The sequence below is a fragment of the Pan paniscus genome, chromosome 1 (genome assembly GCF_029289425.2).
Source record: "Pan paniscus chromosome 1, NHGRI_mPanPan1-v2.0_pri, whole genome shotgun sequence".
Classification (NCBI taxonomy): Eukaryota; Metazoa; Chordata; class Mammalia; order Primates; family Hominidae; genus Pan; species Pan paniscus.
Genome location: NC_073249.2, coordinates 195,222,536 through 195,293,717, shown reverse-complemented (window position 1 = coordinate 195,293,717; position 71,182 = coordinate 195,222,536). Strand labels below are relative to the sequence as shown.

General features: G+C 47.8%; 1 protein-coding gene across 3 annotated transcripts; it reads left to right on the top strand.

Annotated features, from left to right (window-relative positions):
• The first annotated feature begins 37,859 nt into the window (after positions 1-37,859).
• TINAGL1 (tubulointerstitial nephritis antigen like 1) lies at positions 37,860-49,019 on the top strand. 3 transcript variants are annotated; one of them, XM_003828126.5, is made up of 12 exons: positions 37,861-37,978; positions 38,517-38,841; positions 40,572-40,635; positions 44,463-44,555; positions 44,775-44,889; positions 46,000-46,123; positions 46,208-46,358; positions 46,473-46,662; positions 46,762-46,807; positions 47,075-47,198; positions 48,032-48,077; positions 48,169-49,019. In XM_003828126.5, the coding sequence occupies exons 2-12, from the start codon at positions 38,532-38,534 to the stop codon at positions 48,307-48,309; spliced, it is 1,404 nt and encodes a 467-aa protein (XP_003828174.2). In that variant the 5' UTR covers positions 37,861-37,978; positions 38,517-38,531; the 3' UTR covers positions 48,310-49,019. The 3 variants fall into 3 exon arrangements, with proteins under 3 accessions (XP_008951722.2, XP_003828174.2, XP_008951723.2); XM_008953474.5 differs by lacking the exon at positions 47,075-47,198 and having other exon boundaries at positions 37,860-37,978; XM_008953475.4 differs by lacking the exon at positions 38,517-38,841 and having other exon boundaries at positions 37,913-37,978.
• The last annotated feature ends 22,163 nt before the right edge of the window (positions 49,020-71,182 follow it).

Below are 71,182 nucleotides of genomic sequence, written 5' to 3'. Positions count from 1 at the left end.
TACACACATAAAGTATGCTTGCGGCCCACAGCAAGCATGGAAGACATCTCAGTTTCCAGGACCAGTCCAGGATGTAAAAGTGTGAGTCACTTACCAGTGGCACAGGTCAGAGTATCTCCTTCAAATCCTGGTAACCCAAGAAGAAAAGGGGTCCTCATCCAGGCAAGCTGATTTTCCTAGCATGGTCCCAATTGATAGTGATACTGTGAAGAGACACGTTTTGTGCTGCTTTGCTGGCAGTGATATTATATCCACGAAAAGAAGCTCGGTAGTTGTGGTTGTCCACTGGTATAGCAGCTTTTGTGCAGGGGTAATGATGGGATGAGCTGTCAAGAGCATCTGGTGTATAAGGATCCGGTGTTTTCCATGGGTGATGCAAATGGCCTTGGGAACTGGTGATTTAGCTGTTGGACTATCTGAAAAATGTATGCTTCACCTGTGAAGACTTTACAGGTGCTTGTTGGGATTAGTTTTAGGGGGCCAGTGTCCTGGTGGTCAAGCTGCTAGATGTTAGGACTCCTGCTGGGATCTCAGAAGTTGTGATCCTATGACCAATTTTATATAAACCTTGGAGGATCGCTCCTTCTTTCTTACCTCACACTCAGCTGCCTCACCCAGCTAGCCCTCAGGTCAGCAGCCCTACCCCGACCATTGCAAGGCCACTCTGCCCCACTCCCCTGCCTGATTTCACGGTATTTTACAAAAGTATTAGCTGAGACAGATGGAAATTATTTCATTTTTTTAAGAAGTCATTATAGAAAAGGAAAGTGAAGCACTGACGGGTTAAATCACTTGCCCAAGTTCAGGAAGACAGTAATGCTGTCTTTCACCTAACCTCTGATTGAACAAATGTTCATGAAGAGACTTGTATGCCAGACACCAAGCTCCATGCAGGAACTACTGTGTAAAAAGAAAAAATTATATGGATGTATAGTCAATGGATTTTTTTTCTTTTTTTTGAGACAGGGTCTCCTTCTGTCACCCAGGCTGGAGTGCAGTGGCACAATCACAGCTCACTGCAGCCTTGACCTCCTGGGCTCAAGAGATCCTCCCACCTCAGCCTCCCTACTAGCCGGGACTACAGGCATGTGACACCACTCCTAGCTAATCTTTTTTATTTTTCATGGAGATGGCGTTTCACCGTGTTGCCCAGGCTGGTCTCAAACTCCTGGGCTCAAGCAATCTGCCTACCTCAGCCTTCCAGAGTGCTGGAATTACAGGAATGAGCCGCCATGCCCAGCCTACAGTCAATGAAATATTATTCATTATAAAAAAGAAGGAAGCCCTGCCATTTGCGACAACATAGAACCTTGAGGCCATTATGCTAAGTGAAATATGTCAGATAGAGAAAGACAAGTACTATATAATCTCACTCCTATGTGAGAAACATACAGTGATTCTCACATTATCTGTGGAATCTACATTCTATACCTTAAATTCATATAATTCTATTTGTCATGTATACCTCAATAAAGTTGGAAAAATTATGTACAATTAAATGACTTTTAGTATCTTCACAGAGTTGTACAATCATCACCACACTCTAATGTTTGATGTTTTTGTCACCCTAGGAAAGAAATCTTATACCCATTTTCTCTCCTCATTTCTTTTCTTTTCTTTCTTTCTTTTTTTTTTTTTGAAATGGAGTTTCGCTCTTGTTGCCCAGGTTGGAGTGCAATGGCATGATCTCGGCTCACTGCAACCTCCACCTCCCGGGTTCAAGGGATTCTCCTGCCCCAGCCTCCCAAGTAGCTGGGATTACAGGCATGAGCCACCACGCCTGGCTAATTTTGTATTTTTAGTAGAGACAGGGTTTCTCCATGTTGGTCAGGCTGGTCTCAAACTCCTGACCTCAGGTGATCCACCTGCCTTGGCCTCCCAAAGTGCTGGGATTACAGGCGTGAGCCACCATGCCCGGTATCTCCTCATTTCTTTAGGTGTTTAAGAAATCATATCAGCCAGGCATGGTGGCTTACGCTTGTAATCCCAGCACTTCGGGAAGCCGAGGCGGGTAGGTCACAAGGTCAGGAGATCGAGACCATCCTGGACAACATGGTGAAACCCCATCTCTACTAAAAATACAAAAATGAGTTGGATGTGATGGTGTGTGCCTGTAATCCCAGCTACTCAGGAGGCTGAGGCAGGAGAATCACTTGAACCAGGGAGTCAGAGGTTGCAGTGAGCCAAGATTGAGCCATTGCACTCCTGCCTGGAGGCAGAGTGAGACTCCATCTCCAATAAATAAATAAATAAATAAATAAATAAATAAATAAATAAATAAATAAGAAACCATATCTAAGAAACCCCTGCCTAACCCAAAGTCATAATGACATACTCTTGTGCTGTCTTCTAAGAGTTTTATACTTTTAGCTCTTACATTTAGGTCTTGGTTCATTTTGAGTTATCTTTTGCATACAGTGTGAGGTAGGAGTCCAGATTCATTCTTTCACATGTGGAAACCCAGTTGTCCCAGGAATAAACAGTTATTCCTGAAGTATTTATTCAACATTCATTCAGATGGAGGTATGTAGAGGGAGGGTAGATGACTGGGCCTGTGCTAACAGCACTGGACCTCTCTTTTCTGTCCTCAGCAAGGTTTCTCTGCCCAGACATGCAGGATTTCTTCAGCAAAGCAAAAGCCCTGCAGATTACCAGATCCATCCTCTCCTAAAGCCAGGGGGACCATGAGACATTAGTACCTGAGCATTACCTCTCTCCAAGTGATTTATCAAAGCTTTATTTCCAATCACATACTGAGTTTTGATAAAACAGTTTTATTCTTTGGTTTTCTTCTTCTCCTTTTATTTCCTGTGTGTTTTGAGGCCTCAGCAGTTGAGCTGGTTCACCTTGGAATCTGACTCTGACAAGCAAAAGGAAGCAGAGTTTGATCACCTTTCCAGGTAATACAAGAGTATTCCTGTAAAGTGAGCCTCTGAAGCTTTGGAGGGGAAGTGTATTAGTCTGTTTTGCGTTGCTACAAAGGAATACCTGAGACTGGGTGATTTATAAAGAGAAGAGGTTTATTTGGCCTATGGTTCTGCAAGCTGTACAAGAAGCATGGTGCCAACATCTGCTTCTCGTGAGGACTCAGGAAGCTTCCACTCATGGCTGAAGGCAAAGGGGAAGCCAGCATCACATGGCAAGAGAGGGAGCAAGACAGAGGAGGGGGTGCCAGGCTCCTCTAAACAACCAGATCTCGTATGGACTCACAGTGAGAACTCACTCATTACTTCAAGGACAGCACCATGACATTCATGAGGGGTGCGCCCACATGACCCAAACACCTCCCACTAGGCCCCACCTCCAACATTGGAGGTCACATTTCAACATGAGATTTGGAGGTGGCAAAACATGCAAACCATATCAGGGAGGGAGGGGCAGGGTGGTGGATACAGCTGCACAGACTGGGAAATGGGCCAGAAGCAGCTTTCCGGCTTGTGTAGGTGCTAGGAAAGACAGGCTGGTAAGATACAGAATGCCTTTCGGTCTCCAAGCGTCCAGCTCGGTCTAGATAAGATCTGCATATAAGGTCATCTTATCAGAAGGGTTCTTTGGGTTCTGGAAGCCACACTCTGCCCCTCCACTTTCACATCTGGAATATCAGGACAATATTTGACATGTAGCATACATCGGTTCTGGAGCCTAGGAAATTCCCACCTACCTTCTTCCACCCACTACACTCCTTTCTGTTCCTCCTGATGCTAGGCTTGTTCCCGCCTCCAAGTCTTCACACTGCTAGCCATTACTTATGCCTGGAATGCTCTCCCCTGGTGTCTAACCTGCCTGATGCCTCCTCATCCTTCAGGACTGAGTTAAATGTCCCCACCTCAGAGAAGCCTTCGCTGACTGCCTTTGCTCCTCCTGGGCCTGGTTGCCCCTAGATCCACTCTCTGCCCCCCAACACTTAGTTCTATCCTGCAGGAGCACTGGCTTCCAGCGGAGAGCAGCTGCTGGGGACCACTGACAGGAGACTGGGCAGACAAGGAAAAAGCCCTCTCCTCTCTGTCCCAGGTGGCTTCTTAGGTAGTGGCTATGTCTTCGTGGTTCCAGCTTCTGCAGAGTGGCGTCCGAACCTGGCTTGGGAAATACCGCTTTTCCTTTTGCCCCTCCGGCCCAGGCATGATTGCAGCAATTCAGTCACTTGTCCGGGTTCCACTCCTAATTCTAGTTCTTTTGCTATTTTCACCACATCTGCAGTGACTTCTCCCACTGAAGTCTTTAACACTTCAAAGGCATCCTTGAGGGTTAAAGTCAGCTTCTTTCAAACTCCTGTTAATCTTGATATTTTGACCTCTTCCCTGGAATCACAAATGTCCTTAGCGGCACAAGAATGGTGACTCCTTTCTAGAATGTTTCCAATTTGCTTTGCCCAGATCCATCAGACGATCTCTCTGTAGCAGCTATAGCCTTACAAATTGTATTTCTTAAATAATAAGACTTGAAAGTTGAAATGACTCCTTAATCTATGGGCTGCAGAATGGATGCTGTGTTAGCAGGCATGAAAACAACTTAATCTCTTTGTACATCTCCATCAGGGCTCTTGAGTAACCAGGTGCATTGTCAATGAGCTGTAATATTTTAAGGGAATCTTTTTTTTTCTGAGTAGTAGGTCTCAACAGTGGACATAAAATATTCAGTCAACCATGCTGTAAACAGATGTGCTGTCATCAGGCTTTGTTGTTGCATTTATACAGCATAGGCAGAGTATATTTAGCATAATTCTTAAGGGCGTAGGATTTTTGGAATAATAAACTAGCATTGGCTTCCACTTAAAGTCACCAACTACATTAGCCCCTAACAAGAGGGTCATTTAGTTATTTGAAGCTTTGAAGCCAGGCATTGACTTCTCTCTAGTGATGAAAGTTCTAGATAACATCCTGTTCCAATACAAGGCTGTTTTGCCTACACTGAAAATCTATTGTTTAGTGTAGCAACCTTCATCAATGATCTTAGCTAGATCTTCTGGATGACGTGCTGCAACTTTTATATCAGCATTTACTGCTTCACTTGCCATTTTAAGTTATGCAGATGGTTTCTTTCATTAAACCTCATGAACCAACCCCTGCTAGCTTCCAACTTTTCTTCTGAAGCTTCCTCACCTCTCTCAGTCTTCATAGAATTGACGAGAGTTAGGGCATTGCTCTGGATTAAGCTTTGGCTCAAGGGAATGCTGTGGTTAATTTGATCTTCTATCCAGACCACTCAAACTTTCTCCATATCAGCAATAAGGCTGTTTTGCCTTCTTACCACTTATGTGTTCACCGGAGTAGCACTTTCAATTTCCTTCAAGAACTTTTCCTTTGCATTCTCAACTTGGCTAACTGCTGTGAGGGACCTAGCTTTCAGCCTCTCTTGGCTTTCGATAGGTCTTCCTCGCTAAGCTTAATCAATTCTAGCTTTTGATTTAAAATGAGAGACATGCAATTCCTCCTTTCATTTGAACACATAGGGGCCATTGTAGGGTTATTAATTGACCTAATTTCAATATTGTTGTATCTTTGGGAACAGGGAGGCCTCAGGATGAGAGTGATGGGGGAATAGCTGGTCAGTGGAGCAGTCAGAACACACACAGTATTTATTAAGTTTGCCATCTTGTATGGGTGTGGTTTATGGCACCCCCAAACTTTTACAATAGTAACATCCAAGATCACTGATTATAGATCACCAACACAGACATAATAACAATTTTAAAAAAAGGGTTTTTTTTCTGAAATGGAGTCTCGCTCTGTCGCCCATGCTGGAGTGCAGTGGTGTGATCTTGGCTGACTGCAACCTCTGCCTCCTGGGTTCAAGAGATTCTTGTGCCTCAGCCTCCTGAGTAGCTGGGATTACAGGCACCCACCACCACACTCGGCTAATTTTTGTATTTTTAATAGAGAAATGGCCTCGAACTCCTGACCTCAAGTGATCCACCTGCCTCGGCCTCCCAAAGTGTTGGAATTACAGGCATGAGCCACTGCGCCTGGCCAATAATAAAAATGTTTGAAGTATTGTGATCTCACTGCTGTTTCCCCACTTGTGCCCAGGCAGTGGGGTTGTGCAGGAGTTCTGCTCTGTGCCACCCCTCTTCCCTTGCACCCTCTATGGCCACGTGTGCAACGCCTTTGACAGGCTCTTTTTGAAGGAAGTACAGCTGCCCAAGCTGAACATAGGCGGTTGTCTGGTCTTCCCCTCCATGGGTGCCTACATGTCCTCATTTCACTCAGTTAGTGGCCCCTGCGTTGTTCTAGAAAAGGGTTTGGATGAACTATAGGTGCCTGCTCTAGTGGTGAGAGCTCTGGCTTTTGGAACAAATCCAGGCTCTGCCACATACTAGCAGTGTGGTCAGAGCCTCAGTTTCCCCCCCCCATGAAGTGAGGATGATATGAGTATCCCCCTTGCAGAGTTGTTGAGAGGGTTAATGCAGATAATGCAAATCCTTGCTGAACATCAGTCCGTGTCCAGGGCCCTGCCTCTGGCAGGCCCTGATCCTGGCCTGACACTCAGAGGCCGCCCCTGCCTCATGGTCTGGCTGTCCTCAGAGAGCGCACACCGCATCTGACCATAGCCAATGGGCCAGGTGCAGGGTGTGCCTCAGAACTCACCTTGGCCTTGAGAAGCCCCCAGGTTGGAAGGTGTGATGAATGAGGTGTGGATCCAGCCAATTCTAAAATAGAGCAGATGCTACAGCATGTCTCCCAGGCACTTTAAAACTTCAAAACCACTATTTGGGGAGTTCTGAGCTCAGAAAGAGAATGTGCCCTACAAGGATGGACATTGTCAGAGATGGGGGTATGTGCACATTAGGATGACCAGCCACATCCCTGCAGTGCAGGGAGGGCAATGGGCCCTAGAGGCCAAGACCACCTCCATCCTGTCCCCTTTATAAACTTCACCTGCCGAGGGAGTTATCTGAATGACAGCCTCTGCAAACAATCCTCCCCATCTGCCAGAGTCAGCCCCACCAATCTTCCTGCTACCTCCTCAGCTCAGCCAAGGCCAGAAGGAATCATCCAGCACCCTTGGGCTGAAGAGAATTCTCCCTCAGACATCTTAGGAGCAGGGGTGAACTGCAGATGCTACCCATAGAAGCCAGAGGGGCCTTCAGGTCAATGTGTTACTCATCTGTACCCCCCCAAAGCCTGCAAATTAGAAGTAAAAACATCCACCCTTACCCCTCAGAAGTGTTTGGAAGTACAGATATGAGTGGACTTTAGGGAAAACATAACATTTTATTCAGATGCAAGAGATTCTGGTGTGTTTTGTTTGCCCTATGGGTACTGTCTTATGAGATTGTGGATATCCATCCATCCATCCATCCATGCATGCATCCACCCATCCATCCATGCATCCATTTATCCATCCATCTATGCATCCATTTATCCATCCATCCATTCATCTATGCATGCATGCATGCATGCATCCATGCATCCATCCATCCATGCATCCATCCATCCATCCATTCATCCATACATCAATCCATGCATCCATTTATCCATCCATGCATCCATCCATCCACCCATGCATCCATCCACCCATCCATCCATCCATGCATGCATGCATCCATCCATCCATCCATCCAACCATGTATCCATTTATCCATTCATACATACATCCATTCATCCATCCGTGGATCCATGCATCATCCATTCGTCTTTGCATGAATGCATGCATCCATCCATCCATCCATTCATCCGTTCATCCATCCATCCATCCATGCATCCACCCATCTATCCATTCATTTATCCATCCATGCATCCACTTATCCATCCATGCATCCATGCTTCCATTTATCCATCCATGCATCCCTCCATCCATCCATTCATCCATGCATCCATCCATGCATATATACATCCATGCATCCATCAATCCATCCATCCATGCATCCATCCATCCATCTATCCATCCATCCATGCATCCATTCATTCATCCATGTATCCATGCATCCATCCATCCATCTATGCATGCATGCATCCATCCATCCATTCATCCTTCCATCCATCCACGTATCCATGCATCCATCCATTCATCTATGCATGCATGCATGCATCCATCCATCCATCCTTCCATCCATGCATGCATGCATTCATCCATCCATCCATGAATGCATCCATCCATCCATGTATCCATTTATCCATCTGTGCAACCATCCATCCATCCATTTATTCATCCATCCATGCATCCATCCATCCATCCATGTATCCATTTATCCAACCATGCATCTATCCATCCATCCATGCATTCATCCATCCATCCCTCCATGCATCCACCCATCCATCCATGAATCCATCCATCATCCATCCATCCATCCATCCATGCATGCATCTATTCATCCATCCATCCATCTACTCAATAAAAGTGTGAGGTCCTAGTCTTCCTGGCACTGTTCCAGACACAGGTAACACATGGTAAACAAGATGGGTGAGAACACACGTGTGCAACTTACCTTCCAGTTGGGAGAAGATGGCATAAAAAAACATATAAAGAAACGATGAAGTGGAAGCATTGGTGCTGTGAAGAGAAATTAAACAGGATGAGGGGATAGTGAATGGTAGAGGGTGGGGCTACTTTAGGTAGACGGGTCAGGGAGTCTTCTCTGAGGAGAAGAGACTTGAAGGGAAGAGGGAGGTGCTGTGCGGTTGGCTGGGTCGCAGCTACAGGCATTGAAACAGCAAGTTCCAAGGCTGGAATGGAGACTGTACCAAAAAAAAGGAGGGGGGCGTCAAGGAGTCCTGAGTGGGTGAGCAGAGTGAGTCAGAGGGAAGTGTAAGGAGATGAGGCAGGAGAAGGGTCCCCACTGCTCCTGTCAAGCCTTGTTGTGTCGGGACTTGAACTTTATTCTAAGCAGGTGAATGCGGTGCATGCAAGAGAGACAGAGAGAATGTGGCAGGACCAAGGAGGAGGCTATGCCACTTATGTCACTCCTGGCAAAAATAAGGGGGCATGGAGTAGGCTGTTTATGGTGCAGATGGTGAGAGCAGTCAGGTTCAGCACAGATTTTAAAGGTTGGACCCAGAGAATTTGCTGCAGAATCAGATGTGGGGTGTAAGGCAGAGAGGAGTCAAGGGCAACTTCAGGATTTGGGGCCAGAACTGCCATTACACAGACAGGGACACTGGGGGAGAAGCAGGTTAGGTGGGATTAAAATCAAGAGTTCAAGTTAAGTTTGAGCAGCCTGTTAGACCTCCAACTGGGGCCAGATAGAAGAATCTGGTTTCCAGGGAGAGGTCAGGATGAGAGATACACACGTGGGAATGATTGGCATTGGGTGGACTTTATATTCTCTGGGCCAGTGAGACAGCTGGGAAGTGACCACGGATAGAGAAGAGACAGTCACAGAAACCAAGAGAAGAAATGTTGCAAGGATGGAACGCTCAACTCTCAAATGCTGCTGAGAGGTGGGCTGAGGGCTGAGAATGGAATTGGGAAGAACCGAGGTCACTGGTGATCCTGAGGGTTTCAGTGGCAAGGGCAGGTGGACTGCAGTGGGGCCCAGTGGGGATGGGTGGAGCATGGGCCCCTCTCCCGGAGAGTTGCACTGTAAAAGAGGGCAGACATATGGGAGTGCAGCTAGAGGGAGGGAACGTAGGGTCAAGGGAGAGTTTATTCTGAATGAGAGAGATCACAGCTTGTTTTTAGGCTGATGGGTATGATCCATACAGGGGAAAGTAATTAAGATGCAGAAGAGAGGCCGGGGGTGGTGGCTCACGCCTGTAATCTCAGCACTTTGGGAGGCCGAGGTGGGTGGATCGTTTGAGGACAGGAGTTCGAGACCATCCTGGCCAGCATGGTGAAACCCCGCCTCTACTAAAAATAAAAAATAAAAAAAAAATTAGCTGGGTGTGGTGGCGGGCACCTGTAGTACCAGCTACTTGGAAGGCTGAGGTAACAGAATCGCTTGAACCCTGGAGGCAGAGGTTGCAGTGAGCTGAGATTGTGCCACTGCACTCTAGCCTGGGCAACAAATTGAGACTCCATCTCAAAAAAAAAAAAAAAAAATGCAGAAGAGAAAGGTGAGAATTGCCAGGGCAAAACCCAGGGTGGTGAAAGGGCTTGGCACCCTGTGCATGAGGGAGGATGTGCCCTCAGTGTGTACCTCTATGGTACCTGGGTGGTGCTGGTTGGTGGAAGATTTGGCATCCTGAGAATGCGGCATTTTCGTCTGATTCTCTTTTCTCAGTGAGATAAGAACCAAGGTCACAGCCAATAGCCAGGGGGCAGGAGGGGGTCTTGGTGATGACAGGAGGAGAAGAGGGATGGGGGTGGGAGAGTTAATGGGCCGGTGAAGCCTGGTTGGGTTGCCGGAAGCACAGGGGCCCATTCCAGGTTTGTGGGGTCACCTTGGAGTGAGGCCAGTCATCTGATGCACCTTGTCCTCAGCCACATGCAGCTGCGTGGGTGCAGGAGCAGAATGGGTGGAGGGCTTTGGGGAAGAGCCAATGGGGGCGGGGGGCGTGGCTTGGAGTATGAGGTGGCCGTGGGCTCCCTGCAGGCCCAGGCTCCATTTACGGCCAGCTGCCTGCTGTCCTCACCCTGCTCCGGCATGCTGTCCTTCCACATCCGTTACCCACTGCGCGCTCATAATGCTCCCACTTTACAGAGGCCATTTACTCTGGCCACCTAGCAGTTGGTGGCAGAGTTGGGATTTGAATCCAAATGGAGGTTCATTGTTCTCCATTCAGGGTAGCAGGGGCACGCGTGCTGTGTTTAAGAGAGACTTGCATGCCTCGTGGTGGAAATAAACTTTGGTGGATTAAACTTTTGGTATTTTGCGCCCTGGTTGGGCCAGGCTTTGTCCCAGTTCGACCACAGTGACTTACTGCCACCTACTGGCCATTCTCAGTGTTGCACCCACGTAGGATTTGCTCACGGTCTGGGTCTAACCATGCCTGGTTCAAAGGGGAGGACCGGAGCTCTTATCTCTTTGACAAATCAGACAAACCAGGAAATAGAGGTCCAGAGAGGCGACTTTAAGCTTTCATCTGCACTTGCCTACCCCATCTATTCAGTTGTTTATTCGTTCAATAAATATTTCTTGGAAACCTACTATGTGCTAGGTGCTGGGGCTCTGCAGGGAATGAGACAGCAGAGAGCGCTGCTCCGTATAGCTGACATGTCCTGTGGGGGAGCGGGAGGGAGGGACACACCATCAACAAGTAAATCAGTGAAAGGATGAAAGATGGCGATGGGTGCCGGGAAGGAACAAGGAGACAGCGACTGGAGAGGGTGGTCAGGAGTTGCCAGTGGAGGGAAGACCTGAAGGGTGAGAGGGACGGGAAAAGACACCCTAGGAAGAGGGAGCAGCGTCACAAAGGCCCTGAGAGGCTGAAAGGTTTGGGCGGGTTCCAGGAACACAGGCGGCCGGGGAGGTGGAGCCCATACCTCAACACACAACTACCCGTGAAGAACGTGGAGCGATCCGTGTAGATCCGTGTAGAACGTTCTCTCAGAGGGCCATGTCACTGACCTGTCAGTCAGCCCACAGCCTCCTCCCAGTCCCCAGATAGCTGACCACTCCCTCCTTGAAATTCTCTCCTCTCTCAGCTTCTGCAACACCAACCTCCGGTGGCAGGAAAAACTATTATTATTCTCTTGTGAAAATTAAAACTTAACCATCAACATAGAGCTGTTACTGGTTTGAAGGAAGCCATTGATGCTGTGTCAAAGGCTAGAGCAGAAAACAGTGGCATGCAGTGTCAAAGGTCAAAGTCAACACTTCTTGGACTGGGACAGGGAAGGTAGGTCAGGACAGAGTCAGTCTTGCTTGCAGCTGTCGCCATGTTATAAGCATGTTGATGGCCCTGTCTGCTGCTAGTGGTGAGTCATTCTTGCAAATAAAGTGACTATTTATAAGTTTATAGATATGAGTATGCTTTGTTCAAATCCTACAAGTAGTGTTCAAGAAATAAGGTGTGGGAGTAAAATAAGCCTGTGATTCAGTAAGTCCATTGGCAACTCCCATATGTTACTCAAATGCTATCCAATTAGCTGGTATTTTCCAGTGTGTGAATATTTGCTATAGGCTATGGTTCTTTGTAATGCAAAATATTTTCATCCTTAAAAAGGAGAAAGTTAAGCCTGGACAACATAGTGAAACCCCATTTGTACAAAAAATAAGAAAAAATTAGCCCAGCATAGTCGCGCATGCCTGCTCTCAGCTACTCAGGAGGCTGAGGCAGGAACATCGTGATCCTGAGAGTTCAGAGGTTGGGGGGAGCCACATGATTGCTCCACTGCACTCCAGCCTGGGTAACAGAGCATGACCCTGTCTCAAAAAAAAAAAAAAAAAAAAAAAAAGAGAGAGAGAGAGACAGAAAGTTATATGAAGCAACATGTACCCTCATACCCAACCTGAAGATGTGATTAGACACAATCTTATGAATTCAACTAACATCAATGCAAAATGAAATAAAATTTCCTATGTTTGAATTATTTGTCATAAGAACAAAGATCAAGACTATTGGATAGGGCAGTTAATACTTTGAGTGTTTTAAATTTTCCTTGTAAGAATAACACTTTTTTCTGATAGATGTTCAAAAAAGAATAACTTAAATAGTAAACATTTGGCCAGGTGCAGTGGCTCATGCCTGTAATCCCAGCACTTTGGGAGCCTGGGGCGGGTGGATCATCTGAGGTCAGGAGTTCAAGACCAGCATAGCTAACACAGTGAAACCCCGTCCCTACTAAAAATACAGTAATTAGCCAGGTGTGGTGTCAGGTGCCTGTAATCCCAGCTACTTGGGAGGCTGAGGAAGGAGAATCACTTGAACCCAGGAGGCAGAGGTTGCAGTGAGCCAAGATCGTGCCATTCCACTCCAGCCTGGGCGACAACAGGGAGACTCCATCTCAAAACAAACAAACAAACAAAAAAAAGTAAACATTTGTGATACTATTGTTCCATTTTTAAAATAACTTTTATTTGGCATTTACTTTGAGTTAACGTCTCCTTCTTTTAATGTTTTCTATTATTAAATGTCTGCATAAGGTAGAGATCATTTTTACATGTTCTTGAAATACATCACTGAGTCATGGTATATTAAAACAAAATAATAAAATAAATTAAAACCATGCACTTTAGTGCATAATAAAAACCGTGCACTAAACAGAAAACCTCTGACATTTTTAGTGTATCCCTGTCACAGAAAAATGTTCACTATTTGTTTTTATGGTCAGTCGTTATCTTTTCAAAACACATAAGCTGTTAGGAAAAATACAGAATAGTGTGTAATTTTTAGGAATTCTTGGAATTCCCTGGAATTCTGATTTCTCATACTCAAATCCCAAAGATTGGTGTCTTTTAGGCATTTTTTTTTTCTTTTCAGATAGGATTTCACTGTGTTGTCCAGGCTGGAGTGCAGTGGCTCAATCACAGGTCACGGCAGCCTCGACCTCCTGGGGTTCAGGTGATCCTCCCATCTCAGCCTCCCGAGTAGCTGGGGCTACAGGTGCGTACCACCCCGCCTGGCTAATTTTTGTGGGTTTTGTAGAGACGGGATTTCACCAGGCTGGTCTGAAACTCCTGGGCTCAAGCAGTCCTCCTGCCTCAGCCTCCCAAAGGGCTGGGATTACAGGCATGAGCCACCGTGCTTGGCTGTATTTTTTTTTTTTTTTTTTTTGGGTATGGTTTTTGTTTACATATGGCTTTGCTTTGCCTGTTTTTTTGCTTATCTTGACATGTCTTTAAATATTGTTTTATCTTTGGTTCCCTTTCCATCTTTTTTACTCTTGTAATTCATTCGTTAGTGAAACCAGATAAAAAATCAGACCAGATTTCTTGGGGAAATACCTAGGAGTAGAATTGCTAGTTCCTAAGGCAGATAAATGTTTAACTTACTAAGAATCTGTTCAACAGTTTTCTGAGTGGTGTACTTACTTACACTTCCACCAGCAATGCAGAAAACTTCCAATCACTCCAAGTCTTCACCAATATTTAGTATTGTTAATCTTTTTTTTAAGAAAAATTTTAGCCATTCTAGTGGCATGAAATGCTATTTCATTGTGGTTTTAATTTAAATTTAATTTGAAGTTTCCTAATAACTAACGATGTTGAACAGCTTTTCATGTGCTTATTGGCCGTTTGCGTATCTTCTTTTGTGAAATGTTTTCCATATCTTATTTAAATTCTCTATTACTGTGTAACACACCACCACAAAAATTGGTGATGTAAGACAAAACCACTTATTTGCTCATTCTTCTATGATCTGACTTGGCCATATCTGGGCAGGTCTTTTGCTCCACGTGATATTGACTGTGATCATCTGGAGGGTCCGTGGTTCCAGTGACTTAGCATCAAAGACGGCCTAACACACACGTCTGGTGCCTCTGCTGGGATGGCTGAAGCAGATGGAGGCTGGCCAGGTCTCTCTCTCCTCATGGTCCCCTATCAAGGTAGCCTGGTCACTTTACACAGTGGTGCAGGGTTCCAAAATAGAGCATTCAAAGAGGACAATACCCAATGTGCAAGGGTTTGTCTTCTTGCATCATGCTCCACAGGCCAAGATAAATCACATGTCCGAGCCCAAGGGCAAGGTGGGAAGGGAGCATACAAAAGCATGAATACTGGGAGGCATAGGTCATTGCGGACCGCCCACGTAAGCCTACCACAATCTTTTGTCCATTTTCAAATGCATTGTCTTTTCCAAATTGCTTTAGCTCTTTTTAATTAATTAATTAATTTTTTTGAGACAAAGTTTCTGTCTTGTTGCCTAGGCTAGAGTGCAATGGCTCAATCTCAACTCACTGCAACCTCTGCCTCCAGGGTTCAAGCGATTCTCTTGCCTTGGCCTCCCGAGTAGCTGGGATTACAGAAGCCCACCTCCACGGGCGGCTAATTTTTGTATTTTTTAGTAGAGACAGGGTTTCACCGCATTGGCCAGGATGGTCTTGAACTCCTGACCTCAGGTGATCCGCCCGCCTCAGCCTCCCAAAGTGTTGGGATTACAGGCGTGAGCTACCGCACCCAGCCTTCCTTAGCTCTTTATACTCTGAATACAAGTCCTTTGTTAGACACAAGTGTTGTGGAAATATTTTTTCCAAATCCATGTCTTGCCTATTTGTTTTCTTAAACGTGTCTCTTGAGAGAAGAAATGTTTAATTTTGATGAAGTCCAATATGTGTATTTTCCTCTTCTATGGATAGTGCTTTTTGTGTTCTAAGGAACTTTTGCCAACCCCAAGGTTATAAAGATGTTCTGTCAGAAAGATATTCTATCTATTTTCTCCTAGACTTCATGGTTCTATTTTTTTTATTTGGGTTTATCATCCATGGCAAATTAATTTTTATTTATGGAAAAGGGCAGGGATGGAGATTCATTTTTTTCCGTATGGATACCCAGTGGTTTCAGCACCATATATTAAAAGTCTTTTCTTCCTCCATTGAATTAACTTTGCATCTTAGTCAGAAAAAAAATTGACTCTATATTTACTATTATAAATAGTATTTTTATTTCATTTTCCAATTGATTGTGACTAATATAACAAAAATGGATTTTCACCTATTAATTTTATAGCCTGTTACCTTGATAACTTCACTTTTAATTTTAGTAGGATTTTGGAGAGGGGCGGTGAGGTGGAGAGGGTAGATCCCATAGGGTTCACCATGTACAAAATCATGTGGTATGGAACAATGACAGTTTTACTCCCTCCAGCCCGCTCCCCCATTCTTTATGTCTTTTCTTGCTTTTTTTTGCTTTATGGAACTGGCTGGAACTTTCTAGTACAATGTTGAATAGAAACGGTAAGAGCAAAATATTTGCCGTAGGGAATCTTAACAAAAACCTATTCAATGTTTCTGCATTAAGTATGATGTGAGCTGTAGATTCTTTTATAAATACCTTTTATCAAGAAGTTATCTTCTATTCCTAGATGACTAAGGTTTTGTGTGTGTGTGAGTGTGTGTGTGTGTGTGTGTTGTCTGGTTTTTTTTTTTGAAATAAAGAATGGGTGTTAATTTTTGTAAAATTTTTTTCTAGATTTGCTTGAGGTTATTTTGTGATTTTTATAGTTCTCTTTGTTAACATAGTGAGTCACAATAATTGATTTGTGAATGTTAAATCAATCTTATATTTCTGGGATAAACCTCATTTTGTCACTAGGTTTTATCTTTTTTATATGTTGCTAAATCAATTTGCTAATATTTTGTTAAGATTTTCTGTGACTATGTTAATTGGTCTGTGGTTTTTTGGTAATGTCTTTATCTGATTTCGGTATTAAGTTTATGCTCGCCTTACAAAATATGTTGGGAAGTCTTTCTTCTTTCATTTCCTGAAATAGTTTGTGTAAGACTATTGTTATTTTTCCCTTAAATGTTAGCTAGTATTTACCAGTAAAGCCATTTGAGTTGAACTGGAGTAATCTTTGTTAGAACTTTTTTTTTTTTCTTCAAATTCAGGATTTTTTGTTGTTGTTGATACAGGGCTATTTAGATTTCCTATTTCTTTCTGCATTAGTTTTACTAAATTGTTTATTTCAAGGAATTTGGTCATTTTATCTAGGTTGTTGAATCTGTTGACATAAAGTAGTTCATAATGTTTCTTCTCTTTTCTTTCTTTCTTTTTTTTTTTTTTTGTAGACAGAGTCTCGCTCTGTTGCCCAAGCTGGAGTGCAGTAGCATGATCTCAACTCACTGTAACCTCCACCTCCTGGGTTCAAGCGAATCTCCTGCCTCAGCCTCCCAAGTAGCTGGGATTACAGGCATGCGCTACCACACCTGGCTAATTTTTGTATTTTTAGTAGAGACAGGGTTTCACCATGTTGGCCAGGCTGGTCTCAAACTCCTGGCCTCAAGTGATCCATCCACCTCAGCCTCCCAAAGTGATGGGATTACAGGCATGAGCTACCATGCCCAGCCATAATATTTCTTTATTATCCTTTTTATGTGCAGGATCTGAAGTGATGTTCTCTTGCACATCCCGATATTGGTGATATTTGTTTCCTCTCTCTTCATTCTTGTTAGAGTTGTATTTATTTTATTAATCTTTTTAAAGAACCACCTTTAGACTTTTTATTATTCTCTACTGTTTGTTTTCTATTTTTATTACTTCCTTTTTACTACCTACTCTGGGTTTAATTTGTTGTTTTAGACTTTTCATTAATTTTTAAAATATTTATTCTTTCCTAATATAATGTAAACCTAAACAATTCCCTACAAGCTCTGTTTTAGCTGTATTCATACATTTTAATACATTTTGTCTTATTCAATTCAATACATTTTCTAATTTCTCTTCTGACTTCATTGACTTGTGGATTATTTAGCAGTATGTTCCTTAATTTCCAAGCATTTAGTGATTTTTTAGTATCTCTCTTTTATTGTTTTCTGGTCTGTATGATTTCAATCCTTTGGAATTTGTTGAAACTTGCTTTATGGCCCAGCATAGGGTCAATTTTTGTAAATCATTCATATGAACTTGAAAATTATGTTTATTCTCCATATATATTCTATATGTGTCAATTGAGTTAAGTTGGCTAACCACTTTATTCAAATAATCCATTTCCTCACTGATTTTTTGTTTGAGTTTCTTTTAAAAAGTGTGTTAAACCAGCCTGGCCAACATGGTGAAACTCCGTCTCTACTAAAAATACAACAATTAGCCAGGCGTGGTGGTGGGCACCTGTAATCCCAGCTACTTGGGAGGCTGAGGCAGGAGAATCATTTGAACCCGGGAAACGGAGGTTGCAGTGAGCCAAGATCGCACCACTGCCACTGCACTCCAGCCTGGGCGACAGGGCGAGACTCTGTCTCAAAAAAAAAAGTGTGTTAAAATCTCCAGTGGTGGCTGCATATTTGTCTATTTTTCCTTTCAGTCTCAATAATTCTTACTTTGTATATTTTTAAGCTGTGTTATTTGGTGCACACAAGTTTAGAATTGTTATATTTTCCTGCTGGAAAAATCTGTTATCATTATTTAATGTCCATCTTACCTCTAGTAATACTGTTTGTCTTAAGCCTATTTTATTTGATATTAATGTAGTAATACCAACTTATTAAAAATTAGTATTTAAATGGTATATACTTTTTCATCTTTTTGTTTCACCTTTCTGTGTTTTTACATTAAAATTGTGTTGCTTAAAAATAAAATGTAATTGGGGTTTTAAAAAAAAATCCATTCTAACAATATGTGTCTTTGTGTTTGTTTATATCATGTACATTTAATGTAATTACTGATATAGTTGGATTTAGAGCTACCATCTTTCTATTTGTTTTTCTGTCTCATTTGCTCTTTGTTCATTTATTCCTTCATTATTTTCTTCTTTTGGATAATCAAGTTGTTTTCACTATTTCAGTTTTTCCTCTATTAGTTTCTATTCATACATTTTTACAAAAAGTTTTAACTCTAGATATTTAAATATGCATCTTTGATCTATTACAGATATATTGTCATATTAAATTAATGTTTCCCATGGTTTTAACAGTGCAAGAACTGGCCGGGTGTGGTGCCTCACACCTGTAATCCCAGCACTTTGGACTTTGGGAGGCTGAGGCAGGCATATCACTTGAGGTCAGGAGTTTGAGACCAGCCTGGCCCACAGGGTGAAACCCCGCCTCTACTAAAAATATGAAAATTAGCCGGAGGATGTGCTCGTTTGAACCAAGGAGGAGGCAGTTGCAGTGAGCTGAGATCGTGCCACTGCACTCCAGCCTGGCTGACAATAAGACTGTGTCTCAAAAAAAAAAAAGAAAGAAAGAAAAAGAAAACAATGCAAGAACTTTACAACTGTTCAACTCCATTTACCTGCCTTCCACCCTATGTGCTATTATTGTGTATTTTACTACCTGTTATAAGCCCTACAAGACATTCCTATTATTGTTTTATTAGTTAATTATTTCATTTTTGTCCATATATTTGTCCTTTTTGGTGCCCTGTATTACTTCCAGAAGATTTGTGCTTAAAAAAAAGAAATTACTCCCCTCTTTTCTGACAATTTTTTTTTTTAAGTGACCAGGCTCTTGCTATGTTGTTTAGACTGGTCTTGAGTTCCTGGCCTCAAGCGATCCTCCGACCTCAGCCCTACAAGTAGCTGGGATTTACAGGCGTGCGCCACCACGCCAGGCTTTGTAAAGTTTGTGCTTTCATCTGAGATCATTTTACTTCAGCATGAAGAATTTCCCTTAATATTTCTTGTAACATTATTAAGGTTTGTTAGCAATGCACTTTCTCAGCCTTTTCTTTGTATATAAATGTCTTTGTTTTACCTTAATTCTTTTTTGTTGTTGTTGTTGTTGTTTTGAGATGGAGTCTCGCCCTGTTGCCCAGGCTGCTCTGCCTCCCGGGTTCACGCCATTCTCCTGCCTCAGCCTCCCAAGTAGCTGGGACTACAGGCACCCGCCACCACACCTGGCTATTTTTTTCTTTTCTTTTCTTTTCTTTTTTTTTGTATTTTCAGTACAGATGTGGTTTCACTGTGTTAGCCAGGATGGTCTCGGTCTCCTGACCTTGTGATCCGCCCGCCTCGGCCTCCCAAAGTGCTGGGATTACAGGCGTGAGCCACCGCGCACGGCCTGTTTTACCTTAAATCTTACGCATTTTTTTTTTCAGTATAGAATTCTAGGTTAGCAGGGTTTTTGTTTTTTTCTTTTTTCTGAACTTAAAAAATTACCTTTTGGTTTCTATAGTGTCTGTTGAAATGTAGGCATCACGTAGCTTATCTAGCTGCTTTTAAGGTTTTCTCTTTGTCTTAGTTTCCAGCTGTTAACAATGATATGCTTGTGTGCTTTTCTTTGTTTTTATCCTGCCTGGATTTACTAAGCTTCTTAAATTTAAGGGTTGATATATTTCAACAGTTTTGGGAAATTATCAGCCATATTACTTCAAATATTGCTTCTTCCTCAGTTTTTTCTTGCCTTCTGGAAGTACAATTACACAAATCTACTAACTATGTCCCACAAATCTTACGCTCTGTTCCTTCTTCTATTTTTTTTTTTCTGTGTTTCTGGCTTGGATATTTTTTGTTGACCTGTCTTCGTTTGCTAACCCTGTCCTTTGTCCTTCTGCTAAACACATTCAATAAATTCTTAATTTCAGATGTTGTATTTTTCAGTCCTAGAACATTTTTTGAAAGATATCCCACTTCCTCTGCTGACAATCTCTATTTTTATCTACTTTGCCAATCTTTTCATCTATTTTATTTAACATATTAATTGGTTATCTTACATTTTTTGTCTGCTAACTCCAGTATGTGGGGCACTGTGGTTCCGATACTACTATCTATTTTTTCTCTTAACAGTCACATTTTTCTGTAGGTCTAGAAATTTCCAACACATGATATGGTTAAAACTGTAAATGATCCCAGTATGGTGAGTGTGTAGTGATATCTTATTGTGGTCTTAATTTGTACTCTGATTACTAGTGATGTTAAGCATCTTTTCATATGTTTATTCATAATTTGGTTTTCCTTTTTGTTAAATGCCTGTTCAAGTATTTTGTTCAACATTTGATTTGGTTATCTTTTTTCTCATTGATTTTCAGTTGTATATAAGTCGATATATCTTCCTGATGACTTGATCCATTTATTATTATTACTATTATTACAGTTTCTGGAAACAGGGTCTCACTCTGTTGTCCTGGCTGGAGTGTAGTAATGCGATCCATGGCTCACTGCAGCCTCCATTTCCTGGGCTCCAGTGATCCTCCCACTTCAGCCTCCCGAGTAGCTGGGGCTACAGGCATGCACCACCATGCCCAGTTAATTTTTGTATTTTTTGTAGAGATGCGATTTAGCCATGTTGCCCAGGCTGGTCTCGAACTCTTGGGCTCGAGGGATCTGTTCACCTTTGCCTCCCAAAGTGCTAGGATTCCAGGCATGAGCCACTGTGCTCAGCCCCATTTATTATTATACAGTGATCTTCTCTATTCCTAATAGTACTTCTCACCTTAAAGTCCATTTTGTCTGATATTAATTTTTGTTGTTGTCGTTGTTGTTTTTAGTAGATCTCACCCAAAAAAAACTTCTGCTTTCTTCGACTAATTTGGAAATTACACTGTCTGTTTTACTCATTATCCAGTAACCTAGAAGTTATAATCTGAACATTTAACTTGTTCAAGTCTAGAGTTAATTGATACATTTACTCCAAGACAATGTAAGGAACTTACAACAGTTTAATTCCATTTTAACCACTATTATTAACGTTTCATACAGTCGAGTTTCATTTAGATTTGCCATGTATTTGCCATTTGAATTCTCTTCATTTTTCTAGCATTTTTGACCTTCAATTTGAGCTTTTTTTTCTTTCTACTCCAAGTCCATTGGTGACATACACTTACAGCTTTTGTTTGTCTGAAAATGTCTTTATTTCATATTCATTCTTAAAGGATGTTTTCACTGGGTATAGAATTCTTGGCCTGCAGTTATTTTCTTTTTGCACATTGAAGATGATCTTTCTGCTATCCTCTGTCTTTTAATGTTGCTCTTGAGAAGTTAGCTCTCAGCTTACCTTGCTCTGTTGAAGATAATCTGACATTTTTTCCTGGCAGTTTTTAAGATATTCTCTTTGTCTTTGGTATTCTGCTATTTCACCACATATGTCTAGGTGCAAATTCTTTTTGAATTAATAGACTTCATTTTTTTTAGAGCAGTTTTAGGTTCACAGCAAAATCAAGTAGAGAGTAGAGTTGGCCAGATGCAGTGGTCCATGCCTGTAATCCCAGCCAAGGCAGGAGGATCGCTTAATCCCAGAATTCAAGACCAGCCTAGGCAACATGGCAAACCCCATCTCTACAAAAAAATACAAAAATTAGTAGCCAGACCTGGTGGTGCATGTCTGTAGTGCCAGCTACTAGGAAGGCTATTAGAAGGATCATTTGAGCCTAGGAGGTCGAGGCTGCAGTGAGCTGTGATTGCACCATTGCACTCCATCCTGGGCGACGGAGTGAGACCCTGTCTCAAAATTAAAAAAAAGAAAAAAGAAAAAGAAAAAAAACCAAAGTACAGAGAGTTTCCACATGCCCCTCCCTCGTTTTCCACACACAGCTCCCCTCAACATCAACATCCTCCATGGGTGTTGTACATTTGTTACAATCAATAAACCAACATTATCGTTATCGACCAAAGTCCATAGTTTACATTAGGGTTCACTCTTTGTATTGTAAATGCTATGGGTTTTGACAAACTTATAATGAAATGTATATACTATTACAGCATCATACAAAATAGTTTCACTGTTCTAAAAATTTCCTGTTCTAATCTATTCATCCTCTCTCACCCCAAACCCCTGGCAGCCACTGATCTTTTTACTGTCTCCATGGCCTTGTCTTTTCCAGAATGTTACATAGTTGGAATCATACACTATGTAAGCTTTTCTAGGTGTAAATTAATTTTTTTTTTTTAGAGGAATCTCGCTCTGTCGCCAGGCTGGGGTGCAATGGTGCGATCTCAGCTCGCTGCAACCTCCGCCTCCTGGGTTCAAGCAATTCTCCTGCCTCAGCCTCCCAAGTAGCTGGGTCTACAGGCATGCACCACCAAGCCTGGCTAATTTTTGTATTTTTACTAGAGACAGGTTTCACCATGTTGGCCAGGCTGGTTTTGATCTCCTGACCTCGTGATCTGCCCGCCTTGGCCTCCCAAAGTGCTGGGATTACAGGCGTGAGCCACCACACTCAGCAAATTAAAAAAAAATTTTATCTGGCCAGGCAAAGTGGCTCATGCCTGTAATCCCAGCACTTTGGAAGGCCAAGGCAGGCGGATAACCTGAGGTCAGGAGTTCAAGACCAGCCTGGCCAACATGGTGAAACCCCTTCTCTACAAAAATACAAAAATTAGCCGGGCATGATGGCGGATACCTGTAATCCCAGCTACTTGGGAGGCTGAGGTGGGAGAATCGCTTGAACCCAGGAGGTGGAGGTTGTAGTGAGTCGAGATCACGCCACTACACTCCAGCCTGGGCAACAGAGCGAGACTCCGTCTCAAAAAAAAATTTTTTTTTTATCCCACTTGGGATTTGTTGGGCTTTTTGAATCTGTAGATTAATGGCTTTGATCAGTTCTGGGAAATTTTCAGCCACTGACGTTTCCAATATCACGTCTTCATTACTCTCTCTCTTCTCTCCTGAAGTTCCAGTTACAAGAGTGTTAGATCCATTTCTCATTTATTCTTCATGTCTTTTACTATTTCTTGCTATTATTTTTAATCTTTATGTCTCTCCATGCTCATTTTGGATTATTTCTTCTGACCTTTCTTCCAATTCACCAATTATCTTTTTTGCTATGTCCAAAATGCTTTAAATTTGCTATTGATTTTTTAATTTTAGTTAATTGTATTATTCATTTCTAGAAGTTCAGTTTGTCCCTTCAAACCTACTGTCACTTTTCATCCTGTTCCAGGCAAATATTTTCAAGCTACTCTATTGTTTATTTAAATATGGTTGTTCTATATTCTATGTGAAATAATTCCAGTGTTTAAATTCTTTATAGATATGTTTCTATTGTCTCTTGTTTCTTCTGGTTCTTGCTGTGTGGTCTCATTTCCTTATGTGCCTGATTATCTTTTTTTTTTTTTTTTTTTTTGAGATGGAGTCTCACTCTGTCACCAAGCTGTAGTGCAGTGGCGCGATCTCGGCTCACTGCAACCTCCGCCTCCTGGGTTCAAGCAATTCTTCTGCCTCAGCCTCCTGAGTAGCTGGAACTACAGGTGCCCACCACCATGCCCGCCTAATTTTTAGTAGAGACAGTGTTTCATCATGTTGGCCAGGCTGGTCTCAAACTCCTGACCTCAGGTGATCCACCCACCTCGGCCTCCCAAAGTGCTGGGATTACAGGTGTGAGCCACCACGCCCAGCCCTGATTATCTTTTACTATGTGCTGGCCATCGTACTTAAATATTTCTTTGTGTGACTTATTTGGAGCCTTGACTGAAGGACCTCCCTCCAGAGAAGGTTTTCATTTGCTTCTTCCAGAAACCTTTGGAAGAAACAAATAGTCTAGGGTCACCTCAATCTAAGTTCAAGGCTTGAGGTTACTGACCACCCAGGAGATACAAATTAGAGCTGCAAGTCTGTTACTGGAAAGGAGTCCCAATCCAGACCCCAAGAGAGGGTTTTTAGATCTTGTGCAAGAAAGAATTTGGGGTGAGTCCATAGAGTAAAGTGAAAGCAAGTTTATTAGGAAAGTAAAGGAATGAAAGAATGGCTACTCCACAGGTAGACCAGCAGCACCATGGGCCTCTGGTTGTCCATTTTTATGGTTATTTCTTGATTATACACTAAACAAGGGGTAGATTATTTATGAATTTCCAGGGAAAGGTGTGAGCAATCCCTGGAGCTGAGGGTTCCTCCCCTTTTCAGACCCTATAGGGTAACTTCCAGATGTTGCCATGGCATTTGTCAGCTGTCATGGTGCTGGTGGGAGTGTCTTTTAGCCTCCTCCTCACCTTACAGCCAGTAAGAAATAGAACCAGGCTAGTGTATTATAATTATCATATAGTGAGCAGTGAGGATGACCAGAGGTCATTCTCATTGCCATGTTGGTTTTGGTGGGTTTTGGCCGGCTTTTTTACTGCAACCTGTTTTACCAGCAAGGGCTTTATGACCAGTGTGTTGTGCTGACCTCCTATCTCATCCTGTGACCAGGAATGCCTAACCTCCTAGGAATGCAGCCCAGTAGGTCTCAGCCTTATCTTACCCAGCCCCTATTCAAGATGCAGCTGCTCTTCCTCTGATTCAAACGCCTCTGACAAGTCCATACTGGGGCTGGTTTACTTCTGAGAGTATGGCTCTGTGGGATCCCAACTAATTTGGGGGAAGGTCTTCTATTTGATCTTCCACCATGTGCTCTGGACTTTTATTTGTGTACATTGCCTAGAGGAGTTATCAAAACAACAGTTCAAACTAGCCCAAATCAGGAAGTGCCCTCAGAGTAAATGTGAGTTTCCCGTATGGTTTATCTGTCTAAGTTTCTGTTTTCCCTTTAGCTTTGTTCTAGTGATGCCTTACCCTATGGCTGCACCAATATGTCAGTGTTTTTAGTTGTTTTCTTTTTTTCTTTTTTTTGAGACAAGTCTTGCTCTGGTGCCCAGGCTGGAGTGCATTGGCCTGATCTCTGCTCACTGCAACCTCCGCCTCCCAGATTCAAGCGATTCTTGTGCCTTGGCCTCCCGAGTAGCTGGGATTACAGGCATGCACCACCATGCCCAGCTAATTTTTGTATTTTTAGTAGAGACGGGGTTTCCTCATGTTGGACGGGCTGGTCTTGAACTCCTGACCTCAGGTGATCTGCCCACCTTGGTCTCCCAAAGTGCTGGGATTACAGGCGTGAGCCACCGTGCCCGGCCTTTAGTTGTTTTCAATAGGAGAACTGATCTGAGGAACTTGGCATGGCATTCCCAGAAAAGAGAAGCCGGCCAGATGGCAGACTCCATTTGAAAGAGATAGAAACTGTGGCTTAGAGAGGTGAGGCCACTTGCCTAGGGCCTTACAGCCAGTAAGAAATAGAGCCAGGCTGCAAGCTGAGGGCCGTTTTACACCAAATTCAGTGTTCTTGTCCCCACTCCCTGGCAGCACCCTCTTGATTTCTTTATATGTAATGAGGAAGTCAGAGAGTCTCTGAGGGCCCTTTGGACCCAGATGTTCTCCAACCAGGATTTCACGGCTTTTCAAATCTCTAAGACTCACTGAGCCTCCTCCTCACCTTCAGTCTGGGATTTAGAGAGAATTCCTAGATCAGCCATAAGGGGGCAGTGGTGTGCAGAGAGTGCCCAGATTCTAAAATGATGACACAGCCAAGGGCTTCTTTCTTTGTGGAGGTCTTTGCCTCTCACTGTCAGAGTAAAAAGAAATGATGCAGCGTAGTATTCTAAGTCCCCTGTCCCTTCTGCTTCATTTGTCCAAGTCTGGTCGATGCCGCCTCTGGCACAGAGGATGGGACACAGAAATGTCATGTTGTGTCCCTACCATCAAGGACCCATGGTCCACTACACCCTCTCCAGGCTAGGTTTCTGGCTGATTTTCCACCTCCTTGTCTTTGCTCTTGCTGTTCTCTGCACTGAAGTGCCTCCCCTTTCTCATCGCTGCCATTACATTTCCCCTCATTCTTAAGGTTCAGCTCAGACGCCACCTCCTCTCTGGAGCCTCCCATCCACCCCCATCAGCACCCCGCTCCCTCCCCTGCGCTCCCAGCCCAGGTTCTGAATCTCTCTCATGGCTTGAATTCAGGTCTGGCCATGTGCTTGTATCACCCTCCAGACTGGAAGCTCCTCAGGCAGCTAGGATCCCCATCAACCCTGGACCCCTGTGCCAGCCCAGAAGATCAAGAGTTCTGGAGAAAGGGAAGCTGGAAGAAGATCTGCTGGCTGGGATTCCTGGCAGGGCTGAAGGAGATCAGAGCCTGCACTGAACAGACTCCACCGCGGCAGCTCCTTTCTCTACTCTGGACTCCAATCCTTTTGGGATCCTGCTTTGCACTCACTGATGAGAAAATGACAAGGGACACCTCCAGCTCCAAGAAACTATGGATTTTAAAAAATGAAAGTATAAAAGCCCCAGAAGGAAACATAGCAGAATGGCCAGCCGCGGTGGCTCACGCCTATAATCCCAGCACTTTGGGAGGCTGAGGTGGATGGATCACTTGAGATCAGGAGTTTGAGACCAGACTGGCCAACATGGTGAAGCCCTGTTTCTGCTAAAAATACAAAAATTAGCTGGGCTTGGTGGCGTGCCCCTGTAATCCCAGCTACTCTGGAGGCTGAGGCAGGAGAATTGCTTGAACCCGGGAGGCAGAGGTTGCAATGAGCTGAGAAATGCAAATCAAAACCACAATGAGATACCATCTCATGCCAGTTAGAATGGCAATCATTAAAAAGTCTGGAAATAACAAATGCTGGTGAGGATGTGGAGAAATAGGAACACGTTTACACTGTTGGTGGGAGTGTAAATTAGCTCAACCATTGTTGAAGACAGTGTGGCGACTCCTCAAGGATCTAGAACTAGAAATACCATTTGACCCAGCAATCCCATTACTGGGTACATACCCAAAGGATTATAAATCATTCTACTATAAAGACACATGCATACATTTGTTTATTGCAGCACTACTTACAATAGCAAAGACTTGGAAGCAACCCAAAAGCCCATCAATGATATACTGGATAAAGAAAATGTGGCACATATGCAACTTGGAATACTATGCAGCCATAAAAAAGAATGAGTTCATGTCCTTTGCAGGGACCTGGATGAAGCTGAAAACCATCATCCTCAGCAAACTAACACAGGAACAGAAAACCAAACACGGCATGTTCTCACTCATAAGTGGGAGCTAAACAATGAGAACACATGGACACAGGGAGGGGAACATCACACACCGGGGCCTGTTGGAGGCATGGGGAAAGAGGAGGAAGAGCATTAGGACAAATACCTAATGCATGTGGAGCTTAAAACCTAGATGAGGGGTTGATAGGTGCAGCAGACCACCATGGCCCATGTATACCTATGTAACAAACCTGCACGTTCAGCACATGTATCCAAGGACTTAAAGTAAAATTTTTAAAAAAGCAAAAAGAAAACATAGAATTTCTGATTAACTTTAGAGCTAGAAAGACCTTTCTATGCCTCAAAACCAGAAGCCATAAAGAAAAAAATATATAAATGGCTCTTATGCTTTTGAGGAAATGCTCAGCCTTATTCATAAGGCGATAATTACAATTTTAAAATACAATGGAGTTCCATTTTTCACCTATCAGACTGGCAGAAATCCAAAGGTTTGATAACATTCTCTAAGCAGCACCATGGAAAAGCAGGTACGTGTACTGTTGCTGGAGGAGGAGAGTTCCCTCTGCATAATCCCCACCAAGGACAACATGGCAACATCTACCCAAATTACAAAACACCGGTGTTGGGCAGAATTCTGAGGTGACCCTCACTGGCCTTCACTCTTCTGTGGTCCCCTGCCCTTGTATGAGTGTAGGGCCTGTGAATAAGATGAGCATGTGAACCAAATGATTGTATTCCATTATATGACAAAAGGGATTTTGCAGATTAACTGAGGTTCCAAGTCAGTTAACCTAATGATAGGGAGATCACCCTTGTTGGACGGATCTGATTGGGTGAGCCCTTGGAAAGTGGCAAGCTTTCTCTGGCAAGAGAAATTCATCAGAGATTTGAAGCATGAGAAAGACCTGTTCGGCCATTCCTGGCTTGATGTTGGAGGGAGCTGCATGGTGAGGACTGTGCGTGTCCTCCGGGAGCCCAGGGAGGCCCCTCCTGGAAGCCTGCAAGAAACCAGAGACTCAGTTCTACAACCACAAGGAACCAAATTCTGCCAACAACAAGAATGGCCTTGGAAGTAGATTTTCCCCCCAGAGCTTCCAAAAAAGAACCAAGCCTGGCCGCCACCTTGGTTTCACCCTGAACTCAGCACCCAGTTCAGGTGAGACTGTGAGCTAAACAATGGGTGTTGTTTTAAACTGCTGAGTTTATGATAATCTGGTATGCAGCAATAGATAACTTATACAGTACTTTCAACCTGCCAGGCATGGTGGCACATGCCTGTGATCCCAGCACTTTGGGATGCTGAGGTGGGAGGATTGCTTGAGCCCAGGAGTTCAAGACCAGCCTGGGCAACGTGATGAAACTCTGTTACACTGAAAATATTAACCAGCCATGGTGCCACATGCCTGTAGTCCCAGCTACTTGGGAAGCTGAGGTGGGAAGATCGCTTGAGCCCAGGAGGCTGAGGCTGCAGTGCATCATGATCATGCCACTGCACTTTAGCCTGGGCAACAGATCAAGACCCTGTCTCAAAAAAAAAAAAAAGATACTCTTAAATCAGCAATTCATTTTTGGGAATTTATCCTGCAGGTATACCTGCACACATGTGAAACAGTGCATACGCACAATTACTTATTGCAGCACTGTTTGTGATAAGAAAAAAAATAGAAAAAACAAACAAACCAGAAACAAATGTCCACCAATAGGGAACTGGTAATTTGAATTATTCTAATCTATATAATAGAATATTTATTATGCAGTGATATAAAAGATCCAGGAAGCTCTCTAATTACCGATAAAGGTCTCTAAGATGTGTGATTAGTTAAAAAAACAAACAAGAGCCAGGCGCGGTGGGTCACGCCTGTAATCCCAGCACTTCGGGAGGCCAAGGTGGATGGATCACTTGAGGTCAGGAGTTCGAGACCAGCCTGGCCAACATGGTGAAACCCCATCTCTATTAAAGGCACAAAAATTAGCTGGGCATGGTGGCAGGCTCCTGTAATTCCAACTACCCGGGAGGCTGAGGCAGGATAATCACTTGAACCCGGGAGGCGGAAGTTGCAGCGCGCTGAGATTGTGCCACTGCACTCTAGCCTAGCTGACAGAGCAAGACTCTGTCAAAAAACAAACAAACAAAAAACAAACAAGGTACAGCATGGTGTGGGTAGATTATTACCTTTTATGTGAAAATGGGCATTAAGAACACATCGCCACTTTTGGCCAGGCATAGTGGCTCACGCCTGTAATCCTGGCACTTTGGGAGCCCGAGGCGGGTGGATCACTTGAGACCAGAAGTTGGAGCCCAGCCTGGCCAACATAGCAAAACCCTGACTCTACTAAAAATACAAAAATTAGCCAAGCATCATGGTGCATGCCTGTAATTCCAGCTACTCAGGAGGCGGAGGCAAAGGATCGCTTGAACCCAGAGGCAGAGGTTGCAGTGAGCCGAGATTGCACCATTGTACTACAGCCTGGGCAACAGAGCGAGACCCTGTCTCAAAGAAGAAAAAGAAAGAAAAAAAATCATTAGTTTTGTACCTGCAGAAAGAAACTGTGAAAGAATACATGAGATACTAATAAAAAGTGGTGACTAATGAACTAAAAATTAACTAAAACTGGATGTTTTTGAATAGGTCAACAGGACACTGTCCTCCCCGCTTCTTCCCGGGCCTGAGCCCGTTCCCTTACCCTCTCTCCACGGGTTAATTCTAGGGTACATTCCGCATGGAATCCTTGACCACTGGCTTCCCCCCACCTTGCTTCCTCTGCTGCCCTAGGGGAACTGGAAACGAGTGTTCAGATAGCTGTGTCTGAGTGAGTCTTCTCTCTGGGATTCAGTTTTGCCGCCTGTGAAATGGGGATGATAATACCACATAGGGTTGTTAGGGAGTTAAATGAGATAACCCATGTCAAGTGCCAGCCCAGAGAAGGTGCCCAGCCCGTAGTAGATGCTCACAGCATTTGTGCTGCTGGATGTGGGAAAGCCCATTCCACCAGGAGGGAGTTTATCAAGCACAAGTAGCTGGATAATCAATGGTAGTGATAGCTCCCTTTGCCACCCACTCATCACTGCGGCCGATTCCTTCCCCTCGGTGTCTCCATTCCTTCAGTTGCAGAGAGTTGGACCAAATGAGCTCTCTCTCACTACATGATTTAAAACCTGCAGTGACCAGGGACGATACCTTCTCATTCCGTATATGGGTTAGCGAAGCCCAGACAGGGTGGCGACTTGCTCAAGGTCACATGGCGTGTCAGAGGCAGAGGCAGAGCCAGGACTGGCACTGAGGGCCCCTGACTCCCTGCCAGGCCCTTGACCTGCATGCCTCTCTCTGCCCACGTGCATTTGTGTCAAAGTAGCCATGTGGTGACACAGGGGAAACTCTGTCCCTCCCCTGGGACTCTACTTATCTTCCCAGGTTCCGATTGTTATTACGGAGGGGCTGCTCCCCACCCAGCCAGGTGTCTTCTGGCCCCTCTGCAGGTCTGCTCCTGCCAGGAAACATAGAGTGACACAAATGCATTATTGGTGCTCTGTGAAGCAGGCACCCCAGAGGACGGGGTGGAGCCAGGGAACAGCCTGGGACTTCCAAGTGTCCACAAGTTGGGGCTCTTGTGTCCACTGGTGCAAGCTGCCCCACAACAGCCTCTGACTTCCAACCGGTCACCTGCAGCTCCCACCTCCCTACCAGCCTCCCGCTCACTGAGCTCCTGCCTTTGAGGGAGTTAATTCCCCTCCCTGGGCCAGAGAGGGGCCTTGAGCTCTGATAGCCTTCCAGACACTAACTGGCTCCAGCTGACCTTCCTACCCATGAGTTTCACGAGTGCCTCAGGATCCTGAACCACAGATCCCGTCTCTTGTTTAGTTAGTGTGAGCGAAATTGGTTTCTGATATTTGAGCCTTGACCTGCCGTAAAGAATCTGAGTGCGTTTCCGACAGGGAAATGTCTGCATGTCTTAGGTGGGGACATCGGCGGCCCCCTGCCTGTCCATTATGCTCGTTCTGGTGGGGACATCGGCGGCCCTCTGCTTGTCCATTATGCTCATTCTTGGGAGATGTGGGACTGTTTGTTACTATTCAATCTGATGTACAGAGGGGGTGGAGAGAGACCCCTCAAATGTGCAGGCGTGCGTGTAGAGATTCCAGACTGACTATTCTAATCCTGTTTTGACTGATTTAATCTGGTTTTAGTACAGCTTGGCCCAAAAGGCTTGAGCCACTTTACACTGGTCTCAGCTAGTTTTAACTGGTGGGCTCCATTTGAACATATCTGAGTCTACTTGAGTATTCTGAATTCATCTGTGTCTGTTTTGATTTGGGTTAGCTTAATAATGGCAGACACTTATTGTGTATTTGTGGTATGTCAGTATTGTCAATTCCAAGTGCCTTACATATATGAATTCATATCATCTTCACAACCACCTTGCAGGTAGGGACTGTTATTAGTGCCCTCATTTTACACATGGAGAAACTGAGACACGGAGCATTTAAGAAGCTTACCCCTGTTTTCCCCGTTGTTGAGTGGTGGAGCCAGGCCTGGAACCTGCTTTACCTGGCTACTGAGTGATAAACCTCCTTGAACCTGGCTCTTAACCACAATCAATACCACTCACTGTGGTGCGTGAACCACTTCAAGATGACTTGATGTTGCCTGAGCCGGTTTGGTCTGCTTTTGCCAGCATGAGCTGCTTGTGCTGGCGTTACCCGCACACAGCCTTGATTTTGGTGATTCCAATCGACAGATGGAGCTCAGGCCTCGTGGATCCTCCTTGAACTGGAAGCCCACTGTATTTCTTTCCCAGGGCTGCTATGATGAACTGCTACAAACGTGGCTGCTTAACACAACAGAAGTTAATTTTCTCAGTTCTGGGGGCCAGAAGTCCAAAATCAAGGTGTCGGCCAGGCTATTCTTCCTCTGTATCCAGAGGATCAGGGAGAATCTGTTCCTTGCCTCCTCCAGCTTCTGGTGGCTCCAGGTGTTCCTCGAATTGTGGCCACAGAGCTCTGATCTCAGCCTCTGGGGCCACATTGCCTCTTCCTTTCCTGTCTGTGTCCTCTGGGGTCTCTCATAAGGACATTGTCAACAGATTTAGGGTCCACCCAGATAACCCAGGATGATCTCCTTATCTCAAAATCCTTAACTTAACTACATCCAAAAGGACTCTTTTTCCAAATAAGGTCACATTCACAAGTTCTGGGGATTAGAACATGGATATATCTTTTTTGAGACCTCCATTCAACTCATTACAACCAAAAGGCCACACCACACTATTTGACCCTGAGAACCCAGCTCTTAAAACTGATTCTTCCTGTTGGATGAGTATTCGCCCAGCTATTGGGGTTTCATCACTGTCTGCTTGGGGATCAGAAAAGGAAGAGTGTCAAATGTGCTTGGAGCCATGGAAGAGCCTCTTGCACTTTTCAAGACCTATATATTAATATTCCTGGCTGGAAGGATCAAGATTTGCTGGAAATGTCAAGTGAGATGTAAAAATGTTTCTGTAAACAGGCACTCAAGGATAGCATTAGTTTTCTAAGATGTTTGCGGGTGATAACACCAAGCTCTTCTCCTGGGAGAGCATTCTTTAACAAATGTGCAGCTGAAGTGAAGGAGGGCAGGTAATTAAGAGATGAGGGGAAGCTGTTAACCCCCAAATATCACAAGGAAACAGCACTCAGGGGCCCTTTGTGCTCAACTGGCTCCAAACACCAACGATACAGAAATATGACAGAAAAGGGGAAGCTGTGTTTCTGTTTTCTGCATTTCTCCACTTCCATCCACAGTGAATGACCACAGACACTACCAGGTGTGAGAGTCAGCTTAGTCTTTGGACAGTTGTGGCCATTGCAGAGGCAGTGTGTTGGGGCCCTCAGGGCTTGGGCACCAGGACGCTGCTCTGCTCCTAACAGCCGTGTGACCTTGGACAAGCCAGAGAGTCCTTCTGCATCTTGACTTGCTCATCTGTGAAATGGAGATAATAGGGCTACCTGTGAGTGTATTTGGTAGCATGCTATCTACCATACACGGCACGTACCCAGCCTCCATCTGACCTCTCTAAATCCACTTTTACCCTGCAATCATCTGTTCTCTCTAGAGCAGCCAGAGTGGGCCTTTGCACATGGAAATCAGATGATTTTGCCCTCATGTTTATATCCCCTCAGTGGTCAGAAGACAATTCAAGCCCCTTCCTCCAGCCTGTCCTGCATGATCCGGCCCCAGCCTTCTCCCAGCCCCTTCCTGCTCCTCTGTGCACCTCGCTTGCTGCACTCCGGATGCTCAGGGCTCTCTCCTGCTTCTCAAGCAGACCAACTTGTGCCAGGCCTCAGGGCTTTTGCTCATGCTGATCCGTCTTCCTAGGATGCCTCCCCTGGGCCCTGGGAATGGCTGCTTTCTTCTCATCCCTCAGGTGTCAGCTCTAACGTCATCTCCTCTCTGAGACCGCCTTGACCACCACATTACACCAGGTTCTTACGCTATGTGCATATCTTCAGAACGCTTCACATTTTGGAATGACTTCTTGATCTGTGGGTGGGGGGGCGGGGGGATGGTTTGCTTATGTATTTGTCTATCTTCCCATTATTATTATTATTATTATCATCATCATCATTATTTGAGATGGAATCTCACTTTGTCACCCAGGCTGGAGTGCAGTGGCACAATCGCAGCTCACTGCCACCTCTGCCTCCTGGGCTCAAGCAATCCTCCCACCTCAGCCTCCTGAGTAGCTGGGGCCATAGGTACATGCCACCATACCCAGCCAATTTTTTTAATTTTTGGTAGAGACAGGGTTACACCATGTTGCCCAGGCTGATCTCAAACCCCTGAGCTGAAGCAATCCACCTGCCTTAGGCTCCCAAACTGCTGGGATTACAGGCATGAGCCACCATGCCTGGCCTCTCTTCCCATTAGACTGCAAACTCCACAATAGCAGGAACTCCATCTGTTTGGTTCAACAATGTACACTCAGCACCTAGCACAGAACCTGGCACATCGTAAATGCTTAACAAGTATTTGTTGAATGAATGAGAAAATCAAATAGTAAAGCATGCCATTGCGTGGCGCAACACACTTCCACATGGCCTGGAATTTTATCTGCTGCAAGCTCCAGCGTGCTATGACAGCACCACACTCTGACTGTCATGCAGCCCTCGATGTGGGACTTTCTACAAAACAGTCCAGGAGCCCTGGGAAGCCCCAACATATCACAACATGGCCCAACGGGCTACAGTATTAGGCCTGGACAGGGTCTCAGATGCAGTCCCAGGGAGCACTGACCTGAGCTCTGGACATGTCCCACTGACCACAGGGAACCACAAGGAGCCCCAGCCTTGGATGGGGTGCTGTTTGAGCCCTGAGCATCTGAACTCCCAGGCCTCAAGTATCAGGTCCTCGGCTAGGGACCTGGGGTGAGCAGACAACAGGTCTTTGTCTTCCCAGAAAGCCCTGCTCAGCTCGCAGAGGAGAATGGCTGATTCCGAGCATTTAGAGCAGTTGTGAAGTTTGTGGGGTGTGGGGAGCTCTGGGACTCCATAGAGAGGAGAGGCCTCTGCTCTGCCGTGTGTTCTTAGGCTTGTCACTGTCCCTTTCTGGCTTCACCTCCCTCTGTAAAAGTAAGAGAGTACAAGAGGGCCTCCAGGGAGCATCTGGGTACAGGTTGGTACCAACGCCCAGAGAGGGGCTGCGCTGCGGGGGTCCGGAGTAAGGGAGGACAAAACCACCACAGGGACCTAGGCTACCTGCCTCTTGAAAAGCCGGAAGGGCTCAGAGGGGGAAGTCTCGCTGGTGTCTCCTCCTCTGCTGCTCTGTCCCAGGCCCTTGGATAAGGTCCCACTTTGCTCAAGAATAAGTCATTGAGTCGGCTAGGCATGGTGGCTCACGCCTGTAATCCCAGCACTTTGGGAGGCTGAGGCGGGCGGATCACAAGGTCAGGAGATCGAGACCATCCTGGCTAACATGGTGAAACCTCATCTCTACTAAAAAATACAAAAAATTGGCTGGGCCTGGTGGTGGGTGCCTGTAGTCCCAGCTACTCAGGAGGCTGAGGCAGGAGAATGGCTTGAACCCAGGAGGCAGAGCTTGCAGTGAGCTGAGATCACGCCACTGCACTCCAGCCTGGGCGACAGAGCGAGACTCCATCAAAAAAAAAAAAATAATAAGTCAATGAGTCACTAGGAGTCACTAGGAGGCAAAGGGTCAAAGGGTCATGGAAAAGGAAAGTGGGGGTGTCCAGCACCCCCGGCCCTGCCCTTTTCCTCCTCGGCCAAGGAACCCAGTGAGTCACAAAATTCCACTGGGGCGGGCTCTGTGCCAAGCTGAGTGATGGTGGGAGGCTCTGGCTCTGCTCCCATCCCCTGCTCTGAGTCCCTGCCTCTTATGCATAGACAGGCAGGCAGACAAGGACAGGCAGATGGCCACAACTCCCACACAGATACACAGACACCTCTTAGACAGGGAGGCACAGGCAGGACACACACACAGACATACAAGCCAACAAGTGCACAAATGCAGGCAAACAACACACGCTGGCAGACAGACCGATCCATAATGGACACAGAGACAACATCCAGACAGATACACACACACAGATGCACAGGTATGTAGCAGATGGACAGGTAAATGGATAGACAAGCAGATAATCAGTCAGACAAGGACAGGCAGATAGCCAAAATATCCAGACTCACAGATACACAGGCACATAGCAGATAGACAGGTAAACACACTTCGGAAGGCCAAGGCAGGCGGATTGCTTGAGCTCAGGAGTTGGAGACCAGCCTGGGCAACATGGTGAAACCCCATCTCTACTACAAATACAAAAAAAATTCAGGCAGGCATGGCGGTGTGCACCTGTAGTCCCAGTTACTCAGGAAGCTGAGGTGGGAGGATTGCTTGAGCCCAGGAGGTCAAGGCTTCAGTGAGTCGAGATCGCGCCACTGTACTCCAGCCTGGGTGACAAAGTGAGACCTTGTCTCAAAAAAAAAAAACAAAAAAAAAACAAAAAAACCCCAGACGATCAGATGTGGACTGACAGACTCAAGCAGAAGCAGAAACACCCCCACAAACACCGCAACTCAGATATACACATGCATACATGCACACAGAGATAACACACCCAGACTCACGAGGGTAGCCTATGAGGTGTGATTTTGGGCAAAAGAGAGGCCAGATGTCTCTGAACCAGCCCCCAGCCCCAGAACCATGAAAAAGTAGGTACCATAAAAGTAGGAACTCTGGACATGAACTCTTTTGAAAGAAAGCAGCTTTCATCTCTTACCCTGAGGATATGACATTTACCAATACCGAGGGGCCCGTCCTGCGGTAAGATGAATGGAGTTTAGATAAGAAAAGAGACTTCCCAACCAGGAGCACGTTGAGACCTGTAGTGGGTGACTAAGGGTGACTAGGGGTAAAGGAGTGGGCTGGTGGCAGGCAGGGAGCCTGTGTTCTGGCTGCACGACCTCAGGCAAGTGCATTCTTCTGAGCCTCAGTTTCCCACCTAGGCTTTGTCCTCCCAGGTCCCTGCAGGGAGCAGATGGGCAGCTCCTGGGTATGTTAGTGCCAGTGCTGGGGCCCCCGGATATTATCCCTCCACCCCCACCACCAGGGCAGGACCCCCTTGGTGACTCACCACCCAGTGGTCCATGGCAGGGGTAACCCAGCCACAGGTGCCGGTGATCCTCGGCTCTCTCCCTTCCCCCAGGGTCTGGCCAGCTGAGGATGCCCCTTGGTTTGGGGGAGGTTTGCAGGGAGGTCAGTGGGAGGGCAAAGGGAGTCCCTGATGCCTTCCCCGGGGCCACATGTGAGGCTCAGGCCTGGGCCTGGGAGGGTTTGTCCAGGTGTAGTCTCTTTTATCCTCTTTGCTGGTAGAGACCTCTGGCCTGGGCCCAACCTGTTGAAGAGAGGGCGTTGCACAATAGGGAGGTAAAAGGTGATGGCAGACCTGGCGGGACAGAAGCCCCATTGTTTGGGTCCCAGACCAGCCTGGGCAAAGAAAGGTTTATGCCTGGGGCAGGAAGGAGGGCCTCTGCAGGGGGTGCCAGCTGGTAGGGCCCTTGCCTTTGGACCCTTGGAGGGGGACAGGTGCCAAGCAGGATGCCCTTGGGTTTGCTAGAGAGGGCAGTGCTCGTCTAGGGGCCCAAGCAGGCAAGGGAAGGCAGACTCAACAAGGGGTCAAAGGGTGCAGAGGCCACCCCCACACCCTGCCCACCTCCCAGGGATGAGCCGCCCAGGGCACCTAAGGATCATATTCCTGGAATTCCAATCATTCCTAGGAGCTGGGGTGGCTAGGGGGGCGGCACCCAAGCCTAGGGGGCACAGTGGAGAGGGGTGTGCATGGCTATTTTTATTACTGAGGGGTCAGGAGAGGCTTAGAGAATTTTGCCTCACACGCCCTCCCCATCATTTCCCAAACTTGTGTCCATAACCCAGAGCTCGGCTGCCCATATCTCCCCTTCTCCACCAGAGCCCCTCAGCTCCACAGGGATGCCCACTGCGAAGTCCTTCCCAGTGTGAAACCGCAATCCTTCCTGCTTGGGGTTCCCCTAAGGGAACGGCTTCCGCCACAGGAGACCCAGCCAGGACAATCGTGTGCTTGTCGTTTCTCCACCCTGCAAGCCCATGAGTTGTGGGGTAGTTACTCCAGGTACAAGCCAGGCGCCCCTCCCTTCCGCCACTGCCGGGGCGGTGCAGAGGGCGGGCGGTACAAAAAGCGCCCCGCCCCGCGCTCCTCTCTTGACTTTGAGCGTCCGGCGGTCGCAGAGCCAGGAGGCGGAGGCGCGCGGGCCAGCCTGGGCCCCAGCCCACACCTTCACCAGGTAGGGACGCTCCCCTGCTCAGAGGGCCGAAGGTGTAGACCGAGAAGAAACAGGGGGAGGGGGCAGGTAGAGGAACCAAGACAGATGGCAGAGAGAGGGACAGTGGAGGGGAACAGAGGGACACAGGAACAGAAGAGAGGGGTACCCAAAAGACCGGGGGAGACAGGAAAGCACAAAGTCAAGGACCCAGGTCAGGGATGGAGGCTGCTGGAGGGCAGAGAGACCCAGGACAGGAGAGAAGACCTTGGGTCCACAGGATGAGTGCTGGGTGGGAGCACCAAGAATGCCACCACCCTCATTTCCTTGTCCTTGAAGGTCCCTGCCTAGGTCAGGGAGGGGCTCCGTTTCTGCCCAGTCCCCATCCCCCTATAGCCAGGGCCCACACACTGGGGCTCCTCTGCCCGTGTCCTGCCTGGGGACTCAGGAATCGGGATCTCCCTCCCTGCTGGGCCCTCTTGAACTCACAGCTCCAGGAAACAGGGAGACCCGTCCCTGGTGCTCCAGGAAGTCTCTGCTGCCCACCATCTCTGCCCCCCAGGGCCCAGGAGCCACCATGTGGCGATGTCCACTGGGGCTACTGCTGTTGCTGCCGCTGGCTGGCCACTTGGCTCTGGGTGCCCAGCAGGGTCGTGGGCGCCGGGAGCTAGCACCGGGTCTGCACCTGCGGGGCATCCGGGACGCGGGAGGCCGGTACTGCCAGGAGCAGGACCTGTGCTGCCGCGGCCGTGCCGACGACTGTGCCCTGCCCTACCTGGGCGCCATCTGTTACTGTGACCTCTTCTGCAACCGCACGGTCTCCGACTGCTGCCCTGACTTCTGGGACTTCTGCCTCGGCGTGCCACCCCCTTTTCCCCCGATCCAAGGTGGGCACTAAGATGGCCAGGAGGGTGGGTCACTTTGTCCACCTCAGACTCAGCAAGGCTCAAGAGCAAAGCTGATGGATGCACTGACATTTCCAGGGGAAGCTCTGTAGAATCTGGGACTCTTCCCTGCCCCTCTGGGAACTTTACTCTCCAGCAAGACTGAAGAAGCTCCTTGGTTAGAATTCTAATTTGGCCCAGGGAAAGGGCAACCTCCCACATTTTCTCCCAATCCTGTCTCTTTTCCAGACACGGAAGGTGCTGGCCGCATCTGCTGACTCACTCTTGGGCTGATAAGGCACATATGGGTTGGTGAGGGTCATCTTAGCCATTTTTCTGCCTTTGCTGAGGATTCTAGGATCCTGTGCCCCGAGATGGCTGCTCATACCTGGGAGATGGGTCAAATCTTTTCCTGCTTTCAGCCTCACCATCATCCTTTTCCATGCACTTGCCCCTGTCCAATAGGAGAATCACTTGTGTTCCTTCCCACAGTTCCATGGGGCTTGGGCCGGCAGACTGCATACCTGAGCTGTCATCTCAAGAGTGCTGTGTTATCTTAGGACGGTTGCTTACCTTCTCTGGGCCTTGGCTTCCCCATGCTCCTCCCACTCCCCATCTCCAAGCCCTAACTTATTTAAATGGAAAAGGATCCCAGGAATGTTGTGGCTGGCATCCAAGTAAAGTAAGAGGAATCCAGGTTGGAATCATTGAAGAACTTCCCAAACAGCAGTTGGTGTGTGACCCTGCAGGATTTGTCTTCAGTTATAGTTTAATTTCAGTGAGAGCTGGTGTGTGTGTGTGTGTGTGTGTGTGATGTCTTCAGTTATAGCTTAATTTCAGTGAGAGCTGGTGTGTGTGTGTGTGTGTGTGTGTGATATCTTCAGTTATAGTTTGGCTTCAATTTCAGTGAGAGCTGGTGTGTGTATGTGTGTGTGATGCCTTCAGTTATAGTTTAATTTTAGTGACAGCTGGTGTGTGTGTGTGTGTGATGTCTTCAGTTATAGTTTAATTTCAGTGAGAGCTGGTGTGTGTGTGTGTGTGTGTGATGTCTTCAGTTATAGCTTAATTTCAGTGAGAGCTGGTGTGTGTGTGTGTGTGTGTGTGTGATGTCTTCAGTTATAGCTTAATTTCAGTGAGAGCTGGTGTGTGTGTGTGATGTCTTCAGTTATAGTTTAATTTCAGTGAGAGCTGGTGTGTGTGTGTGTGTGTGTGTGATGTCTTCAGTTATAGCTTAATCTCAGTGAGAGCTGGTGTGTGTGTGTGTGTGTGTGATGTCTTCAGTTATAGTTTAATTTCAGTGAGAGCTGGTGTGTGTGTGTGTGTGTGTGATGTCTTCAGTTATAGTTTAATTTCAGTGAGAGCTGGTGTGTGTGTGTGTGATGTCTTCAGTTATAGCTTAATCTCAGTGAGAGCTGGTGTGTGTGTGTGTGTGTGTGATATCTTCAGTTATAGTTTGGCTTCAATTTCAGTGAGAGCTGTTGTGTGTGTGTGTGTGATGTCTTCAGTTATAGTTTAATTTCAGTGAGAGCTGGTGTGTCTATGTGTATGTGTGTGTGATGTCTTCAGTTATAATTTAATTTCAGTGACAGCTGGTATGTGTGTATGTGTGAGACAGAGAGAGAGAAAGAGAGAGAATCTTGGAAAGGTTCAAGGTACCTGACCTCCAAGGACCTGGCCAATCAGCCCATCCTCTCTGGTTCTGGTTCCACTTCTCTTCTCTTCCCTTCCAACAGGATGTATGCATGGAGGTCGTATCTATCCAGTCTTGGGAACCTACTGGGACAACTGTAACCGTTGGTGAGTGTTTGGAGCTTAGAGGGGTCTTGCTTTGTGAGCCTGTGGCTGACAGACTTGGTTCAAATCTTATCCCTGACCCCTTTTGCAACGGAGAAGTCTTTTCCCTTCTTTGAACCTCAGTTTCCTCATCTGCAATAGAGGAATTTTAACACTGACCAAGTCAACTTATCTAACATCATTCCAACAACATTCCTCAAGCATGGCCAGCCATGGGTGCCTGGCCCAGGGGTCACCCTTGAACTGAGAGTCCTTCCCCACCCCTCCTGGCTTGGGCTGGGCTACTCCTCCCAGCTATTCCTGCTGTCACCGCAGAGTCAGAGGGAGAAGGGGGCGCCAGGAAGGAAAGCTCTGACTGCAGCATCCGCTGCCCTGAGCGGATGAGGGTCAGGGATGGCTGAGCGGGCGGGCGGCCAGCCTCTAGCAGGGCCTTCCCTGAAATGTGGCCCCTTTTTCCTTCCCCACCCCTCCCCACCATTCCCAGTAGGAGGAGGAAGGGGTCATGGGTACCCCCCTATTCAGTCTGAGATGGGAAGTGGAGAAGGGCCAGGTAGGAAACCCTGAAAGCCTTAATAGAAATAATGGGGAGCCTGCGACTTGGAGGAGGCGGCCCTGCACCCACTCCACCCCCACTCCCTCTTTGCCTGGGACTAAGAGGCCCCAGAGAGAAGGAAACTTTTTGGAATGCATTGCGCATAAGATATTTCCATTGCCTCACTAGGGTGAGGGGTGCCCAGGTCACAGTGAGGGAGGGAACGTTTCAGCATGTGTCTGGGTGTTCAGCGTGACTGTGTGTGCACTGTGTGTGTGTGTGTGTTCAAAAGGATAAAACATGCCTGGCCCGCGTCTGCAGGTTCTGATAGCATGGCTCTGGACGTTGAGGGGTTAATGCTCTCTCTCTCTCTCTCTCTCTCTCTGTCTCTCTCTCTCTCTCACTGCTGTCCCTGGCCCCTTAGGCCCCCTCTGGAATGCTGGGACCTGCTACCACCGGCCCTGCCTGGACGTGTGTGGGCAGCCCTGGGGGCAAAGGAGGAGATGGCAGGAAAGGACAGAATAGTCTACTGCCCTCTCCTCATGAAGGCTCTGGGGGCGAGGGTGGGGGAGTGTCCAGGGTGTCAGAGCCCTCAAAGGATGCTTCCAGAGTCTAGTCGGGTGCTGCTGCCTAGGTGTGCAGAGGGGGAACAGCCTGGTGTGCAGAGAGGGAAAGGAAGGATGAGGAAACCCTTCCCGGCCCCGCAGACTCCTCTGGCCCTCCCCAGCAGTGCCCCCGCCTCTCCTGGGGCTGGAAAGCCCAGCCATACTGGGTCTTGGCTCCCCTTGAGGCTCCTTAAAAGGCAACATTGGAGGTGGGAGCCTCGGGCAGCTTGCAAGGAGGCAGTTCAGCATCTTGTAATAACAGAGTTATGAGCTTGTAAAAGCATTATAGAATTCATAGAATGCAACCCTTCAGTCGGCACCTATTATTAAAGACCTACTGCGTGACAGGCACTATGCTGAGCTCAGGAGATGGAGCGGGAATGCAACAGACACAGTCCTTGTCCCACTTCTAGTGTAAGGTGAAGGGCATGGGAAGACAACAAATGAGTATATTCTGACAAGCTGCCCAGTGTTATAGGGAAAAGAGAGGATAACGGGGGTCCCAGTTTAGAGTAGGGAGTGGGTGGGAAAGCCACTCTGAGGAAGGGACATTTATGCTGAGACCAGGGAGAAGGATAGGAGAGGCCTGGCCTAGGCAGAGGGAGTGGCTCGTGGGAAGGCCGGGAGGTGACTGAGCTCATTTTAGCTGGAGCTGGGGTAGGGGAGAGACGTCCCAAGGAGGTGCAGGCCACGTTCCGTGGCTCACATCAGCTGTGCCCAGGATTCTGCATTTTGTTTGGAGTCACAGGAAGCCACGTAGAGAGCACACGGTCTGATTTACATTCTTCAAAGATCTCTCTGGCTTTGGGGTGGGTAGGGAGGGGATGGCCGGGAATTCTAAAGGGGTAGCGGACTTGGTGAATAAGGCAGTGCCGGGGTCCAGGTGAGAGGTGATGAGGGACGGGAGTAGGGGGGCCACAGTGGAGGGGCGAGAGGTAGGTGGATTCCTCATGTGCCATCTCCAAGCCCTGCTGATGGGGGACATGTGGGCGGACACCACAGACCACAGACCACCTGGAGCTCTGATGTGAACAACTGGGTGCCATTTTCAGAGTTGAAGATGTTAGGAAAGAGCAGGCTTGTGGGAGGCAGACGGGCTATTTTGAGTTTGAGATGCCTTTTGCACATCCAGAGATGTCAGAAGGTCAGTGGGATATGAGTCTGAAGCTCTAGAGAAGTGGGGTCTGGGATTCCTGTAACAGAATGGTGATAGTGGATATTAATTCTGAGCACTTAATGATGGGCCAGGCCCAGTGCTAAATGCTTTACAAGCCTATCATTAAATCCCTGGAAAGTGGTACCACTGTATTATCCTCATTTTATAGACAAGGGCATTGAGAGAGACAGAGCTTGAATGATTCTCCTAAGATCACACAGCCAGTGGGCTGAAACCCAGAATCTGAATTCCAGAACCCATGCTCTTAGTCAATTCAGCATATGGCCTCAGTCATTGACTCAGTTAACAAATATTCATTGGGTGCTTACTATGTGCTAGGTTTTGTTTTCCTAGGCGCTGAAAATACCAAACAATACCTGCCCTCAAGGAATTTACAGCCTATGAGGAAACAGGTATAAGCAATATAAACAGGCCGGGCCTGTGGCTCACACCTGTAAATCTCAGCACTTTGGAAGGCCAAGGCAGGTGGATCACTTGAGGCCAGGAATTTGAGACCAGCCTGGGCAACATAGCAAAACCCCATCTCTACAAAAATTGCAAAATTTAGCTGGGTGTGGTGGTGCACTTGTAGTCTCAGCTATTTAGGAGGCTGAGGTGGGAGGGCCACTTGAGCCTGGGAAGCAGAGACTGCAGTGAGCCGAGATCACACCACTGCATTCCAGCCTGGGCAACAGAGCAAGACCCTGTCTCAAAAAAAAAAAAAAAGCGGGGAGGAAGGGGAGCAGGCAGATCGGTGTGAACCATCAGGGGCCAGCCTAGTTGGAGCCTTAGAACCAGAACTTGAAGGAGGAGGGGATCGGGGGACAGGAGGACAGAGTGTGCAGGGCCTTGTCATCACCAAACTTTGGCTCTTATTCTGTGATGTGAAGTCAGTGGAGGGTTTTGGGCAGAGGAACGACGTGATATGACTTAGGTTTAGCAGGGTCACTCTGGCAGCTGTGTTAAAAATACCCTGGGAAGCAGGGCAAGGGGCAGATGCATGGAGCACCCACAGTGAGGAGGCCACAGCAGGAATCCAGGTGAGAGGTGATCGGACTTGGGCGGGCTGCAGGAGAGAATGAGAGTGGTTCGGATTCTGGATGCATTTTAAAGGTAGACCCATAGGATGTGCGGATGAACTGGATCAGCATGGGAAAGGAAGTCAGCGGGGACTGCCAGGTTTGGGGCCCAAACTCCGGGAAGGATAGAGTTGCCGTTTTCTGAGAACTGTAGGGGGAATAAGTGAGGGAGATCAGGAATTCAGTTCAGGGAGTGTTTTGGTTCAGGGTAGTGATGTTGAGTAGCCGTGAGATCCTTGACTCTGGTGTTCAGGCAGAGATCTAGGCCACAGATATAAACTTGAGAATCATGAACTAGACGTTGACATTTAAAGCCACCAGGCTGGATGGGATCACCTAGAGATTCTCCCGTAGTCACTTGCACAGACTCCCTGGCCCATGTTAACCTCCGAGGCCACATTCCTTCAAAGTATCCCCAGTCCCCCACTTACCCTTTCCTTCTCTCCTTTTCTCGCCAGCACCTGCCAGGAGAACAGGCAGTGGCAGTGTGACCAAGAACCATGCCTGGTGGATCCAGACATGATCAAAGCCATCAACCAGGGCAACTATGGGTGAGAGGCCCTAGAGGCACCCTCAGTGGGCACACATGCATACTCATGCATGTATACACGCATGCTGTGCTGTGGGGCACGTCCAGCAGGCCACTCCTACACCCAGATTTGACTGTGTGTGCGCTCAGCCACTGTGCGTCTCTCCCACCCACATGCACCCACGCCAAGGACCCTGAGCCTCGGCAGATCTGTGACTTCCTTCCGTCCCCTCTCCTTCAGCTGGCAGGCTGGGAACCACAGCGCCTTCTGGGGCATGACCCTGGATGAGGGCATTCGCTACCGCCTGGGCACCATCCGCCCATCTTCCTCGGTCATGAACATGCATGAAATTTATGTAAGTCCATCCTTCCCCACAATGCTGCCATCTCCCCATGGCTCAGAACCTCAGGGAGGCTGGCCCTGTGCCCTGCTCCTCCAAGGGCCTGGACCATCCCCTACTACAAGGCTGTGTGTCCCTGGACAAGTTACTCCCCTTCTCTGGGCCTCTGTTCCCTGCTTCCACAGGATGTGCTGTGCTGGAAGAACTGATGCTCAGATTGAATTTCGTGGTCTTGGCATCAGCTCCCCCCTGATCTCTCCAGCCTGGGAAAAATGCTGTTGGTCTCAGAACAGCTGGGTTAGGGCCCAAGGGGACAGGGGGTCACCTTGGTATTTTGGGAAGGGAAGGACACACGCTCCTCCAGTTCTGGCCAGAGGGCAGCAGTTCTCGGAAATAAATGCCGGTTCAGCGGAACCCCAAGGGAGGAGAGGGCTTCTCCCTTCCCACCAGTGGGACCCTCTGGGAGAGGAATGAAAACCAGGCCCGAAGTGAAAGGGTGAGGAAGGGGAGCTTCAGCAGGCCTGGACCGGGACATGTGCTGGAGCATTTGTCCATCAGTGGCAGGCAGCGGGGAGGCAGGGGCTGGCAGGAGTGGCCCTCCCTGCGGAGACTTCGGCCTTGGGTGACCAGACCCTGGCCCTGCCCTTATTCCCCTGGGCCTCTGGCTATTTTCTGCCTCTTGCTGTTTGTGTTGGCAGCCTGCCTGGTCACGGGACCCTACTGCCTCTTCCCTCCCCTGCCCTTTGGGGCCTGAAGCTAAGGCCTGAAGAAAGCTAAGGCCGATCAGAAGGTGCAGAGGAAAGAGGCAGGGGTTGAGAATGGAAAGCTGAGGGACCTGGCCTGGCCACTTCTCTGTGCCTGGCCTCAGCTGCCTCATCTGGGAAGCAGGACTAGTCACCACCGCCACCCACCCCGCCCCACCACCTGATACCTGGGAGGCACTAAATGGTGCTTGGTTCTTCAATACAAGTCAAAGTTGGAGGCAGCTGGAATCCTGCAGTAGCAGGAGGGCTCAAGATTAAACTGCAGAAGGCCCTGGACTTGGTGGCCCTCCAGTGCCAATGGGCACCTGAGGGGCAGGCCAGGGCAGAGCAGGAGGCAGACAGGGCAACCTTTATCTTGCAGACAGTGCTGAACCCAGGGGAGGTGCTTCCCACAGCCTTCGAGGCCTCTGAGAAGTGGCCCAACCTGATTCATGAGCCTCTTGACCAAGGCAACTGTGCAGGCTCCTGGGCCTTCTCCACAGCAGGTAAGCCAAGGGCAAGGGCTGGCGCCTGGGAGAGGAGGGCCAAGTCCTGAGCCTCCCGACAGCCCCTCTATCTCACCCCACCAGCTGTGGCATCCGATCGTGTCTCAATCCATTCTCTGGGACACATGACGCCTGTCCTGTCGCCCCAGAACCTGCTGTCTTGTGACACCCACCAGCAGCAGGGCTGCCGCGGTGGGCGTCTCGATGGTGCCTGGTGGTTCCTGCGTCGCCGAGGGTATGCAGCAACAGGGGATGTGGGCAGAGAAGAGGGCAAGGAGCTCCGTGGGCATGGCCTGGGCCATGATGCACTGAGTCTTTCTGCCTTTGCTCCCTCTTGCTGCCTTTGCAGGGTGGTGTCTGACCACTGCTACCCCTTCTCGGGCCGTGAACGAGACGAGGCTGGCCCTGCGCCCCCCTGTATGATGCACAGCCGAGCCATGGGTCGGGGCAAGCGCCAGGCCACTGCCCACTGCCCCAACAGCTATGTTAATAACAATGACATCTACCAGGTCACTCCTGTCTACCGCCTCGGCTCCAACGTAAGTCAGCACTTGGGTGAGGGTGCCGAGGCAGGAGGGTTGTGAAAGCCTGGAGTCTCACCCCTGACGGATGCTCTCTGTCCATCCCCTGCCCTCCAGGACAAGGAGATCATGAAGGAGCTGATGGAGAATGGCCCTGTCCAAGGTAAACCCCCTTATCCAGCACCCTGGTTCCAGAAGCTTGTGCCTGCTTGAGAGTGGGCACAGTAGCACAAGTGGTCTGCACAGCATTCAGCAGCATGTCCAGTGGGGCCAGGAGTAGGGGTCCTCCCCTCCCACAGGCAGCACCTGGAGGGAGCACTTAGAGCTTTGGTATGGAGGGACCCTGGTGCCTGGGCACACCTCAACAGACTCAGGCTCCAGTGCCTGTGCCAATGGGCTGAGTGGACCCTACCTTGACATCTGCCAACAGCCCTCATGGAGGTGCATGAGGACTTCTTCCTATACAAGGGAGGCATCTACAGCCACACGCCAGTGAGCCTTGGGAGGCCAGAGAGATACCGCCGGCATGGGACCCACTCAGTCAAGATCACAGGGTGAGGGGCGTGTGGGCAGAGGGGTTTTGGGACAGCAGGGTTTGTGCTAGGGGCTCTGGAGCCTGCCTTGGGTTCTTACAACCTCTCTAAAAAGCCAGGACTGCTCTCATCATTTCAATAGGGAGAAAACTGAGACTCAGAAAGAGAAAGGACTTGCCCTGGGTTGAATTGAAGGTTGGGAGCCTCTGAAGGCTTTTTTAGGAACCGTTCCTTCCTTACATTGGGATAAAATAACCCCAATATGAAGAAAGCCTCAAGAGTTTCTCAACCTCTCCCCACCTCAGCACCTGTCCCAGCTCTGCCTGACCCACCGAGTGACCTGGGAGGTCGCTCCCCTGGCCTCAGTTTCCCTATCCGATTTAGGGAATATAGATGTTAGGATCACTGACTTCAATGAACTCAATGAAATGTGCTTTATGGTGGGAATTGGCGGTCTCTAAGATACCCATATTCTCAGAGTGTCTTCCTTCTGGCCCTTGGCACCTACCCCTCTCTGGATCCCCAAGTGAGGGAGGGCAGGTGGATGTGTGGTCCCATAGAACTGGCCCCTAGGAGGTGGGTCTCTGGAGGACCCAGGTTCCCTCCTCTTCTGCTCACCTTGCCTCCACTTGTCCCCTTGGTGCCCCACCCCCTCCCATGCTGGGCCTGGGTGCACCGACTTACAGATGTGAGAGTGAGGGAGATGCAGAGAGGTACAGAGACCTGCCTGAGCCCTAAGGGTGTACCCAACCCTCCAATGGCAACTGGGGGCTGGATGGGGCAGGTTTCCGGGATTGGAGCTCCTGAGAGCAGGTAGACCCAGCTCCCTTCCCCCTCCTCTGCTCTGCCCACAGATGGGGAGAGGAGACGCTGCCAGATGGAAGGACGCTCAAATACTGGGTGAGGCCGCTGACCCTTTCCCCGCCCCCTCTTCCCCTCTTCCCCTCGCCCCACTCCCATTCCCCTTCTCACCACCTCTCCTTATTCCCAGACTGCGGCCAACTCCTGGGGCCCAGCCTGGGGCGAGAGGGGCCACTTCCGCATCGTGCGCGGCGTCAATGAGTGCGACATCGAGAGCTTCGTGCTGGGCGTCTGGGGCCGCGTGGGCATGGAGGACATGGGTCATCACTGAGGCTGCGGGCACCACGCGGGGTCCGGCCTGGGATCCAGGCTAAGGGCCGGCGGAAGAGGCCCCAATGGGGCGGTGACCCCAGCCTCGCCCGACAGAGCCCGGGGCGCAGGCGGGCGCCAGGGCGCTAATCCCGGCGCGGGTTCCGCTGACGCAGCGCCCCGCCTGGGAGCCGCGGGCAGGCGAGACTGGCGGAGCCCCCAGACCTCCCAGTGGGGACGGGGCAGGGCCTGGCCTGGGAAGAGCACAGCTGCAGATCCCAGGCCTCTGGCGCCCCCACTCAAGACTACCAAAGCCAGGACACCTCAAGTCTCCAGCCCCACTACCCCACCCCACTCCTGTATTCTTTTTTTTTTTTTTAGACAGAGTCTTGCTCCGTTGCCCAGGCTGGAGTGCAGTGGCCCATCAGGGCTCACTGTAACCTCCGACTCCTGGGTTCAAGTGACCCTCCCACCTCAGCCTCTCAAGTAGCTGGGACTACAGGTGCACCACCACACCTGGCTAATTTTTGTATTTTTTGTAAAGAGGGGGGTCTCACTGTATTGCCCAGGCTGGTCTCGAACTCCTGGGCTCAAGCGGTCCACCTGCCTCCGCCTCCCAAAGTGCTGGGATTGCAGGCATGAGCCACTGCACCCAGCCCTGTATTCTTATTCTTCAGATATTTATTTTTCTTTTCACTGTTTTAAAATAAAACCAAAGTATTGATAACTACAGTGTCTTGGAAGCTCTGGGAGTGGAAAGCCAAGCCAAAGTTGGGCTGGCAGTGGTTAGACAGCAGAAAGGACTGCCTGAGGTGTTGCTGGTTGGCAGGGGTGGGGGGACTGGAAATCCTAACTTCCATTCAGCCCTAATTGTCAATGCCCTGGGTACTGACCCACTTGGGGGAGGGGCATGGATGGCATGGCCTTTGGCCCTAGAGAGAAACCTGAACCGTGGGAACCATCTTTCAGACGCTGAGTCAGCTGCCGCCTGAAGGGGGAGCCCTGCACTGCTATCAGCTGAACCGGTGCCAGTGCCCAGCAGGCAAGGGGGGCACAGCCCTCAGAAGCTGGAGCCTCTGTCTCTGTAGATCAGTCTCTCCAAGCCACCCAGGCAAGGGGGGCCTCTCCTCGGCCTGCTCTTGGGCCAAGCTGAGCCTGCTTCCCACCCTACCTCCTCAGATTCCCAGTGCCAGCACAATAAGCCAGGCCTCAGCCTGGCTCCAAGGCCGTCAGAACCCACCCGCCCAACCTCGTCACCAGCTCCTTGCTGCCTCTCAAATGCCCGGTACACATGCAGACTGCCAGACATTCGCTCACGCTGCTCCCCGGGCCAGATGCCCTTCCATGCCACCCACCCCTTGTCCCGCTCCAAGGTTCCTTCTTCCAGACAGTGCCTGTGAAGGGCCACTGAAGTGCCAGAGGCTGTGCAAGGAGCCCAGGCCACCCCATCCCCATCCGGCGTGGGTTAGACCCTCCCTCAGATCATCTGCACTCTGCCCTTCACCCAATATTTCAGGTATCTGGGATCTACTGACCTTCTGCATTATGCCGGAAGTTCCTAGAGGGCAGGGATGGTCTGTTTCATTAGTGGGTCCTGGTACCCACACCGAAACCCTGGTATAGGGTGGCCCTCCAATGTATGGAATGACTGAGTGGATATGGCCCATTCTTTCACCTCCACGCCCCTCCCAAGCCTCCACTGCGTCCCTCTGGGCACAGACGCCAGGCTGGTGCTCCTTCCTTTCTGGGAGCCCAAGGGCCTGTGCCTGGGAGGGGGATCCCTGAGCGCAAGGAATCCTCCCCGCCGCCACCTCCAGCCAGTGGGGAGGCAGGGGCACCCTCAGTCGCCGAGGGACTGCGGCAGGGAGGTCCCCGGGGGCCCCTGGCAGCCCCTCAGGATCGCCGCGTCCCCCGGGCCTCACGGGCATCACCTGAAAGGAATGCGGGCGCCGGATAAGTGGCCGTCTTTGTCTCGCTTCCTGTTTGCCAGGACGTCCAGAGCCCGGCTCCAGCGGCCCGCCCGCCGGTCCCCAGGGAGCCAAGGCCGTCGGGGAGCCCCGAAGGGGCGGCGGCCCCTTCGCACCCGCTCAGTGGCCCCGGGACCCGCCCCGCCGGAAAAACCCCGTTCGGAGGCAGCTCGGTGGCCCCGCGAGGCTGGAATTTTCTACGGGTACCTTCCAAGGAAGCTGTGGGGGGCGGGGACGGTTGGGCGCGGCCCCGCCGGGTCTCAAGGCTGAGGCTAAGGCTCCGGCTCCAGCTCCGCCCGCCCTGGCGCTGCGGACCCGTGTTGATACCAGAAAGGGGTCCAGATCCAGACCCCAAGAGAGGGTTCTTGGATCTCGTGCAAGAAAAAATTAGAGGTGAATCCCTGCAGTAAAGTGAAAGCAAGTTTATTAGGAAAGTAAAGGCATAAAAGAATGGCCACTCCGGCAGGGCGCGGTGGTTCACGCCCGTAATCCAAGCACTTTGGGAGGCCAAGGCGGGCGGTTCCCGCGGTCAGGAGGGGCCAGGCTGACCCCCCAGTGTCAGAGATCTCTGAACCACAGCAACTCCATCTTGAATAGGGGCTGGGTAAAATAAGACTGAGATCTACTGGGCCGCATTCTCAGACAGCTAGCCATTCTAAGTCACAGGGTGAGATAGGAGGTCGGCAAAAGATACAAGTCATAAAGATCTTGCTGATAAAACAGGATGTGGAAAGAAGCCGGCCAACAGGCGCAGTGGCTCACGCCTATAATCCCAGCACTTTGGGAGGCTGAGGTGGGCAGATCACGAGGTCAGGAGATCCAGACCAGCCTGACCAATATGGTGAAACCCCGTCTCTACTGAAAATAAAAAAAAGTAGCCGGGCGTGGTGGTGTGGGCCTGTAATCCCAGCTACTCAGGAGGCTGAGGCAGGAGAATCGCTTGAACCCGGGAGGCGGAGGTTGCAGTGAGCTGAGATGGTGCCACTGCACTTGAGCCTGGGCAATATAGCGAGACTCCATCTCAAAAAAAAAAAAAGAAGAAAAGAATGGCTACTCCATAGAGCAGCCCCAAGGGCAGCTGGTGTCCCATATTTATGGTTCTTTCTTGATTATCTGCTAAACAAGGGGTGGATTACTCATGCCTCCCCTTTTAGGGTCACTTACTGACATTGCCATGACATTTGTAAACTGTCATGGCACTGGTGGGAGTGCAGCAGTGAGGACGACCAGAGGTCACTCTCATGCCATCTTGGTTTTGGTGGGTTTTGGCCGGGTTCTTTTTTTTTTTCTTTTTTGAGATGGAGTCTTGCTATGTTGCCCAGGCTGGAGTGCAGTGGTGCGATCTCAGCTCACTGCAAGCTCTGCCTCCCGGGTTCATGCCATTCTCCTGCCTCCGCCTCCCGAGTATCTGGGACTACAGGCGCCCGCCACCATGCCCGCCACCACACCAGGCTAATTTTTTTTTATTTTTAGTAGAGATGGGGTTTCACCGTGTTAGCCAGGATGGTCTCGATCTCCTGACCTCGTGATCTGCCCGCCTCGGCCTCCCAAAGTGCTGGGATTACAGGCATGAGCCACCGCACCTGTTGACCGGCTTCTTTCCACAGCCTGTTTTATCAGCAAGATCTTTACGACTTCTATCTTTTGGCGACCTCCTCTCTCATCCTGTGACTTAGAATGCCTAACTGTCTGAGAATGCAGCCCAGTAGGTCTCAGCCTTATTTTACCCAGCTCCTATTCAAGATGGAGTTGCTGTGGTTCAGAGGTCTCTGACAGTAGGGGGTCAGCCTGGCCCCTCCTTAGCCTTGTTCCTGGGGCCAGCAAGCCCAGGCCCACCTGGGCCAGTTCTGCAGTGGACGAGGGTTCAGATAGGGCTGGAGATGCCCTAGCCGGGGCCTCAGCCACCTCCACCAGCCACTCCTGCTCCTCCGATGTTGGGCATGGGTGTGTTGTTATAAAGAGCGAGGCTTACCTCAAGCGCCCCAAACCCGATTACTGCCCCTGAATCTGCCCCTAAAGAAACCCTGGTCCCACAGCCCCTTGCTGTGTGTCATGGGGCCAGTCCTTCCCTTTCCCAGGGCCAAGGGTGTGGGATGTTAGACAGAGCTGGGTTTGAACCCCTCCTCTGTCCAGCTGTGTCTATTATTGGACAGGTTTTTCCAACTTAAATGGGGGACAGTAGTACTCACCTACCTCCTGGGGTTGGTGGGAGGATTCAATGAGACAAAACATGCTAAGCCTTTAGCTCAGTGCTTGGAACTCATTAAGGGCTTAATAAATGGTAACAGCAACAGCGATGATCGTTTTAAGAGATTGGACCTGATAATGTAAAGGCTTTTTATAATGAGCTAAACATTCATTGAGTGCTTAACCATAGGTTTCTGCCAGCATGTTGTTCTGAATGCTTTACATACATTGTCTCATTTAAGCCCCCCCGAACCCAAAAAACAAAACAAAACAAAAAACTATTTCCAGAAGCATAGAGAAAAGCAAGTAAGTTGCTGAATGTCGTACATTTAATAATTGCATCAAGATTCAAACCCAAGTCACCTAAATCCTCACACTCATCAGCTCTGTATTAAGATTAATAGTGATATTCCAATGTCCTTCCCCAAGCCCTTTCCCTGTCTGGCAAGCTCTTATTCATCCTTCAAAACTCAGCTCAAATGTCCCCCCCCGGAAAGCCTTTCCTGGCACCCATCCTCTGGATCTCCAGGGACTCCTCCATACACACCTGGCACAGAGGGAGTATCTGCCAACAACTTCTCCTCCTACAGGCGGATGGGGCAGCGATTTTTTCTTTTTCAGCTCCATCCTTTCCTGACCACCAAATATTTCACTTGGGCATTCATTCTGGCCCCCTGTGGGGCTCTGTGGGGGTCCCTAGGCACCTGACTCTAATCTCCCAGGGGCTGCTAAGTTACATGACTTCACAAGTGCTGATGCCTCACATCTTCTTGGGATCTTGCCAAACCCCCATCCCTGCCTGGTGCCCATTAAGGGAAAGGAATTCATGCCTACCGAGCCTGCAGTGAGCCACGCTTTGGATTACGTGCTTCACTCACTTTAGCTCCTTCGATCCTACCCTCGTCCCTAGGAGGAAGTGTGTGCCTAGAAACCCAATGTCAACAAGTGAGACAACTCTCAGACTCTACGAGAGGGGTAAACCTCCAAATTGTGAGGAGGGCAAGTGGGCCCAGGCACAGCTGGAACCAGGGACCCAAAAACTGCCAGGACACACCCTCTCTGTCTCTGTCTCACTCTGCCTCTCTTTTCTCTGCCTCTCTAACTCTGCCATGAGGAAGGATTTGTGGCCAATGACAACTCCTGAGCCTCCCAATCCACAGCCATGTTCTCAGTACTGATTCAAAATAGAGAAGTCTCTTGATTGGCCACACTCCAGTCAGGTGTCCACCTGTGGGACAGTCACCTGTGGCTGAGGGACAAGGTCATGGAAATCATGACAGTCCTTGCCAAACCAGTGTTTAGGAGAGGAGATCCTCAAAGAAGGAGGATCCAGGGGAAAGGAGGAATGCCAAACAGATTAAGGTAGGAGGAGAGACTTAATTCCAGGGATGGGGCCTCAATGATTACTACCCCTTCCCTATAAATTTCTGCATAAACTGCCCCTTAATCTTTGTGCAATTTAAAGTGGGTATAATTGTGACTGCAAAACTGCCCTGAGCTGCTACTTTTGGCCTACGGGGTAGCCCAACTCTGCAGGAGCAGTCACGGAGCTGTGACACTCCTCTTCAATAAAGCCATTTTCTTCTACCTTTGGCTTGCCCTTGAATTCTTTCCTGGCCAAAGCCAAAAACTCAGTGGGCTAAACCCTACTTTGGGGCCTGCCTCCCCTGCATCAAAATGACAGAAATGGGTCCACAACAGCTAGGAACAACTCTTAACCTCCATTTGACAGATAAGGAGATGGAGGCTCAGGGAGGGGATGTGACTTGTCAAGTCACACTGCTGGTAAGCGCTGGAGCTAGATGCAGACCCCACTTTATGAAAATCCGGGGCTCTGACACCAACACCCGAGCCAGTATCTTTCCAAAGTAAAACAAGGCTGAGTCTGAAGAGGACTTCTAGGGAAGCATCCTGCTTCCTGCTCCAGGGGGCTGCAGCCTGGCTCCCACCATGGGATGGGATGAGATGGTAAACCGAATATGCCAGTGGGCACATCAGAGAGATGGGTCCCAGGAAAGCCATGCTGAAGATACGCACTGTAGGTAAGGGCTGCTATTACCTCCTTTTTACAGGGAGGAGACTGAGGCTGGGGGGTGGGGGTTGGGGTGGGGGAAGAGAAGTGACTTGCCTGAGGACACATTGCTAGGAAGTCGTGGGCAACCTCATTTGTCAGACTCCAAAGCCGGAGCTTTTTCTAAGCTGTCTGGGTGTATACACAGCCACTCTTCAGGTTGTACCCAAGCAGGCTCTTTGGCCTCCAGTTCTGTGCACAAACAGCCTGGATCTGAAGTTTGGGGCTTGCAGAAGTTGCTGATGAAGGTGCAACTGAGAGGAGGGGCAGTGGTGGGGGTTATGGAACACTCAGGTGGGCTTGGCCTGGGGCTGCAGGGAGGTGGTAGGGTCTGCAGAGTGCAAGCCGAATCACTGCTCATCTTGTCAAGTTCAAAAGCCTCCTCCTCTGAGAAGCTTTTTTTTTTTTTTCTTTTTTTAGAGAGAGTCTCGCTGTCGCCCAGGCTGGAGTACAGTGGTACAGTGGCAGGATCATGGCTCACTGCAGCCTCAACTTCCTAGGCTCAAGCAATCCTCCTACCTCAGCCTTCCAAATAGTTGGGACTACAGGCATATCACCACACCTGGCTAATTTAAAAAAAAAATTTTTTTTTAGAGATGGGGTCTCACTATGTTGCCCAGGCTGGTTCAGAGCTCCTGGCTCAAGTGATCCTCCTGCCTCCATCTCCCAAAGTGCTGGGATTGAGAAGCCTTTTTGACTCCCCAGGACAGCCCTCATCCATCATCGAGACTCCACTCTCACACCACTTCCTCCTTCATAGTCCAGCATGGGAGCTGTCTATACCCTTCCTGATGTGGGGTTCTGAGAGCGGGGCTGTGCCTCACTCTCTCTGCTCTCAGTGTTGCCTAAAACTATACTGGGCATGGAAGAGACACCAGACCCGTTTGCTGGAGGATGGAGGAAGCGAATGAATGTGGATGTTCACTTGGCAGCACCAGTCTCAGCAGTGTCAACCTCCGCAGCAACCCTGCCCCCTGGTGGCTGAGTCCACACCTCCCCCTGCTGCAGCCTAGAGGAGTAGTGGAGAGAAGCCACCTGTGCAGATTCTCAGACCTGAGCACCTGCTGTGAGTTCGTGTCTTACTCTTTGGAGCCAAAACTGTTCTGTGAGGCCTGGAGACTGGCACAGGGGGACAAAGAAGGATGGGACAGAGCTGGGAATGGATCTCAGTCGGTCTGACTCCAGAGGCCAACTCATTGCTGCGGCCCCAATTGTCACCTCTCACCCAGATGTTGTGCTCCAGCCTGGCCAGAAGAGAGTCTGAGTTTGGCTTTTTTTTTTTTTTTTTTTTTTTTTTTTTAAAGACGGGGCCTCGCTTTGTTGCCCAGGCTGGAGTGCTGGAGTGCAGTAGCACGATCATGGCTTGCTGCAACCTTGACCTTCCAGGCTCAAGCAGTCCTCCTTTGGGAGGCTGAGGCGGGCAGATCACCAGGTCAGGAGTTCAAGACCAGACTGACCAATATGGTGAAACCCTGTCTCTACTGAAAATACAAAAAGTTAGCCGGGCATGGTGGCAGGCACCTGTAATCCTAGCCACTTGGGAGGCTGAGGCAGGAGAATTGCTTGAACCCAGGCGGCAGAGTTTGCAGTGAGCCAAGACCATCCCACAGTACTCCAGCCTGGGCAACAGAGCGAGACTGTCTCAAAAATAAAAATAAAATAAAAATTAAAAAAATAAGGAAATGGAGAAACAAGCTTGCCCACTGAGAGCTGGACTGAAGAAATCAGTATCTAGGCTGGGCGTGGCAGCTCACGCCTGTGATCCCAGCACTTTGGGAGGCCAAGGCAGGCGGATCACAAGGTCAGGAGTTCGAGACCAGCCTGACCACCAGGGTGAAACCCTGTCTCTACTAATACAAAAATTAGCTGGGTGTGGTGGTGGGAACCTGTAGCCCCAGCTACTCGGGTGGTTGAGGCAGGAGAATCGCTTGAACCCGGGAGGTAGAAGTTGCAGTGAGCTGAGATCGCACCACTGCACTCCAGCCTGGGCAACTGAGCGAGACTTTGTCTCACAAAAAAAGAAAGGAAAGAAAGAAAGAAAGAAAGAAAGAAAGAAAGAAAGAAAGAAAGAAAAGAAAGAAAGAAAGAAAGAAAGAAAATCAGTATCTAATGAATGACAACAGGGATGTGCAAAGTCACCTTAAAAGGCCAGGCTAACTCCAGCTCCTGAGAAAGATTCTTTGCTTGGCCTAACTTTAGTCAGGCTCTTGAATCTTCTCCTAAGCCCATCTGAGCATTTCCTTGTTAAATTAGGTTTTAGCAAAAGAACCCCACTTAATCCATTTAGGCAGAACACCTCATCCTCTACATCTGATCATCCTTGATATCTGATCAGGTTGCTTATCTTCCACCCTTCCCCAGGTGATGTCTGCTTACCCAGGCCTGTCTTCAGCAAGAATCCTGTTAAGTCATTTTAGTCAGAATCCCCCTTAGTCCTGCTGTTGCTTCTTAGTAATTTTTCCATCCACTGGCCCCCACCCTGCTCCATGACTATAAACTCCCACTTTCCCATTCTGTATTCAGAATCGAACCCAGTCTCTCTCCCCTACTGCAAGATCCCTGTTGCAGTGGTCCCTATACCTCTCAAAATGGTCCTGAAATAAATCTTCCTTATCATGCTTTCACAGGTATCATTGAATAATTTTTTCTTTAATGGTCCTACAGAAGTTGGCAGGCACCATGGTGGAAATATTGACTCAACTAAAATAGTGAAGTATCCACAGACAAAGATGAGTCTCCATGATCCCAGGATGCTGAGTGTTGTCCAGGGAGAGTCAGCTTGGCTGTTGGACCAGTGACCAAGCTGAGGCTTGTGTTCAGATGGATGGAGGGTATTCCTGATGGACTCTGAGGACGGTCCTTTCCCCATGGCAGGCTGGTGCTTTGGAGACCTAGGTGTGGTGGGCTTTCTTAGCCTGGGGCCATAAACTCAGGGTTTCAGCCTCAAATACCATTGGGACTTGGCAGATACATGAGGAAGCCAGGAGTGTTAGAGAATAGGGAGTAGCAGGGTCTGTGTCCAGCATGTATTGGAGAGTGCACATGTGCCTAAAGGCATTCAGAATCAATGACTTTTAAAAACATCATGCCATCCTGACTCACACAGGGTCTCAATAGGAAACAGATGGTGAACTCTAATTAGGATAATTGGGGTAGAGTTTATTTTCAAAACGATGAATAACAAAGAAGGGTCTAGGGAGGTCATCAGAGAGAGTGCAGAACTCTGGGGCTAGCGGTGACCTGGTTGTCACTTCCCCTAGGCCTACAGGGCCAAGGGGTAAGAGAGGTCACCAGAACTCTGAAGGAGTCATTTAAAGTAGAGGTGGCCTGTCAGTGAGGAAGCTAGGGAATAAACCCCTCAGCCTGGCTCTCCCCTCCCTGTCATCTGCTAGGCTCCACATTTACCAAATCCCATGAGAAGCTAGAAGGCAGGGAATCACGGCTGTGGACTTTTACATGAACAAGGAATAACCTTCTATCTTATTTAGACCTCTCTTTTCCAGGGTCTTTTGTAACAGCAGCTGAACCCATAACCTAACCGATACACTCATAACAGGAAACATCTGCCAAAAAGATATGATAATCATGAACTTACACGTATCTCACAGAACATGTTTATTTTGGTGAAACATATAAAGCAAATCTGGCAGAACTGCAAGAAGTTTATAGACAAAGTGGAATTTATAGACAAATTTATAGATAAAGTGGAAAATTTTAATCGAACTTTCTTAAAACCAATGGATCAAGTAGCAAAACATTAGTAAGGTTACAGAAGTTTGTACAATATAATTAAGGATCTTGAGCTACTAGATAAACAAATTTTACACCCCCACCCACAGAATACCCATTGTTTTCAAGCTCATGTGGAACATTTTTCTAAAAATGCTGCCTAGTTGGCAACAGTCTAAAATTTGTTCAAGGAATCAATATCATCAGTCACATCCTCTCATCCCAATATAATAAAATTAGAAATCAATAATAAAAAGTTGGCCAAGAAAATCCAATATGTTCAGTAACTTAATAATTCATTTCTAAGTACTTCACAGGCTAGGAAGAAAATTATTAATATAGTGGAAGTTACAAGATATTTAAAACTGAATAACAATAAGCTAAAGTGAAATTTGGAGGGAAAATATGTTTATTAAAAGCAGGAAGAATTGGTAACAAATGAATTAAGCATCAAACTCAAGACCCCAGGAAGAGGTATCAGAAAACCCCAAGAGAATAAAATAAAGGAAATAATAAAGATAAAGCAGAAGGGATGATACGGAAAACAACCTAAAGTTGAGATGAGTCTTTTTAAAACCTTAATAAAATAAATAAATCATTAGCACAAAATAGACAATATTAGGAACAAAAAGAAGGCTATGGCTAGAGATGCAATCAAGATTTTAAAAAATCACAAGAAAACGTCATGGGGACCTCCGGTTCTGGCAAGATATCGGACTAAGTTAATATGGAAAATCTAGGAGATAAACTCAGAAGGAAGAAGTGGTTTGTAAGAAGAAGCGGAGAATTAAAAAATCATTAAGTGTGGACAATTCACACAAGCAGAGACTTCATAAGAAAAAAATTTAAAAGGCTGATTAAAAAGAAAAATAAGGCATGGCCAAAAAAAAAAAAAAAGGGAAAACAATATAATGACAGACAGGACACTATGATCAGAGTTCAAAAGCATTCTAAGGTTGTGCTAGAGGTGGAAATTGATTAACTTCAGACTTTAAACCTGAAGTACACATGTTAAAAATTTAAGGATGACTGACCGGGCATGGTGGCTCATGCCTATAATTCCAGCACTTTGGAAGGCTGAGTTGGGAGGATTGCTTGAGGCCAGGAGCTTGAGACCCACCTGGGCAACATAGCAAGGCTCTGTCTCTACAAAAACTAAGGAAGTTAGCCAGGCATGTGGTGCACACCTGTATTCTTAGCTACTGGAGAGGCTGAGATAGGAGGATCACTTGAGCCCAGCAGTTTGAGGCTGCAATGAGCTATGATCGTGCCACTGCACTCCAGTCTTGATAACAGAATGAGACCCTGTCTCAAGAAAATAAAAACAGTAACAAAACAACAACAAAAATATCTCAGTACATCAGTTTGTTTCAGTCTCTGTAGTTGGCCTTTGTTTCTTTCAGCTAAATGCATCAGGCAAATACTAAGCAACAGAAAGCTGGTGTCACTTTATAAGTATCAGACAACCTGAATACAAAGGTTTTGTTTTTTTGTTTTGTTTTGTTTTGTTTTTTTAAGACAGTCTTTCTCTGTCGCCAGGCTGGAGTGCAGTGGCGCGATCTCAGCTCACTGCAACTTCCGCCTTCCGGGTTCAAGCGATTCTCCTGCCTCACCCTCCCGAGTAGCTGGGACTACAGGCACATGCCACCCCACCCAGGTAATTTTTGTATTTTTAGTAGAGACGGGGGTTTCACCATGTTGGCCAGGATCGTCTCGATCTCTTGACCTTGTGATCCGCCCGCCTCAGCCTCCCAAAGTGCTGGATAAAGGTTTGAATATAGCTAAAGCAATCCTTGAGGGACTATGTATGTATATTCTTAAATACATACATTTGATAAGAATAAAGATGACACATTAATGATTCAGCATCCAATTTAGGAAATCAGAAAAAGACAATATAATAACAGCACCCCATCCCCCACCAAATAGCAGGAAATAATAGAGAGAGAAATCAATAAAACAGAAAACAAAGAAACAATAGAGATGGTCAAAACAAGTGACTAATAAAATAGATCTATTTCTTGCAAGTCTGAGAAAAAAAAAAAAAAAGAAGGCCCAAATAATATTGGAAATGAAAAGGGGAGGACATGCGCAGTGGCTCACGCCTGTAATCCTGGCACTTTGGGAGGCTGAGGTGGACTGATAACTTGAGGCCAGGAGTTCGAGACCATTCTGGCCAACATGGTGAAAACCCACCTCTACTAAAAATACAAAAATTAGCCAGGCATATTCAGAGAAGGACTGTGTGGTAGATAGAGCTCCCTCTCCCCTCTCCCCTCTCCCCTCTCCCCTCTCCCCTCTCCCCTCCCCCCTCCCCCGTCTCCCCTCTCCCCTCTCCCCTCTCCCCTCTCCCCTCTCCCCTCTTTCCACGGTCTCCCTCTGATGCCGAGCCGAAGCTGGACGGTACTGCTGCCATCTCAGCTCACTGCAACCTCCCTGCCCGATTCTCCTGCCTCAGCCTGCCGAGTGCCTGCGATTGCAGGCGTGCGCCGCCACGCCTGACTGGTTTTCGAATTTTTTTGGTGGAGACGGGGTTTCAATGTGTCAGCTGGGCTGGTCTCCAGCTCCTAACCGCGAGTGATCCGCCAGCCTCGGCCTCCCGAGGTGCCGGGATTGCAGACGGAGTCTCGTTAACTCAGTGCTCAATGGCGCCCAGGCTGGAGTGCAGTGGCGTGATCTCGGCTCGCTACAACCACCTCCCAGCCGCCTGCCTTGGCCTCCCTAAGTGCCGAGATTGCAGCCTCTGCCTGGCAGCCACCCCGTCTGGGAAGTGAGGAGCGTCTCCGCCTGACTGCCCATCGTCTGGGATGTGAGGAGCCCCTCTGCCTGGCTGCCCAGTCTGGAAAGTGAGGAGCGTCTCTGCCCGGCCGCCATCCCATCTAGGAAGTGAGGAGCGCCTCTTCCCGGCCGCCATCACATCTGGGAAGTGAGGAGCGTCTCTGCCCGGCCGCCCATCGTCTGAGATGTGGGGAGCACCTCTGCCCTGCCGCCCCGTCCGGGATGTGAGGAGTGTCTCTGCCCGGCCGCCCTGTCTGAGAAGTGAGGAGACCCTCTGCCTGGCAACCGCCCCGTCTGAGAAGTGAGGAGCCCCTCCGCCCGGCAGCCACCCCGTCTGAGAAGTGAGGAGCGTCCTCCCTCCTCATCTGGGAGGGAGGTGGGGGGGTCAGCCCCCCGCCTGGCCAGCCGCCCCGTCCGGGAGGTGAGGGGCACCTCTGCCCGGCTGCCCCTACCGGGAAGTGAGGAGCCCCTCTGCCCGGCCAGCCGCCTCGTCCGGGAGGGAGGTGGGGGGGTCAGCCCCCCGCCTGGCCAGCCGCCCCGTCCGGGAGGCGAGGGGTGCCTCTGCCCGGCCGCCCCTACTGGGAAGTGAGGAGCCCCTCTGCCCGGCCAGCCGCCCCGTCCGGGAGGGAGGTGGGGGGGTCAGCCCCCCTCCTGGCCAGCCGCCCCATCCGGGAGGGAGGTGGGGGGGTCAGCCCCCCGCCCGGCCAGCCGCCCCGTCCGGGAGGGAGGTGGGGGGATCAGCCCCCCGCCTGGCCAGCCGCCCCGTCCGGGAGGGAGGTGGGGGGATCCAGCCCCCTGCCCGGCCAGCCGCCCTGTCCAGGAGGTGGGGGGGGCGCCTCTGCCCGGCCGCCCCTACTGGGAAGTGAGGAGCCCCTCTGCCCGGCCAGCCGCTCTGTCTGGGAGGGAGGTGGGGGGGTCAGCCCCCAGCCCGGCCAGCCGCCCCGTCCGGGAGGGAGGTGGGGGGGTTAGCCCCCCGCCTGGCCAGCCGCCCCATCCGGGAGGTGAGGGGCGCCTCTGCCCGGCCGCCCCTTCTGGGAAGTGAGGAGCCCCTCTGCCTGGCCAGCCGCCCCGTCCGGGAGGGAGGTGGGGGGGTCAGCCCCCCGCCCGGCCAGCCGCCCCGTCCGGGAGGGAGGTGGGGGGGTCAGCCCCCCGCCCGGCCAGCCGCCCCGTCCGGGAGGGAGGTGGGGGGTCAGCCCCCCGCCCGGCCAGCCGCCCCGTCCGGGAGGGAGGTGGGGGGGTCAGCCCCCCTCCCGGCCAGCCGCCCCGTCCGGGAGGGAGGTGGGGGGGTCAGCCCCCCGCCCGGCCAGCCGCCCCGTCCGGGAGGGAGGTGGGGGGTCAGCCCCCCGCCCGGCCAGCCGCCCCGTCCGGGAGGGAGGTGGGGGGGTCAGCCCCCCACCCGGCCAGCCGCCCCGTCCGGGAGGGAGGTGGGGGGATCAGCCCCCCGCCCGGCCAGCCGCCCCCTCCGGGAGGGAGGTGGGGGGGTCAGCCCCCCGCCGGGCCAGCCGCCCCGTCGGGGAAGTGAGGGGCACCTCTGCCCGGCCGCCCCTACTGGGAAGTGAGGAGCCCCTCTGCCCGGCCAGCCGCCCTGTCCGGGAGGGAGGTGGGGGGTCAGCCCCCCGCCCGGCCAGCCGCCCCGTCCGGGAGGGAGGTGGGGGGGGTCAGCCCCCCGCCCGGCCAGCCGCCCCGTCCGGGAGGTGAGGGGCGCTTCTGCCCGGCCGCCCCTACTGGGAAGTGAGGAGCTCCTCTGCCCGGCCACCACCCCATCTGGGAGGTGTACTCAACAGCTCATTGAGAACGGGCCATGAAGACAATGGCGGTTTTGTGGAATAGAAAGGGGGGAAAGGTGGGGAAAAGATTGAGAAATCGGATGGTTGCTGTGTCTGTGTAGAAAGAGGTAGACATGGGAGACTTTTCATTTTGTTCTGTACTAAGAAAAATTCTTCTGCCTTGGGATCCTGTTGATCTGTGACCTTACCCCCAACCCTGTGCTCTCTGAAACATGTGCTGTATCCACTCAGGGTTGAATGGATTAAGGGCGGTGCAAGATGTGCTTTGTTAAACAGATGCTTGAAGGCAGCATGTTCGTTAAGAGTCATCACCACTCCTTAATCTCAAGTACCCAGGGACACAAACACTGCGGAAGGCCGCAGGGTCCTCTGCCTAGGAAAACCAGAGAACTTTGTTCACTTGTTTATCTGCTGACCTTCCCTCCACTATTGTCCTGTGACCCTGCCAAATCCCCCTCTGCGAGAAACACCCAAGAATGATCAATAAAAAAGAAAAAAAAAAAAAAAAAAAATTAGCCAGGCGTGGTGGTGCATGCCTGTAAGTCCAGCCACTAGGGAGGCTGAGGCAGGAGAATCTCTTCAACCCAGGAGGCAGAGGCTGCAGTGAGCTGAGATTGTGCCATTGCACTCCAGCCTGGGCAACAGAGAGAGACTCTGTCTCAAAAGAAAGAAAGAGAGAGAGAGAGAAAGAAAGAGAGAGAAAGAAGAAATGAAAAGAGGAATTTAACTACAGATAATTTTAATCATAAGAAACAATATTACACAAATAAATTTGAAAATGCAGATGTAATGGGCAAGGGTCTATAAGATATAACGTCAAACCTGAATTAAGAAATGGAAAAGTGGCCAGGCGTGGTGGCTCACACCTGTAATCCCTACACTTTGGGAGGCCAAGGTGGGCCGATCACTTGAGGTCAGGAGTTTGAGACCAGCCTGGCTGACAGGATGAAACTCTGTCTCTACTAAAAATACAAAAATTAGCGGGGCATGGCGGCATGCTCCTGTAGTCCCAGCTACTCCAGAGGCTGAGGCAGGAGAATCACTTGAACCCAGGAGGCAGAGGTTGCAGCGAGCCAAGATTGTGCCACTGCACTCCAGTCTGGGGAAAGAGCAAGACTCTGTCTCAAAAAATAAAAATAAAAAATAAATGGAGGCCTGGCACGGTGGCTCACGCCTATAATCCCAGCACTTTGGGAGGCCGAAGAGCATGGATCAAGACCAGCCTGACCATCATGGTGAAACCCCATCTGTACTAAAAATACAAAAATTAGCCAGGCATGGTGGCGCGCACCTATAATCCCAGCTACTCAGGAGGCTGAGGCAGGAGAATTGCTTGAACCCGGGAGGCAGAGGTTGCAGTCAGTCAAGATCACACCACTGCACTCCAGCTTGGGTGACAGAGCGAGACTCCGTGTCAAAAAAAAAAGAAATGGAAATGAGAAATAAATAATAACATTAAAGAAATAGTTATTGAGATCATTCTGTTTTTATCTTTTCAATCTCTCCTGGGTCTGTAGTTATCATATCATTTGCATTCTTAGTATTTATTAATTTGTGCCCTTCCTTTTAAAACAAATCAGCCTCGGAGGTTTGACTATTTTTTTATCTTCTCAAAGAACCAACTTTTGGCTCATCAGTCCCCTTTGTTTTCTGTTTTATTAATTTTTGTTCTTATCGTTTCCTTTGTTCTGCTTTCACTAGGTTTGTTCTATTGTTCTTTTTTATTTCCTAAGTTAGAGCAAGATATAGAATATTTTCAGAATTCCAGTCATAACCTCCCCCATATCCCCAGAGGTAACTACTACTCCAGCTTCTATCTCCATAGATTAGTTCTGGTCCCTTTTGAATTTCATGCAAATGGAATTAGAGAGTATCTACTCTTTCTGGCTTCTTTCACTCAAAATTAGGTCTGTGAGGTTCATCCCTGTTGTCCGTTACAATAGTTGTGTGTGTGTGCTTGTGTGTGATGTGTTTTGGTGTATAGCATTCCATTGTACAAATATATTACAGTTTATTGATCTATTCAACTGTTGATGTACATTTGGGTTGTTTCCAGAAATGTGTTTTTAAATTTCCAAACATGTGGGTATTATTTCTCTCTTTGTCACCAACTCTTAATGGTATTTTGACCAGAGAATGTGGTGTGTATCACTGTGATTCTTGAAATTAAGACTTGCTTTACGGCCTGGAATGTGGTCCATGTCTGTAAATGCTCCATGTGTACTTGAGAAGAATAAGCATTGGGCGTTGGATTCTCTTTATGTCACTAAATCAAGCTTGTTAATTGTGTTGTTCAAATTTTCCATACCTTTACTAATTTTTTTACTGATTAGTCAATCAATAATGAAAAGAGGTGTTTTGAAGCATCTCAATTCTAAGTGTGTATTGTCAATGTGTTCTTTTTGGCTTGTCTCTACCATGTTGCTTTTTGTTTTCAATTTGTCCCACTTTGTGGTTTCCTTCTTGCCTTTTTGAAAAGTAGACTGAGCTTTTGTTTGTTTTCTTATTTCACCTTTCTGTCTACTGATTTGGAAATTATTGACTCTATTCCTATTCCTAGAGTGGTTCCCCTTAAATTTTTGCACTGCACACTTAACAAAGCCTAAATTTAATATTCCAACCCTATTTCCAATAATACAAGGACCTTGGGAAACTCCAACTCCAATGGCCACCCCCTTCCTCCTTACATTCAAATTTCATTTTAGTCCTGTCCCTTTTGTTTTCAGCCCCCCAAATTGCCATCATGATTATCATTATGCTATACAATGTTTGTTTAGGTTTATCTCCATGTTTATCATTTTTATTTCCTCAAAACTTGTTCTTGCATCTCAGGTATCTTTTTCGATCATTTTTTTCCTTTCTGAAGTATATATTTAGACATTCTTTTACTGTAAGTCTGTTGGTAGATTTTTTTAAAACTTCATTTTGAGATAATTGCAGATTGACATGCTGTTGTAAGAAATAATACAAAGATTCCTTATACCTCACATCCCCTTTCCCTCAACTGTAACATTTTGCATAAATATAGTGCAATAGCACAGCCAAGAAAATGACATTGATGCAATCTACTGATCTTATTTAGGTTTTACCAGTTTTATACGCACGTGTGTGTGTGTGTTTGTGTGTGTGTGTGTGTGTGGTTCCATGCAATTTTAGCACATGTAAACTTGTGTGACTGTCATCACAGTCAAGATACAAACTATTCCATCATTGGAACTGGTTACCCTTTTATAGCCACTACTACTTCCCTCCCTCCAACATCCCAACCCCTGGCAACCACTAATCTGTTCTCTATCTCTATAATTTTTGTTATAACAAGAATGTTATACAACTGGAATCACAGTACACATAACCTTTTGGGACTGTCTTTTGGCTTTTTCTCACCCCGCACAATTTCCTTGAGATCCATCTAGACTGTGGTATCGACAGCTCTTTCCTTTTCATTGCTGAGTGGTATTCCATGGTATGGGTGTACCATAGTTTGTTTAACCATTCATATACTAAAACACTGGGTTGTTTCCAGTTTTGGGCTATTAAAAAGAAAGCTGCTATGAACATTCATGTGCAAGTTTTGTGTGAACAAAATGTTTCATTTCTCTGGAATAAGCACCCCAGAGTGCACTCACTGGATCATAACCCTTTGCTTTTTAAATTTGCAAATGACTTTAATCCTCATTCTTGAATGATAGTCTTTACTGGGTACATGTTTCCGAATGAACAGTTTTTTTCCCTAGGAATTTTGAAGAAATCATTCTTCTGACTTCTATCTTTAAGGGCTATTGTTGCAAAATCTGCTGTCTGCCTAATTGCAGTTCCTTTGCACATAATCTATTTTTCCTCTCTGGCTGTCAATAGTTTTTATTCAGCTTTGGCGTTTTCCAGTTTCAATTCAATATATCCAGGTAAAAATGTCTATTCTTCTTGTCTTTCAACAGTCCTCCATCTTTTCTATTCCCTCTTTCTGGAAATTTGCTTAGTAACATGTTAGATCCTATTATTTTTTCCCCTGTATCACATTCTTTTCTATTTTCCATCACCTTGTCTCTCTCTATTGAATTCTGGTTAATTTCTTCGTATCTGTCTTTCAGCTTTCTCTTCAGCTATATCTAATCTACTGTGCTTTTCAAATATGTATATATATGTGTGTATATATGTGTATATATACACACACATATATACGTATATATGTGTATATATATACACATATATATGTATTTTTCTTTCTAGGTGGACTCCCTCTTTCACCCAGGCTGGAGTGCAGTGGCATGATCTCGGCTCATCACAACCTCTGCCTCCCAGGTTCAAGTGATTCTCTGCCTCAGCCTCCCGAGTAGCTGGGATTACAGATGCCTGCTACCATGCCCAGCTAGTTTTTGTACTTTTAGTAGAGACCGGGTTTCACCATGTCGGCCAGGCTGATCTCAAACTCCTGACCTCAAGTGATCCACCCATCTCGGCCTCCCAAAGTGCTGGGATTACAGGCACGAGCCACCGTGCCCGGCCTCAAATTTTTTAAATTGTGAAATACAGCACAATATGGAAAGGCATATCAAATACAATTGCACAGCTTAAATAATAATTATAAAGCAAACATCTACATAATCCCCCAGGTCATAAAGTAGAAGATGATAGGCACTCCTAAAAGCTCCCTGTGTATATCCCATCACAATCCCTTACTTTCTCTCTTAAAGGAAACCATTACCCTGACCTTATGGTAATCATTGTCTTGCTTACTTTTTATGGCTTTGTCCTCTGTGCATGCCTAAAGATGTGTTTTAACCTGTTTTTGGATTTTATATAAATGGAATCTTACAGTGTGTATTATTTTTGTCATGCTTTCTTACTCTACATTGCATTTTTTAAGATTTATTCTTTTTGTTATGAATAAATATCATATGTTTATTTTCACCGCTGTATACTATTCCATTATATGAATATACCACAACTTACTCATACATAGTTTTGTTGATAAATATCTGATTGTTTCCAGCTTGTGGCTATTATAATGTTGTTTCTCACCTGATACTCAGCCCAGACACCAGGTTTTCTTTCTTTTCTTTAATTTCAGTATCTCATTTTCCTTTCTATTGTCTCTATTTAGTTGTTTTTTTCCACATCTACCTCATCACTTTTTTTTTTTTTTTTTTTTTGAGACAGTGTCTCCCTCTGTTGCCCAGGCTGGAGTGCAGTGGCATGCATGATCATGGCTCACTGCAGCCTCTACCGCCTAGGCTCAAGCAATTCTCCCACCTCAGCCTCCTGAGTAGCTGGGACCACAGATGTGTGCCACCATGCCCGACTAATTTTTTTTTATTATTATTTGTAGAGACTAGGTCTCGCTATGTTGCCCAGGCTGATCTCAAACTCCTGGGCTCAAGCAATCCTCCTGCCTTGGCCTCCCAAAGTACTGGGATTACAGGTGTGAGCCACTGTGCCCACCCTGCCTGATCATTTTTTAGAGTATCTTTTTGCTTGCTCATTTTTGTAATTTGATGTTATATTTACTAAAATATTTTATTCACAATTATGATGTTTTATATTCCATGTTTGATAAATCCAATATCGGAAGTCTTTGGGGTCTAAGTTTATTATTTATGGTTTCTAGCTGGCTCTCAGTCATGGTGACTTGATTCCTTGGGAGTTTTGTTAACAGTGTGATACAGGTATATACTTCTCTTTCTTCCACATGGAAAACAAATTTTCCCACCACCATGTATTGGAGGGAATTGATTTAAATGCCACCTCTGACATAGGTTGAACTTCCAGTCTGCATAGCTCTGTTTCTGAGCTTTCAGCTCTATCCCATACATTTATTTGTACATCCCTCTACCAATACCTCCCTGCCTTAATGACTTTGGTTGTATACATCTTGTTATGTGGAGGGTGATTCTCCTCGTTTTGTTAATTTTCTTCAAAATTACCTTGGCTACTCTTAACTATTTGTTCTTTCATATGACCTTAGGATAAGCTTGACATGTTTCCCAAGATATTAATTTTAAAAAACTCTTCTTTGAACCTCTTATTGAAAGTAAAATAAATTTATAGGTTAATTTAAAAATAACATCTCTGCAATTAAGTGTTTTCTTCTATGAGCAAGTTATACTTCTCCATTTATCTGGGTCTCTTGAATGACCATCAAGAAAGTTTTAGGCCAGGCATGGTGGTTCATGCCTGTAATCCCAGCACTTTGGGAGGCTGAGGTGGATGGATTGCTTGAAGTCAGGAGTTCGAGACCAGCCAGGCCAACATGGTGAAACCCCGTCTCTACTAAAAATACAAAATTTAGTTGGGCATGGTGGCAGGCTCCTGTAGTCCCAGCTACTCAGGAGGCTGAGGCAACGGAATCTGTTGAACCCTTGAGGCAGAGGTTGCAGTGAGCCGAGATCGTGTCACTGCACCCCAGCCTGGGCAACAGAGCAAGACTTCATCTCAAAAAAAAGAAAAAAAGAAAAAGAAAAAGAAAGTATAATTTTCTCCATAAATATATTGCTTATCTCTTAGGTTTATTCCTAGGTATCCCATAGTTTTTTTATGCTTTTATAAATGGTGTCTTTTATAAATAGCATTTTATGTTTGTTGCTTAACAGCTGGGATGTGTTCCGAGAGAGGATTTTATTGTTGTGTGAACATCACAGAGTGTACTTACCCACACTTAGATGAGATAGCCTACTACAAGTACATCTAGACTACGTGCTACAGCCTGTTGCTCCTAGGATACAAACCTGTACAGCATGTTATTATACTGGTTACTGTAGGCAATGCAATGGTGAGTAGCTGTGTATCTAAAAATATTTAAACATAGAGAGGTTACAATAAAAATATATTATGAAAGATTTTTAAATGGTACATCTGTATAGGGCACTTACTATGAGTGAAGCTTGCAGAACTGGAAGTTGCTTGAGTGTCAGTGAGTGGTGAGTGAATGCGAAGGCCTAGCACATTACTATACACTACTGTAGACTTTATACACATTACTATACACTACTGTACACTCAGGCTACACTAAATATATTTTTAAATTTTTCTTTAAAAATAAATTAACCTTCGCTTCAGTAACTTTTTTACTTTATTAAAACTTTTTGATTGTTAAAAACTTTTTGCCAGGCATGGTGGCTCATGCCTGTAATCCCAACATTTTGGGAGGCAGAGGTGGGAGGAGGGCAGCCCAGATCCTTAGCTGTCACAGTATTGTGGATGCTGGCAGAAGACTTGAGAGTCTTGGGTCAGAGACAAAGGACTTTATTACTCACGGCCCAGGAAGTAGCATCAGTTTCATGTCTGAGTCAATAGTTTCACTTGCCCCCCAAGTCCCACAGTGATGTTGAGGGCAGTAGGGGTGGTATAGACAGATGACGCACATTCAGTGAGTTTGCATAATAGCAGAGGAACCCTGAGTTTAGGGAACTGAAATCCCTGATCTCTGCTACTGTAAAAGTTATCAGAATCAAAATGGAGTCACTTCTGTTAAAAGTGACAAATAGAGCTGGAGAAGGTCATGAAGAGACAGCTCTCACACACAAGTTGCCCAATCACAAGAACTATCCCAATTAGCCAGGCGTGGTGGTGCATGCCTGTAGTTCTAGATACCTGGGAGGCTGAGGCAAAAGGATCACTTGAGCTCGGGAGGCAGAGGTTGCAGTGAGCTGTGATGAAGCCACTGCACTCCAGCCTGGGCAACAGAGGGATACCCTGTCTAAAAAACAACAACAACAACAAATACTATCCCAAAAGACTGCAACAACCATCACAATCTTACACACAAAATACTGCAAGGCTATCTGCTCAGAAATTGCCTGTCCAACCTCAGACTAGTGCCGTCCTTATTGTTGATCCTTGTAGCCAAGGATAATTATCTTGAACAATGATGGAATCCTCCTCATTTTTCCCTCAAAATCTTTTGCCTTTATCTCCATGAATATGCATATAGTATACTATGGCACACATATTCCCATTGCAATGCCTATTCCCGAATAGATATCATTTTCTTTTAGAGAGCCTCTTTCTCTGTTTTTTAGGTTGACATCACAAAGGGAGACATTATTAGGCCGGACAGTAATCAGTCTCCTGTTCAAGAAGGAGACACTAACTATATGTTCCAAAGATGGTTGATATACCAACATCCTTGAAGACAGTCCAGAACAAAAGGGCAGTTAGTGCCTCTGTGTGCAGGGCATCCAGAAACGAACCAGACCCATGGAAAATTCTTTCTCAACATGAACCTTCTCAACAGTTTTAATAGTTTGTCTGTAGAATCTCTTAGATTTTCTATGTAGACGATCACATGATCTATAAATATAGATGACCATTTTATTTCTTCCTCTCCAGTGGTTTATACCATTTATTCCTTTTTTTTTTTTTTTTTTTTTAAGACAGAAG

Excerpts from the sequence above, each read along its gene's own strand:
- TINAGL1 (XM_003828126.5), top strand. The coding sequence starts at position 38,532 with ATGTGGCGATGTCCACTGGGGCTACTGCTGTTGCTGCCGCTGGCTGGC. Across the intron at positions 44,556-44,774 it reads ATCAACCAGGGCAACTATGG|CTGGCAGGCTGGGAACCACA; the intron begins GTGAGAGGCCCT and ends CCTCTCCTTCAG. Across the intron at positions 47,199-48,031 it reads CACTCAGTCAAGATCACAGG|ATGGGGAGAGGAGACGCTGC; the intron begins GTGAGGGGCGTG and ends CTCTGCCCACAG.